The sequence below is a fragment of the Lactuca virosa genome, chromosome 3 (assembly GCF_052849685.1).
Source record: "Lactuca virosa cultivar CGN04683 chromosome 3, Lactuca_virosa_CGN04683_v6, whole genome shotgun sequence".
Classification (NCBI taxonomy): domain Eukaryota; kingdom Viridiplantae; phylum Streptophyta; class Magnoliopsida; order Asterales; family Asteraceae; genus Lactuca; species Lactuca virosa.
Window position 1 is genome coordinate 279,608,004 of NC_136428.1, and position 72,089 is coordinate 279,680,092.

The 72,089-nt window shown below is 36.6% G+C and overlaps 4 protein-coding genes across 7 annotated transcripts in view; 2 read left to right on the plus strand and 2 right to left on the minus strand.

Annotated features, from left to right (window-relative positions):
* The window catches only part of LOC145167225 (E3 ubiquitin-protein ligase RGLG2-like), a 4,230-nt gene extending 2,762 nt beyond the window's left edge, over positions 1-1,468 (minus strand). For 2 of the 4 annotated variants that reach the window (XM_079086354.1, XM_079086352.1), the window contains exon 1: positions 142-1,466. The gene's annotated coding sequence lies outside the window, so the exon portion shown is untranslated. Of the gene's footprint in view, positions 1-141 lie in introns of all 4 variants that reach the window. The other 2 variants (XM_079086351.1, XM_079086353.1) reach the window with 2 other exon arrangements.
* Positions 1,469-24,142: 22,674 nt separating this feature from the next.
* On the minus strand, positions 24,143-24,538 carry LOC145164624 (uncharacterized). Its single transcript, XM_079083330.1, has one exon. The coding sequence runs from the start codon at positions 24,536-24,538 to the stop codon at positions 24,143-24,145; it is 396 nt and encodes a 131-aa protein (XP_078939456.1).
* An 8,370-nt stretch (positions 24,539-32,908) lies between these two features.
* LOC145162965 (deoxyuridine 5'-triphosphate nucleotidohydrolase-like) lies at positions 32,909-34,876 on the plus strand. The gene is made up of 4 exons (XM_079081918.1): positions 32,909-32,989; positions 33,971-34,089; positions 34,282-34,379; positions 34,465-34,876. The coding sequence occupies exons 2-4, from the start codon at positions 33,995-33,997 to the stop codon at positions 34,656-34,658; spliced, it is 387 nt and encodes a 128-aa protein (XP_078938044.1). The 5' UTR covers positions 32,909-32,989; positions 33,971-33,994; the 3' UTR covers positions 34,659-34,876.
* A 36,636-nt stretch (positions 34,877-71,512) lies between these two features.
* LOC145162966 (uncharacterized) overlaps positions 71,513-72,089 on the plus strand; it is a 2,318-nt gene continuing 1,741 nt past the window's right edge. Inside the window, exon 1 of the mRNA XM_079081919.1 lies at positions 71,513-72,089. This exon is cut by the window's right edge and continues 756 nt beyond it. The gene's annotated coding sequence lies outside the window, so the exon portion shown is untranslated.

A 72,089-nucleotide genomic window follows, 5' to 3' on the forward strand; every position in this document is an offset into this window, starting at 1 on the left:
TAGCTAAACTACATCAGTGTTTTCTCTACGTTAGACAAGTTACTTCAGATTCAATTCAAGAGTTTAATATAATCAGTAATTTTACCATTTTCAGATTCAACTTTGGTGATGAATTTAGAAGAATGATTCGATGAAACAAACCTGGATAGATTCTCTGAAGCGTTGATATGTGCCGTTTACAGATGATGTCAAGGATTTCTCAGAGCATCAATGGAAGAAGATTCCGATTACTTTTGGAAGTTTTGGTTTCATGGAGTTGTATGCATGGAGTCCACTTTCTACAGTCGTCTGGCCTCTGGATTTCTTCCTCAACTCATCCACGATAAAATTAAGGGCAAATGTCATATTAGCCCATATCACCCAACTTTTTTTTTTTTTTTTTGTGAATGAACTCTTATTTTTCTGTTTTAAAACATTTTGACCTGATACCGAGTAAGCCTGTAAAATGTATGCCTTAAACACTGTTGACCATCCAGAATTATCCTTCAAATCAACCCTTCGTTCCGATTACAAATCATACACCCAAATTGTGAGTCAACACAAATGTGAGTCTCAAACAGAACCCATCACTACAAATATAGCTTCAATTTGCAAGACCCATCAAACAGCAAACTCATATGATTTACGAAGCCTTCATGGAATTGAGAAAATATGCCTTCGTTCCGACACCATGTCCATCGCATCGACTGTGAAACTTCATTACTTCAAAAATTCTATTTGATATCAGGTTCAGATATCGATTTCAAAATCAATTTCAATTTCACTGAATCATTAAATTCATCTAGTTTATCTTCATTGATTTTTGAACTGTTCTTCATCTCAAATCAATTAAAACCTTCGATTGCAACCATGAAATCCATTTCTAATTACGATCTATTCACAAATAGATTCATCTAAAATCTTCCATTTTCATGTCTCATACGAATAGATTTTAATATGAAATAGGTCCTCCTTAGGCTTAACAAGATTAAAACAAAAAACTTTGAAGTGTACACAATCTGTTCGATGAAATGCCAGACCCATAAAAACGGGTATTTTTACCAACATCCTTGCCTCCAAGAACCGATGGGATGATTACAAATTGCCTGGTGTTGGGATTGAATACATCACAAATCAGATATACATATTGTAATAAAAGAAGCCAGGAGAGATTGATGATTTTTTATACAGGAGGGTGAAACGCGGATCACTCAAAAGGGAACGACAGTGTTTGGATATAGATTTGAATTGCAAAACAGAGGCAACAAGAAGTCGGAGAAGGATTTCGATTAAAACATCATCGTTTGAATCTATTAAAGCTGCTGACTGGTTGTTCTTGGTGTTCTGGGTTTTTTTGATTTTGGATATGGTGTTCACCATTTTTGGAGTGGCGTTGAAGAAGAGATGTATTTAAAGGGTAATGGTTCGGATTGATTGAAAGATTGGGGTATAAGAAACCGAAATGAGTCTAGAACGAGATTAAAACCTGCTACGGTTAAGTGACTTTTTTAACGGGTTAAACGAGAGTTCATTCCCTTAATGTACAAAAAAAAAAAAAAAAAGTTGGGTGACCTTTTAAAACAAACACGATAAGTTCGATGGTCTAATATGACATTTGCCCTAAAATTAATTTATTTCATCAATTTGGAAACTTTTTTTAAGGAGATTCTGTTGGAGGTTGTTCACCATTTTCATTAAAAGACGACCCTTTTTTAAAATTATTAACTTGTATTGAAATAGCAATTTTCTTCATTATAACTAGTTTATTTTATTGGAAAAGATATTTCTATTTATGGTTTTGATTCGTACATTAAAAATATATATATATATCCTGACTATTATATATTTTATACTAGTCGTGAGATTCATTTATTATATGGATTAATTTAAAAAAAAAAGTTAAATATAAAAATCAAAATATTTGACAACTTTGAATTTATAAGAAAATAAGAAAAATAATGATTTATTATAATGAAAATATTTTGTTATCTTTTAAATTTAAACAAATAATTTAAATAAAGAAAATAAACTTTAATTTTCGGAATTTGGAAATTAAAAGGTAAGTTATTAGGGAAATTAATATTCATATATTATTGTATTTATTGCAATTATTATATTAAAGTATTATGTGAAATTTATTAAAATAGAAAAACTCATAAAATGACATGTGGAAAAAAAATTAATTCAAAATAACCACAAAATGACATTTGACAAATTGAATAAGAGTATGACATGTGACAAAAAAATCTTCATTTATTAGAGTAGATTTATATTTTAATTATATATCACTATACTAGTAAATGACTAGTTTTTTCTTTTACCATATTTCACCATGTTATTCATCCTAATTAATGTCAAGCTATTTGTTAATTTTCCATTTCAAATTTCAAAATTTAAAATTCTCATTTTAATTACACTAAATTAATAACATTAGAATAAAAAATAAAATAAAATTAATACAGATTATAAAGTGATATAATTTCACGTATTTATTTGAATCAACGATTATAATTTTATAAAACTAAAAAAATTTCTTTTAATTAATAATTTATTTAAATTAATTAATTAATAAATTTAAGATTTTACTATGAAAGTATAATTAATTTTATAATCGTGGTTCTTACAAGTTATAAACTAGTATATATTAAAAGGAGTATGGCTTATGAACAGTGACAATGGTTGAGCCTAGCCAAATAGCCTTTTCGTCGGCTGGCTGGTTTTTAGGTTCATTGGCTTCGGCGGAACTGGCTTCCCTCCCAGAGTTTACCGGACCTTCAATACATGTTCTTCTGTTAATACGTCTTACTTCCTTCCGTCCTCCACTGTATCCGTCTTTCACTTTTTCTTCCCTATCTTCTATTCCACGCTTCTCCAAAATGTTGTCTCCTTTGATGGGTTCCGATGTTAATTGTTCTTTACCAACATTGAGGTGATGTTGTATTTGATTTGTGATTCTTGTGATGGCTTCCAATTTTGATTGTTTTTTTACCAAGATTAAGGCAATTATGAGTTTTTAGGTCCTGTTTTTGTGACATCCCCATTTTCACGGCCAGAAAAGACCGATTTTGTTTATGCTTTATAAAAATCAGAGTACTTCTTTTAATAAAAATGTTGCGGAATTTGTTCCCAGAAAAACATGATAAATGTGTTATCAAAGCATTTCCAAAGAAATGTATTTTTTATTCATTTTAAAACATTTGGGATGTCATTGTCAATACAGAAACATAAGCATAAACAGAACTTACATTCATTTACACTAGTGTTCTACATCTCTTTAATCTCTCAGTGTAATGTAACTTCATATCAACACCTGTTATACAAATAAGCTTGAGTGGGTCAGGTTGGGAAACCAGGTGAGTACATAGGGTTTTCAACCCACAATAATATAATTATTATGTTTAAACATCAACCAATCACCCAATTACACATCCCCATTATCTTCTTTACACTTAAGGGTCTACCCTAAGAATCAACAATTTCTCATTCATTCATTCATTCCTAAGGATTATCCTATGAAATAGGCACAAAGTCCATCGTTACCAAGGTTTATGGATTACAATTGGTGAACACGTAGTCCAAAATATCTGGTGAACACTTGGTTCTAAAATACCTAGTGAACACACTCAGTTCAAAATACCTAGTGAACACACTCAGTTCAAAAATTGCCTAGTGAACACACTCAGTTCAAACTACCTAGTGAACACTTAGTTCAAAAATACCCAATGAACACACTCAGTTCAAAATACCTGGTGAACACTTAATTCAAAAATACCCAGTGAACACACTCAGTTCAAAATACCTAGTGAGCACCTAATTCAAGAACACCTACAGGTTACGAGCCTACTAGCGTTCCACTGGACTGTCTAGTATAGTTTGTGGTCGTCGTCTATACTCCACTAAATGACTGGATCACTGTCAACCTTGAGGTTTTTCATCGTGTTATCACACAACAACTATTTCATCTACCCATGTTTTACCCAACAAATTTTGTAGATATAAAATACATATACAGTTTAAAACATTTAAAACATGTATAAAAAAATATTTCACCCAGCATAGACAACAAATATTCAGACAATATGCACACATAGCACGTAATTTATATTAAATACTTCATATTTATGTGTAAGATGAAAGGGACTATGCACTCACTTGAAAATGTGGTGATTCCGAACTCAGACAATGCTTCGCTTCTTAAAAAAATAATTTCCTTCGACGAAACCTAGTATTATTACCACTAGAGTTTAGTCTATTATTCGCCGAGACTAATTAATAGTCTAGCTATTATTACTAGTATATAAGCGTTAAACAATACTTATATAACCCATAATAATAGCCCAAGTACTTATTATAAGTTCCTAATAACGTTACTATAATTAAATAAAAGCTATATTAAAAATAGCGTAGGCGTAGCTCACTTACAGCGGGTTTTATAGAAAATCGGGCTTTGCTTGGAGCAGCGTTCCCGAGCCGAAAAGCTCTTCTTCTCGGAGCCGTCGAGCACTCCAGGGCTTCCGCCTCGTGCTAGGGAGGTTCCCTAGGCTTTTCGGGGGGGGGGGGGTTCGGGGCTAGAGAGAGGTTCTAGAGAGAGAGTAAAGAGAAGAAAGAATGGGAAAGGTGTGAAGAAAATGAGGGTGGGAGAGGTTTTATTTATAGGGTGAAAAATGGCTAAACTTGGTGCCACATGTCACCATCTAGTGGCAAGACTTGGGGAGAAAGCAATGGCCAAGATTGTGCCACATCACCCATTTTCGCACAGCACACTTCCGATTTCTAAAATCCGTAACTTTCACATACGTCCTCCGTTTTTGACGTTCTTTATATCCACGCGTAGGTAAAAATAAGATCTACAACTTTCATTTTGACTCTGTCAGCTAATTCTCGACCGATCTTAATTTTAACAGTACGAGGAGATTATACTGTTAAATGTTCGCGTAAAATTCATAACTTCTACATACGGACTCTGTTTTCATCTGTCTTTTTACCGTTGAGTTCCTATTAATGAGATCTTCAATTCTCATTTAGGTTGCATAGGCCAAAAACCGCTCAATCTAAAATTCGAGTTTCGGGTCGTGCACTACTATGTCAAATCTTAGAAAATTCATAACTTCCTCATACGAAGTCAGATTTGGGCGTTCTTTTTTTGTATGTTCTCAGTTTAACGTATACTACAAATTTTGTTTAGATCACTAAGGCTAAAAAGTCTTCTACCGTAAATTCACTATTTACGTCTCCCAGTGTCGTGCCGGTTTTGCCGTAAAACTTCGACGGGCATAACTTCTTCGTTATAACTCGGATTTCAACGTTCTTTATATGTACGGAACCCTTGAGACGTATTCTAAAACTTGGTTAAGATTTTTTATTCTAAATAATCTTTTGTCAAAAAGTCATTTTCGACCCCTATTATCTCTAAATTGATTAGTCCGGATCTACGGGCATTACAATTATCTCCCCCTTAGGATGATTACGTCCCGGAATCATCAAAGAAACAGGGCTCACATGATGACTTCATACGTTATCTCTTCATCCTAAGTAATAACTGTAACTTTGATGTTTCTTCGAACGAATATCTAACTCTAAGACTTCCTGATTGCAGGCGAGGCTCGATCTTGCACTTGCTCCCTATCTCACGCTAGACTCCAAATTATGACCTTCAAGTCACAATCTCGATGCTTACTGGATAATGCTTCTTTTTCTTAACAAACCTAAGATAAGTTATTTTATTACTAAAATGGAACGATGTGTCATATTCCAATGACCTATCATCGTATGCTGCAATGCTTAGACTTAGGTCTCTTAGAGTCTTCCAAAACAGACTATACTTTCCTTCATGTTCTAATCTCATCTTAAAAGGTAGCATTTCTAGCTACAACCAACTTTTCACGATACCTCTACTGATCGCTTTTTATTTCAATCTTTCGTTTTAAGTCAGATGCTACATCGAACTTAATTCTCTGAACCACATAACATACTAATCTTAGTCGGACTCGATTTGATATGACCACTAGGGTCGAAATAATCATATGTCTGAGTCATTACCGAAACAATGGTAACGACATACGCGAACAAAACAGAATCAATTACTAGCTTCTTGGTAACCTTGTGACTTTCCCTGATACAAGTGCGAGTCCTGTGTTTCCGGTAGTATAGGCCTCTACTACCATTCACACCTACTCATACTCGTCCCAAGTATTGTCTCGCAGTTTTCCAAGTTACTATCACAAAAACAGTTTTAACACATACAAATGTGTCCAAACAATCATAAAATTTTCTCTAGAATCTACTAGGACTTCTTCCATGCGTATCTTCAATCATAAATTCTACTTCAACTTGGTTGGTGATAGAAACGTCATACGATGGGACAACTTCAGGAATTACACCAATCGTTCCATCATCCCGCCGATCGAAGGTGTACTTCGGACGTACTGTACTCTTCTAAACACACTGTTATTTTACCATACATATTTTAAAGGCAAGATACGACTCTTACGATATCTTTCGATAGGTGTCATTCACTATCATAAGCCTTTTCATTTCCTCCATTTACTCAATTTGCTACCAGCCTTCACCATGACGTTACGTTCACGGAAGCATGCGTTCAGCGCATCGAGACGAGAATATAGATAGAGAAGATTTAGACGTGTAATCCTCCTTATTACTCCGAAAAGTTACATGTCAGTTCTAATACCATAATTAAACATTTAGAATTCTGAACACATAAAGTTTCCAGATCCGGTCGGCAACAGACCAAAGATCCGATCATATAATGCATAAAACATCACAAATCATTTAGCACATAAAAGCATTTTAGGCATCTTCCCTAATTAAGCTAGTGCTTGTATCTATTCAGGTGTACTTCCTAAAATATATTAGACACACTCCTCACAGTCATCGCTTAGCATTCTAAGTTTAAGTCTAGAAATAAATCCTTATTCCTAGTTCGCTTAAACTAATGCTCTGATACCAACTGTGACATCCCCATTTTCACGGCCAGAAAAGACCGATTTTGTTTATGCTTTATAAAAATCAGAGTACTTCTTTTAATAAAAATGTTGCGGAATTTGTTCCCAGAAAAACATGATAAATGTGTTATCAAAGCATTTCCAAAGAAATGTATTTTTTATTCATTTTAAAACATTTGGGATGTCATTGTCAATACAGAAACATAAGCATAAACAGAACTTACATTCATTTACACTAGTGTTCTACATCTCTTTAATCTCTCAGTGTAATGTAACTTCATATCAACATATGTGATACAAATAAGCTTGAGTGGGTCAGGTTGGGAAACCTGGTGAGTACATAGGGTTTTCAACCCACAATAATATAATTATTATGTTTAAACATCAACCAATCACCTAATTACCCATCCCCATTATCTTCTTTACTCCTAATGGTCTACCCTAAGAATCAACAATTTCTCGTTCATTCATTCCTAAGGATTATCCTATGGAATAGGCATAAAGTCCATCGTTACTAGGGTTTATGGATTACAACTGGTGAACACGTAGTCCAAAATATCTGGTGAACACTTAGTTCTAAAATACCTAGTGAACACACTCAGTTCAAAATACCTAGTGAACACACTCAGTTCAAAAATTGCCTAGTGAACACACTCAGTTCAAAATACCTGGTGAACACTTAGTTCAAAAATACCCAGTGAACACACTCAGTTCAAAATACCTGGTGAACACTTAGTTCAAAAATACCCATTGAACACACTCAGTTCAAAATACCTAGTGAGCACCTAATTCAAGAACACCTACAGGTTACGAGCCTGCTAGCGTTCCACTAGACTGTCTAGTATAGTCTGTGGTCGTCATCTATACTCCACTAGATGACTGGATCACTGTCAACCTTGAGGTTTTTCATCGTGTTATCACACAACAACTATTTCATCTACCCATGTTTTACCCAACACATTTTGTAGATATAAAATACATATACAGTTTAAAACATTTAAAACATGTATAAAAAAATATTTCACCCAACATAGACAACAAATATTCAGACAATATGCACACATAGCTCGTAATTTATATTAAATACTTCATATCTATGTGTAAGATGAAAGGGACTATGCACTCACTTGAAAAGGTGGTGATTCCGAACTCAGACAACGCTTCGCTTCTTAAAAAAAATAATTTCCTTCGACGAAACCTAGTATTATTACCACTAGAGTTTAGTCTATTATTCGCCGAGACTAATTAATAGTCTAGCTATTATTACTATTATATAAGCATTAAACAATACTTATATAACCTATAATAATAGCCCAAGTACTTATTATAAGTTCCTAATAACGTTACTATAATTAAATAAAAGCTATACTAAAAATAGCGTAGGCGCAGCTCACTTACAGCGGGTTTTATAGAAAACCGGGCTTTGCTTGGAGCAGCGTTCCCAAGCCGAAAAGCTCTTCTTCTCTGAGCCGTCGAGCACTCCGGGGCTTCCGCCTCGTGCTAGGGAGGTTCCCTAGGCTTTTCGGGGGGTTCGGGGCTAGAGAAAGGTTCTAGAGAGAGAGTAAAGAGAAGAAAGAATGGGAAAGGTGTGAAGAAAATGAGGGTGGGAGAGGTTCTATTTATAGGGTGAAAAGTGGCTGAACTTGGTGCCACATGCCACCATCTAGTGGCAAGACTTGGGGAGAAAGCGATGACCAAGATTGTGCCACATCACCCATTTTCGCACAACACACTTCCGACTTCTAAAATCCGTAACTTTCACATACGACCTCCGTTTTTAACGTTCTTTATATCCACGCGTAGGTAAAAATAAGATCTACAACTTTCATTTTGACTCCGTCAGCTAATTCTCGACTGATCTTAAATTTAACAGTACGAGGAGATTATACTGTTAAATGTCCGCGTAAAATTCATAACTTCTACATACGGACTCTGTTTTCGTCTGTCTTTTTACCGTTGAGTTCCTATTAATGAGATATTCAATTCTCATTTAGGTTGCGTAGGCCAAAAACCGCTCGATCTAAAATTCGAGTTTCGGGTCGTGCACTGCTATGCTAAATATTAGAAAATTCATAACTTCCTCATACGAAGTCAGATTTGGGTGTTCTTTTTTTGTATGTTCTCAGTTTAACGTATACTACAAATTTTGTTTAGATCACTAAGGATAAAAAGTCTTCTACCGTAAATTCACTATTTACGTCTCCCGGTGTCGTGCCGGTTTTGCCGTAAAACTTCGACGGGCCATAACTTCTTCGTTATAACTCGGATTTCAACGTTCTTTATATGTACGAAACCCTTGAGACGTATTCTACAACTTGGTTAAGATTATTTTTTCTTAATAATCTTTTATCAAAAAGTCGTTTTCGACCCCTATTATCTTTAAATTGACTAGCCCGGATCTACGGACGTTACAGTTTTTGTAGGGGAACTCGGAAGGCATATTTGATTGGAATATGCAGCTCGGTGTTTGATCCCATTTTTTTGAGCCTCCTTTACAGACTCCCTCCCTAGAGACAATGAGTATGTATGTACATTTTTTATTTAGGGTTTGATTTGAACCTCAAATATCTCCTGTATAGATATGTGATTTGGAAGCAATCACTTGGAATACCCCTTCTCTACCTCCCTCCTTCTGTACTTCTTCTTTTGTTCCTCTTTTGTTCTCTCTCTCGATCTACAAAACCAAAAATCAATTATTAACATAAAAATAAATTCCATATTTTTGCTCTTTGTTTTACTTGATTACAAATTCATGTTTGATTTCTATGTTCAAAGTTGTGTAGCAGTGGAGAGGATGGAGGAATCAACGCCCAAGTTCCCAAGAAATCGACGACTTCCCCTATCCTATCAAGTCACTCGATTTGGTGCTAATTTACAAGGGGTATTGTAACAGTTGGTAAAAATAGGTCAAGAATCGTCGGTTAAACGCCGTGAAGTCCTTTGTAATTAGACCTATTGTACGCACAACTGTATTATTATAAGCAATTAAATTCAATATTTTTTATAATTTCTTGCGGATTTAATTCATTTTGTGCTTAGGCTTAGACCTAATATTTGATTTCTAGTTTTATAGTATTTTTTTTTAACATAAAGCGAAATCAAACGAATGGAAACTATCGAATCTAAAAAGTTTAAACATAGAACTTTAAACGTCACTTCACGAAAATTCTTGTATCGAAATTGAATTCCATTCAGGGTTTTGAACTCATCACATATGACATAATCAACGGAAACATATGAGATATTTTAAGGAATCAAATTTATTATTAATAAAATTTGACAACAGAAAATAATAACATTACTATAGAACAATGGTGAGTAAATACATTTTATACAAATACCCAAGTATTTATATGTTTTGTATTTTTATACACACTCAAGAAATTGTAGGTTATGTGTTTTATAAATATTCAAGTATGTATATGTTATGTATAATACCAAAAGACTAAATGTTTATACATTCAAATAATAATTTCAAAATCATATAGTACCAAAGGAATTAGTCATGTATTCAAATTGGAAGTTTCACTAACAATTTCACTCTCTATCTCACGTATCTATCTCTTTCTACAAACTTGCACTCACAAACTTATGTACATGCATGTGAATCCTCTAAGATATTATAGTACAAATAATAATTTCCATGAAGCTTCCTTTGTACAAATTAAATCTTAGAAAAGATCATATGTACAATTTCCTACTCCTTTCTTCCTTACAACTCTCGAACCTTACTCTCTATTTCCCCATCTCTTCTCTCAAACTCACTCAATTTCCAACCATTTTCTCCTCTTCTAAACCCACCAAACTGAGAACAAGAGAGGCTGTTGCCTCCCTTCTTTGGCAGCCTTCAATTCAGCCTTATACCCCATGTTTTTTCGAGTTTTACAAGCCCAAAACACCACCTAATAATCCTTGTGTTGTTTCAAAAATAGAAGGCCAAAACAACCCCAAAAATCCCTCTCTTTCTCCTTTTTTCTTGCTGAATTTCGAAGACCAAACAACCCCTATAAGAGGCTATTTTTCTGAAATAAAGAAGCGTTAGTTCTTGGTTCCATTTCTGAATCGAGTAACCTGCAAAAAAACGTTAGTAATGAACGCAGTGGCTAAGAATGAAGTTGGACTCGATTCCCTTAAACTGATTCGCCGTCTGTTCCCAAGTTGTAGAGAAAAAAAGGAAAAAGATGAGTATTTTCATGTGTGTCGAATGAGGCAGTAGAGGTCTGCTTTTATATTGGTTTATGTAACATCAAGAAATCAATTCTTCATTAAGGAATTAATAGTGAAAATAAATGCCATTAATTACATCATGAATGCATCAGTTACAAAAATTCAAACTAGGGACCATAAACTTTCAAGTTTAGAAAAAACAAGGGTTACGCGTGCTCGAGTTTTCATAGTTGCATTCGTGTCCGCATGTCGCGCCCATGCACAAGTTTGGTGAATTTGGCCTACAAAATCCAAGATTCACACCCCTTTCGCGCGGGTAGGAGTTAGAGTAAAACCATATATACAATCTTGTAAGTGTATCATACATTCAAGCTTATAAACTTACTTGAGTATGGTCTTTCTACCAATGTGGGACTATTTCCCACACCCACCTCTCTTGCCAACTTCTATTCTCAAATACCCATCTTTAAGCATCGATATCTCATTCACATATACTCCATTTTGGACATACGATTTATCATTTTGAAGCTCTCACAAAGAAGAACACAAACCCACTTAGAGTTAATTATATCTACAACATATTTATATATTTATATCTGTCCAAAGTTAGTAAAAATATACATATTTATACTAAAATTGCCAAAAATCCCCTACATGAATGGAGATTGATCTCTGCACATCAAATTTCCATACGAAGTTTTCAACAGTTGAATCATCCATAGGATATTTAGGTGTTACCCTTTTAAGCCATTTTAAAGCTTATCTTAAATTTTCTTTGAAACTAGATAAAGTTGGAAACTTTATCCAGTATAAACCTTAGAAGATTCAGATCTGATGATTTGGGCCTTGGTCTTAAATGATTAAGACCTTAATAAAAGTTGGTTGATTTTTCGATATTCGTGACGCAACCAATAGGGTGCCGCGATGTGATTCTTGATGACCAGACATAGATATTTTGTTCTTGTAGTATTTCACGATGTGGTCGGGGGTTATGTCGCACCGCGTTGACCGTTGACCGATGACTTTGACCAAGTTGACGTACCGTTGATTTTTAACCAAGTTTGACTTTTGGTCAAAAGTCAAGGAATGGGTTGTAGACTAAATTTTGGCCTCTGTTTGTTGTCTAGGTGGTTCGTGGGACTATTTCTCGCGTATTTGAGCATATATTGGTGATTCGTCGGTTTTTCGATTCAGGTGAGTTATCTCACTATACTATGTGTTATAGTTTGTATCCTTTATAGGATCAGATGTAGATGTATTGTGGTATGTTGATTAAGGAAGTAGGCTATGAAGAATTTGGTATCAAAACCGATCAATTAAAGTTTATAAAAGTTCCAGAATAAATACATGGAGATTTCCTATAACTAAGGAAGAAAACAACTATCTACCTAATACATAGGAAGAGATAAAAACGTAAATGGGATAAAGAGATAACAATTAATTAATTTCAACACTCCCCCTCAAGCTGGAGCATGAAGATCACGAATGCCCAGCTTGTTAAGTAAGAATTGGAGTCGTTCAGCACCCAAGGGCTTAGTAAGGAGATCGGCAATCTGGTGTTTTGATTCAATGTAGAGAGGCTTAATGTCACGGGAATCCACACGTTCGCGAACAAAATAGCAATCCATCTCTATGTGTTTTGTTCGTTCGTGGAAGACAGGATTGTTGGCTATGTGGCGCGCAGCTTCATTGCACAAAACAAAGGAGTAGGATCGGCTATATAAATATTGAAATCTTGCAACAGCCATCGGAACCAAAGGACTTCACTAACAGTCGTTGCCACGACTCTATATTCCGCTTCGGCGGAGGAACGCGAGACCACAGACTGCTTCTTTGTCTTCCAGGATACTGGGGAGCCACTTAAGAGTAAAATGTAACCGGTACGTGACCTTCGTGTAGTAACGCAACCGAGCCAGTCGGCATCACAATAAGCGGAAAGATGAAAGTCTCCATGTTTGGGAATGAAAATTCCTTGACCAGGGGTAGCCTTAAGATATTGCAAAATTCTAGTAATTGCCTTCATGTGTTCCTCACGTGGGTCAGAGACAAACTGACTTAGAATGTTTACAGAATACGCGATATCAGGTCTAGTAGCTTGTAAATACAACAAACGACCAATGATGCGTCGATATTGCTTGACATCAGTTCGATGACTGTCAAGAAATTTGTCAATCTTCGTGTTTTGTTCCATGGGAAATGTGCTAGGGCGACTGCCAAGTAGACCGCAATCTTCAAGAATATCAATAGTGTATTTTCGTTGGCTCATGACGAGACCATCTGAAGTTTTTGCTACTTCAATTCCAAGGAAATATTTGAGAGGACCCAAATCCTTGATGCTAAAGGCTTTGTCGAGATGTTGTTTAGTAGAGTCGATCTTGGAAACATGATTTCCCGTGATGATAACATCATCAACATAAATAAGAACAACTGCAAACAAATCACCCTCTTTAATCGTAAAAAGAGAATGGTCAGCTCGGGACTGCTTATAACCAAAGTCAACTAAAGCATTAGTAAACTTTTGCTACCATGTGCGCGAGGCCTGCTTTAAACCATATAACGACTTCTTCAATTTGCATACACGAGTGTCATCCCGTTTTGAAAACCCCTGTGGAATATTCATATACACATCTTCTTTTAGTTCGCCATGTAAAAAAGCGTTATTAACATCCAATTGATGTAACTTCCAATTCCTTTTGATAGCGACTGTTAAAAAACAACGAACTATCGCGAGCTTAGCATTCGGAGCAAAAGTGTCATGATAATCAACACCTTCAATTTGGGTGAAACCCTTTGCTACTAAACACGCTTTATATCTTTCGATGTCGCCATTAGGCTTATACTTAATCTTGTAGACCCATTTAGAGTCAATAGCATGTTTGCCTTCCGGTAGGTTTTCTAGAGACCACGTATCATTTTGTTCAAGGGTTTCAATCTCATTTTGCATAGCTTTCGCCACCTTGCATCCTTCATGGCTTGATAAAAAGTTTTGGGTTCACTATTTTTTGTAATGGCTGCCAAGTAAGCTTTATGTGAGTCAGAAAAAGCATCATATGAAACATAGTTAGCAATAGGATATACCGTCGAAGAAGGCTGATCAGGAGCGGTTTGTGTGTGGTCTATCGAAGGTGGCAGCTCGACATCAAAATCACGGAAGTGTGCTGGTTGACTTCTGTTTCTTTTTGGTCTAGCTAGTTGATCTTCGCTGTCGACGGGCGAAGTGATCTGTTCCTCTTCAAGTATATCTTGTGTAACTGTGTTGTGAGGTTCAAACGACCTATGAACTTCACTTTCGTCTTCAAAGATTTGCCCTATCAAATCGCTTGAAGAATAGGTTTCCTCATCAACCCGGCGATCCTCTTTACTAAAACCACTTTCAATGGTGTCTTCGTGCCACGTGGGAATTTCAAAGGAATCCCGATTGTAACCCTCTTTCTTTAGTTTCATATAAGGAAAAACCTTTTCAAAAAACCGAACATCACGCGAGACTACAATCTTTCCATGTTCCACATCATAAACTTTGTACCCTTTGGTGCCAACAGGATAACCAATGAAAACTCCTGGTCTTCCCTTTGGTTCAAATTTGTCTCCCCCTGTCACTGTACTGTGGTAATAGGCGAGACATCCCATGGTTCTCATTCCCTCATAATTAGGTTTTTCACCAAAAATAATTTCGTAAGGAGTTTTATGGTGTATAACTTTAGATGACAATCTATTAATGATGTAGGTAGCTGCTTCAATACACTCACCCCAGAAATTTTTCGGTAGGCTTCCTTGGAATATCAAGGCGCGAGCTGTCTCAAGTAAGTGGCGATGTTTGCGTTCCACCACCCCATTCTGTTGGGGTGTGTACGGGCACGTAGTTTCAAATAATATTCCTTCTCGTGAATAAATATCTTTCATCTTGTTGGATGTGAACTCCCCTTCGTTGTCACACCTAATTCTTTTAATTCGCTTCCCAAACTGGGTTTCAATCATCTTGTGAAAGTTAATTAAACAATCACTTGCTTGATCCTTATGTTTAATAAGATAAACCCAAACAGCACGGCTATAATCATCGACAATGGTGAGAAAGAAACTTGCATGAGTTGTTGAAAGTTTTCTATATTTGCCCCACACATCACAGTGAATAAGTTCAAAGCATTCATTAGATTTAATAAAACTCTTAGGAAAAACAGAACGAGTGTGTTTCGCTTTCACACAAGCATGGCAAACATCGTCTTTAAAATTAAAGGAAACATTTCTCAAAAAATCAATGTGACTAAGTTTCGAGATAGTGGCATGACCAAGTCTCGAATGCCAAACTTCTCCATCAGTCTTCAAATTCATGACTCTTCTATCACCCTTTAGCACACTCATTCGATATAGACCACGCACGCATTTACCCGCTCCAATCAACTTCTTCAAGTGTAAGTCCTGCATTATACAAAAATCCGGGTAAAAGCCAACAAAACAATTTAGTTCCTTCAATAGTCGACTCACGGATAATAAATTGCAATTAAATCTGGGAATATATAAAACCCCTCCAATTTTAGTTTCACTATTTAGGGTGGTATCACCTGTAGCTTCAACAGAGATGCTTTCTCCATTTGGTATTACCGCGGGTGTTTCAGAATGATCCTTTGATAGATTTTCAAGCATATCACATTTGTGAATTATGTGATCAGTCGAGCCCGAATCAATGATCCAGTCATCATTTTTCGCATTGGACTTACCTGCCATGTTAGCTTTGCGTGATACTTCACCTTGTGTCTTATCATTTGATTCTGAAAGATGCTTCAACAAGAACTGGTACTGGTTGTTAGACAACCCTCCTATGTTGGATGCTTCACTGTCGACATGTGCTACTTTTGATTTGCCTTTCTCATTCTTCGTTTTTCCAGGCCACCAATCTGGATATCCAATAATCTTGAAACAACCCTCTTTCTTGTGACCATCTCGATCACAAAAGGAGCAATGCTCCTGTCTGGAATCCTTTTGCCCACCTTTATCTCCAATATTGTTTCTCTTATTAACACTATCGCGCCTTTCCCGAGAATGAGTCTGGAATGCAGCAGGTTCAACATGGCTTTCTTTGGAGGCTACAATTGATCGTTGTTGCTCATCTTCAGACGCAAGCCTGTAAGCTTCCCTGAGTGTGGGATTTGGTTTCATTGAGAGGACTTGAGTTCGAATGGTTGAGAACTCATTGTCGAGGCCCATAAGGAACTCATATAAACGTTCCTTTTCTTGAAATTCGTTTAAACGTTTTCCGATTTCACAGGTACATCGACCACAAGTACATCGGGGTGTGGGTAGGACCGAGGATATCTCTGTTGGATAAGGTGTCTAAGTCCATAACTTATTTGGTATATACTTGACCCGACCCGACATGGTCCATTTGGGTTGCACTTCACCCAAACTGTTTATGGATAATTTTATGAGAATTGTATACTTACGATTTATTAATATATTATAAGTTATAATATATTAATATAAAGTCATGTTATTTAATTAGTTTTAATCTTGAATTAATTATGAATTGGTTTAGTGATTAAAAGGAAGACTAATTAATTTATGGGCTATTATATTTATATGGTGTGGGCTAATGCTCATTTGTTAATGGGCTAAGCTTATATGGAAGTCCATGGATGATCCATGGAGCTTTTAACCCATGGATCCTTGGAAGAGGAAAAGACATGGGTTATTAGGGTTTCACCCTAACCATGAACACTATATAAACAAGCTCATGTTGCATGAAATAACACCCTAGTGTGTGTGTAATAGTGGTGGCCGATTTCTAAGTGTTAGTATACTCTCTCATACATTTTCCAAGTTTGTGGTGATTTGTGATTTCCATTTGAGGCATTCACATTATTGGTGCTTGGCTCTCAAACTCCAAGGAATCAACAATCAACAAAAGGTATGTAATTCATCTAGTTCTTTTATGTTTAAAAGTACCCCATGCCATGCTAGATAGGTTATAAACCTTGGAAAATAATATTTTGCATGTACCTTAGACAAACATAGATCCAAGGTTTATTAGGGTTGCATGTACACTTAGGAAGTGTTAGAATACTCAAAACCCAACAGTGGTATCAGAGCCTAGGCTTGTTTGTTTGATACTTGATGCAAAATAGTGATAAAAAGTCGATTTTTTGCTGTCTGACTGATGAACTCGCCGAGTCCATGGGGGGACTCGCCGAGTTCATGTGTAAACTCATCCTACTCGCCGAGTAGGTTCGTGCACTCGGCGAGTAGGAGCCTCAGAATGCAGATTTTCGACTTTTGCTGCTGGAAATGGACTAGAAACATTACCCTAAACTGTTTTGGTGTTTTAAAACTTGTTTTAGTTGGTGTAATGGTTGTTCTAATCCATTTACAATAGCTTATATCAAAATTTCATGCTTTGTATGTGTTCATATAATTCTTGAAACTTTGATGATCATGTTCATGTTCTTATGAATTTAGAAGATGATAGGAATTATTTGCTGAATTGTTTAGGATTAATTCTTGATCATTTATGTGTTTTAATGGAGTCCATAATTTGTCCTCAAGTTATGGATATCCAAAGGTCACTTCTTTTAAACACACACTTAAAACACATAAGTTACATAAAATAAAGAGTCTTCATTTTTATGAACCTTTAATTCATAAGTTATGAAATGAAAAGTTTTGGATAGTTACAAAACTTGCCCTCAAGTTTTGGAATTTGTAAAGTTACACACACTTTAATAAACTTTAATTCCAACCCTTAGAGTTTTAATAGTTAAAATTCAACCCTTATACTATTTATAACATTAATGGTTAATTATTATATATATATGTATAAGATCAAGTCGTTTTACCGTTAGTAGGCCTCATTCACGAAGCCGGTCTATAAGGGGGGTATAAGGTTGTTGCCTATAAAATGGCAACTTAATGGGTGTCCATTCTCACCCACCGCTTCCTTGATCGGTGGAGGGTCGTTAGCCGAACGGTTAGGACAATGACTTTAAATTCTCATTAAAAGTATAATGTATATTATAAAGTAACTAAACCTTTTATAAATTCCCAATCTTAGTTACTTTAGGAAAATGTGAATATGGTGCTAACCCATGAAATTCACACTTTGTACCTTACCAAGTCGTTGGTGGAGCGTGTGTGGTTAACCGGCACACTAACTTGGACTAGTAAGGATCACGAAGGGTGACTTAATGTTTATCATAGATCGGTGGAGCGTGTGTGGTTAACCGGCACATCGATTAGGTGATAATATTAAGGGTACCAAGTGAGTTTGCATGGTTATTCACACCTTGTTTTGTGATCCTCGGCATCCCAGTCACAAAACTTGAGAGGGCACAATCGAGATTGAAACATGCCATTGAAAAGTTCAATGAATCTCAAAAGATCTAGGAGTTTCAAATCCAATTAAAACCTAATAAATTATTTCGTTTTTCATGGTGGAAATTGGTGAATCGTCATTCGCCTACCTTCAAATATTTTATAGCTTGGATTACGGCATCCCTCTTCCAAGTTATAAAATATTGTGTTGGGTCCTAGCCTTAATATTTCATATTGGGTGTTATATTAAGGACTTGAATCAACTAACTTGATTTTCTCCCATTGTAGATGTCTGGTTCAGACAACTATGATCTTCCCAAATCGCTTGGAACAAGCTTTACTCTTGAAGATGATGTCCCTCAACATCATGCTTCACTCCCTCCACCTCCTCCATTTATTCTCCCTGACCCACAAGCCCGGAGACTTGAAAGGTTCAAGGTCACTCAAGCTCTACTAGAAATGAAACATAAAGATGGAAGACCTGTGTGCACTCATGTCTTAGGAATGAAGTCACACATTGACAGATTGAGAATGTTGGGTGCTGTTATTTCAAGGAAGTTCGCTGTTGACTGGGTTCTTCAGTCACTTCCTGAGTCGTATGGTGAGTTTATTAAAGACTACCATATGACAGATCCTGACATAACCCTAATAGATCTTTCTTATTTGCTTGTTGCTGCTGAATCAGCAATGATTTGGCGCAATGGTCAAGCAAATATTGATGGAAGGTCTAATTCTCAAACTTCCATGGACATGGACAATGGTAACATTGGAAGTCCAGAAAAGCTTTCTCTTCCCAATGAAAAGGGATCGGCCTTGGTCAACCCGGTTGACCAAAAGGTAAAGGGAAAGGCTAAGTCTGTGATTGTCTCATGTACCATTCCCAAAGAGTCTATATGTTTTTATTGTCGTGAGAAGGGACATTGGAAGCGAAGCTGCCCTGAATACCTGAAATGTTTGAAAGCAAGTAGAGACAAAATGTTTGACTCGGCTTCAGGTAAGTCCACTATCTAACTTTGTTAAAATTCCTAATTGTTGATTCTTATTACATGATGTGACTAGGTTGCATCTTGATGTTTAGCAGGATTGAGCAAAAGGAAGGTTAAAATAAGAGTGTGTTGAATCTGATCACGAAGATGGATTTCTATCGCATGGTTCGAGGATCGGATTTTTGAGCTACTACTTAAAAGTTATGATAGATTGCTAGGAAATATGTAATATCATAGTTTTCATTTGAAGATGCATTATAAGGAATATTTTTCCGCATTTTATAAAGAAATAAAAGTTTTGTTTAGTTTATTTTATATTATATCCCCTTACAATGGCATTTATGGAAAATTGATGTATGTATGTTTCTAGCAATATTGGAAATATGAGTTTGATTCTCTCATTTGTGGTAGTGTCTGAATTTACCAAATGAGGAAAGGTTCTCATCACCCAAGCTTCAGTTAGACAGAAACTTGGAATCATACAAGTTGTATTGTATGATGAATGAGAATTCTCATCTTTGTAAAATTGAGACTAATTCATTGATCACATGCATATGTGAGCCAATTGAAGGACTAAGGAGTTAGGCACACTGGGTGTGTGCTAGTCAAGGTCCACCACAAAGATCGATTCGTCATGATTTACTACAGATTAGTAAATATGGTTATACTTATAAGGTTAAGTATAATTCTGTAACATTGGAAAAGTTTCAATGTATGGCAGAACGGATGAGAAGAATCAAATTTAGCAGAGAGATAAAAAGTTTCTCAAATCTGAAAAGATGGGAGAGTACTTTAGTATCATGTTTTATGATCATCTTAATGATTATGAAACCATATCACAAATTCATACTCTAAGGACATCTTAGTGCATTGTTATGACTAATATGAGGGGTCATGAATTGTTGGAATGGTTAAAATCAAGAAGATGGATCATACATGTTTTTATGATCAATGATTATGAAACCATATCACAAATTCATACTCTAAGGACATCTTAGTACATTGTTATGACTAAGATGAGGGGTCATGAATTGTTGGAATGGTTAAAATCAAGAAGATGGATCATACTTCGTTCGAAAAACAACTCTTAGAGTCATAATCCAAGATTGTAACATTGAGTGACATAAAGTAAGGTTTAAAACACTTATCAAATGTAGTGTAAAATGTTTTCTACTCCTGTACATTTGAAATTGGTAAGTTGTGATGTCTTGGATAAGACAAAGACCAACTAAGACCAATTGTGTGAAGTGTTTATCTTGATAAGAATCTGCACTATCCCTTGAATATTTGTTTTGTCAAGGAATAGTTCTTGACTAGGGAAACTTATATGTCAAGAGGACAGTGGGAGTCTTAAAGATCCTGAAAGGATTTCAAGATTTAATCAAGAGTAAAACCTGAGTTTTATCACTAGCACACGACTTAAGGTTTGAAACCTATTAAGTTGACATAATTCTTGTTTCTGTGTCTGTTCCTATTAAGTTGCCTATGCATATGAGTTCTGTTAGTTCTAAACTGTGTGCATAACAGCTTGGAAGCATTGGTGGGCCTTGTGCTACCAAATGACAAGAAATTAAGATTGAACAAGTTCAATCCATGTAAGGCTGAATTTATTACTAACCTTGTCTTGTGATTATGGTTTTGACAAATTCACATGGATAGAAACTCATACACTATAAAATCTAAGTGTCATAAGGTTTCTCTCCGATTCATGAAAATGATGGCGAGGAAATGCTTTCACTAAGAAGATTTTAAGTAGATAGCAATTGTGATGTTTGCATTCTCAAAGTCATTAGTGGAGCGTGTGTGGTTAACCGGCACACTAACATGAACTTGTAAGAAATGGCAAAGGCCTAAACAATTAAGACTATGATTACGACATCCCTTTTCATAGTTCTGGAAATTGTTTAGACACACATGTGAGCTATCTAAGAAAGGGTGTACGAATCTAAATTTCAGGAGTCCAGCTGATTTTCGAAAATATGTCAGAACTAGTGGGAGCATAAGTGTTATGCTGATAATCATCATGTTAGTAGGAGCATGATTATTATGTTTAGTGTTGCAAGTTAGCAATGTTAATTATAGAAAACCAAAAGTTTCAATTCGTAAAGTTGTAGGGGTTGAAAAGTTGTTTTGCTATAATTAAGGGAGAGGAAATTATACTTCATTTCAATTCTAAAAGCTTAGATTGAGTTTTTAATCATCTTTAGTCAAGGATTTATATATGTATTTTATGTTGGAATGGTTCAACTTAAAGAAATTCTATATATATTGCGTTATCAAAATTTGATTATGATTACGGCATCCCTCTTCATAGTTAAATTTTGAAAACATGGCAAATAAAAAATATTGTAGCAAAAGACTGGTCTAGTATCATGTCTTTATGTGAGACATCATGAATCGTGTCCCATATGCTTCGGATATAGGATCAATTTCATGTGCTTATGAATCGTGTCCCATATGCTTCGGATATAGGATCGATTTCATGTGCTATAATATTTATCCTTTCTAAATTTTCCAAATGCTTAGGGCATTAAGAAGGGAAAAGTCTAGAATTGGATATGACTAAAGTGATTAAGCAATTGTCGAGGACAATCTAAGGTTCTCCAAAGATTGGTTGCTCGGGGACAGTTGGAAGTAGGATATAAATTGTTGGAAAGGACCATATTGACATATTCTGAAAAGAGGTAACTCTTGTTCGGAAGTTATTCAATCTGTGTAAGATTAGAAAACCTTAGTGCAAGAAGGATGTTCAAAGCAATGTACTTTGAATATGAGACTTCGTTTCCATAGAGTTGATCTCCTTTGGAATACTCTGTAATGACTGTTGACAAGTTTTGTGACTTTGTGCATAATCATTACAAGAGGAACATTGCATAAAAGTTTAAAATCTAACAGTTTTTTTGGTAAATGGTAGGAATTAGGAATTTTTACATTTACAATAAGGATTTGGGATTGTGAAATGAGCATCATTGGAATCATGTTCAATTGATCTATTTCACAAAGTAAAGATCATAGACAAACATAGTGCGCATACTTGGAGTATGGCATAACTATTGTTTAGAAAAACAAAGTGTACATGCTAGGAGCATGGGACAACTGTTGTTTTTATTCAAGTATTAAGTTGATTATTTGAAACATTATACAATGAATAATGTGTAATCAATATGGTGATAAATAAAAGGTGGTTTTATTTATATTCAAAAGGGTTCTGAGACCATATTGGATTCGATTATTATTGTGTTTCACTTTGCATGTTTTGACTTCCAGAATAGCTAGGTTATTCTTTCCGAATGACTAAGTTATTTAAACACTCCACAGTCGTTCATATGTTGGAAGTAGGTATGAATTAAGACTGTCATGAATCGAGTTTGTAGATGGCTAAATGTGTTTAGTCATAGCAATGGTTGCTACAACATTCATGAGTACTCATAAGTTATGAGTATTGGAATTAACCCACGCTCACTTGTATCACTTCATGGAATTTATCTCGAGTGATCGTGAAACGGTAATATCATATAAGTCTTCAAACCTAGAGATATGAGTTGTTACCTATGAGTTGGTTGTGCATTGATTGCACGTAAACGCATCAGTAACTTGATGTTATAAAACGTGCCTTTGTGTATAATTCAACAAGTAGTAGAAACAAGTATATGAGTCGAAGTTTATCTGTTCCTTCTAGTCCTTGGAGGATTAGAAGCGATATCTGGGCCCCTCGATGATTTTGTTTTGACCTATGTACCGGGCCCGGTCAGAACCTAATTGATGTGTTCAATTTAGTTCTTTGTCAAACAAATCGGAAATCGGGAAACAAACTGCTGGACAATAAGTACGACGTTGTTCCATGTATTTGTCCGGCTGATATCATGAGAACAGAGGATTATATGATCACTTATCTAAAATGGCGCTTCATAGTTCAACAGAGTTTTCGAGAGCTACGATTGTTGGTTGGTTCCTGAAGTAACATACGCAAATACAGTTATTAGACTTATCCAAGTGGGAGACTGTTGGATAAGGTGTCTAAGTCCATAACTTATTTGGTATATACTTGACCCGACCCGGCATGGTCCATTTGGGTTGCACTTCACCCAAACTGTTTATGGATAATTTTATGAGAATTGTATACTTACGATTTATTAATATATTATAAGTTATAATATATTAATATAAAGTCATGTTATTTAATTAGTTTTAATCTTGAATTAATTATGAATTGGTTTAGTGATTAAAAGGAAGACTAATTAAATCATGGGCTATTATATTTATATGGTGTGGGCTAATGCTCATTTGTTAATGGGCTAAGCTTATATGGAAGTCCATGGATGATCCATGGAGCTTTTAACCCATGGATCCTTGGAAGAGGAAAAGACATGGGTTATTAGGGTTTCACCCTAACCATGCACACTATATAAACAAGCTCATGTTGCATGAAATAACACCCTAGTGTGTGTGTGTAATAGTGGTGGCCGATTTCTAAGTGTTAGTATACTCTCTCATACATTTTCCAAGTTTGTGGTGATTTGTGATTTCCATTTGAGGCATTCATATTATTGGTGCTTGGCTCTCAAACTCCAAGGAATCAACAATCAACAAAAGGTATGTAATTCATCTAGTTCTTTTATGTTTAAAAGTACCCCATGCCATGCTAGATAGGTTATAAACCTTGGAAAATAATATTTTGCATGTACCTTAGACAAACATAGATCCAAGGTTTATTAGGGTTGCATGTACACTTAGGAAGTGTTAGAATGCTCAAAACCCAACAATCTCATCCCAAAGGCTCCTAAGTGTCGTATAGTAGGCCGAAACAGAATTGTTACCTTGTCTTGTTATGGTGAGCTTTTGTTTCAATTCGTACGCACGGGGATCACTCTCTTTACCGAAACGTTCCTTTAGATCAGGCCAAATTTCTGCTGAGGTATTGGCGTATTTGACACTGCCTCTGATGGTCTTCTCCATGGATGTCGTCAGCCACCCCTTTATCATGGCATCACATCGCATCCATGGCATGTAGGTGTTGTCCTTTTCATCAGGCTTCGGAATGGTTCCGTCTACAAATCCCATCTTGTTCTTTGCAAACAGGAAGTTTGCCATCTCTTGGATCCAATCACTGTAATTGCTGTCGGTGAGGGGATCGTTGGTCTGCATCTGTCTTGGTGAGTTGGAGGCATGTATGTAATAGGGTGAGCTACTGTCAATTGTTTCATTCTTGGGGTTTGATGTTCCTTCGCTGGTCATGGCGCCGGACTTAGGGTTGACAATTTATTTGGGTATCCCGCTCTGATACCATGAAGAATTTGGTATCAAAACCGATCAATTAAAGTTTATAAAAGTTCCAGAATAAATACATGGAGATTTCCTATAACTAAGGAGGAAAACAGCTATCTACCTAATACATAGGAAGAGATAAAAACGTAAATGGGATAAAGAGATAACAATTAATTAATTTCAACAGGCTAGTATAGTCTTTTGCCTACTGATTGTTTAATTGATTGATTGTATGATATGTCAACATATTATGTTTGAGGGTTTGATGGTGGATCGACACTAGAGCCATTAACCGATGTTGATGACTAGACATGCACTAGAGTTGTTAGTCGTCGTTGATGACTAGACGTGCACTAGATTTGTTAGTCACCGTTGATCAGGTGGATCGAAACTAGAGTTGAGAGCCTTTGATTGTATGCATTTATGTTTCTATTGTGTTATGTATTATTTTATGGAACTCCCTAAACTTTATGCTTAAAGTTCTTGATTTAATGTTTTTCAGGTAGTTCCTCTGATTGGGGAGGTGTCGGCTTGAATATACGACGTGTGCATCACTATTATTTTATCTCAGACTATTGTTGTTATAATGATTTAATATATTTTGGCCCTGACATGATCTTTGGAACACAATTTATTACTTTATCTTTTTATGAAAGTGTTTGAAATTGTTTACTTATATTTTTAAATGAAAAAAAATTAGCTTAACTTTTGGGACGTTACAATTTTTTTGTTTGACATATGAGATTTATGAACTGATTTATCATTTTTATTAGTTTTTTTGCTATTATTTAATTTTATCTACAATTCTATTGTTTGAACTTGAATGCGTCTTCTTGTTGATTTAAGTTTTATGAGATTGAATTATCAGATTAAGTTGTTCAAGCTTTGAGTTTTGAAAATACTTTTTGATGGAGAAGTTAAAAAAAAAACATCAAAGTGATGTTGAAAATAAGGATGCTTGCAAGATGTTCAATTTAATGTCTCAAAGAACTCACATCTTGGAAAATTTGATTCTCAAATATTTTTTTTGTTGTTTTCATTTATTTATATGTAAAAATATTGATATAGTTGTTTTATAAGAACAATGAATAGTTTTTCTTGGAGATAACTTGTTTGACAAAATGATAGATACATTTAACATATCAAAAAAAAAAGTTTGTATCATAACATTACGTTATGATAAAAATCAATGATTTTGGACTTAATGAGTTATCGTGTAACATCCCAAAAATCAAGGTAACATTTTCATTTTTAAAATCCAGCGAAAAAACCATAATTGTTTACAAAACATAATTCCCAAAAGTAATAATCACGAATCAGAGTATCCCAAAATCAAATATCTTAAAATCAGAAAAATGTGCACGACCACGCCTTTACTTTTCCTTAGTCATCTGAAGTACCTGAAACATAAAACTTAAACTGTAAGCCAAAGCTTAGTGAGTTTCCCCAAAGTACCACACACAACCAATACATATAACATCATGTATATATGAGCCTTCAGCCCGAATGGACCGCTTCGCAGGGACTACAACCTATCTAGACCGCTCTCTGGGCATTCGGCCTGACTGGACCGTCTCATAGGCCTTCAGTGTATCCGAACCGTCCCGAGTATCTTGGCCTTCAGCACAAAGCAGGGTCTCCTCAACCCAACAAATCATAAGATGTCGACATATACTATAACAATCAATAACTAGCAAGACCGGCAATCATACATATCTATATATATGTGCATATTTAATTACATACTTCATACATTATTTTAATGACAAAATTGTAAAAATGGTCCCTGTGGTTGGCAAATTTATGTGTTTTTGGTCCAAAACGAAATGTTGGTGCACCACTGGTCCAGAATGAGATCTTTCTATTGTTTTTGGTCCCTATACACTTGAAAAGACGATTTTTCCCTTAAAACTTATATTTTTAATTTTCTTTAATTGCTGAAACACATATGTTAATTTAATTTATATTTTTTTTAACTTGAAAAAAATAAAAATAAAAAGGGGTCTACCCACAATTTCTCTTTCCCTCTCTCTAAAAAAAAACGCACACACGCACTCAAGAAAGAACATATCACCACGAGTGGCCGCCACCATCACCACCGATTGCTACCACCATTCGCCACCATCTCCATTGACTGCCAACATTGTCCACCATAAACATCCAATCCCACCCTCACCCTATCTTTCCTTCCTCATGTCCAATAAAACTTCCCCATCAACATTGCCCTTCTAATGGATTGGATCTGTCCCTACCTAAATGTCGCCACCACCATCTTTCAACGATTAGGGTTTTCATCTGGCGCCACCATCGCCTTAGCATTGTTCAACAGAGGAGCTCCGCTTTTCATCAGACCACCCAAATCCTCCATCGTGAAACCCTAAAAATTTTCCAATATTACCCCTGTAAACCACTGTTCTTGTCGATGATGAAGGTTAGATCGACATCCCCCAGATCGGATACTAGCGACGATGATGGAAGATAGATCGGTTTGGCGATGGCTATAATGGTATGAGGGAACTTTAATTTTATCGGTGGTTTTGTGGTTCTCAAGATCCGCACATATAAATGGGGAAATGAGAAGGAAATCGTGTGGATGGGTCTAAGTGGTGACGGGAGAGAGATAGAGCAAACAGGGGTGGTCGGACCTAGAGTTTGGTCTCATTTTTCAGCAAGGAGGAAGGTCGTCTGATAATGGTGGTGATGTCTAAAATCTGAAATTAAAAAAATGGGAGGAACAGACAGTGGTATAGAGAAAGAATTTTTAAGCTTGAAAAACCAAATCGAAAACGATTTTCAGATTCGATTTTAGTGGAAATTTCGATGTGGACTTTAATTTTCAGATTTAAGTTCACCAGGAAGCAGCGTTGTTGTTAATCGACTCAGCCATCAACAACTCCATCGATCTGGGTGGAGGTCGATGCAGGTGGAGAAGGAAATGGGTGAAGATGGAGGTTTAGGATGACAATCGTCTTGAAGGCATAGGAGATGAAGATGCAGACACTGGAAAAATCTCCATCGGAAAAGCTTGCTCCGACAAAGTCGACGCCGGTGAAGCCAAGGTTCAAGCAGAAGATTTGGTGGTGGCGATGTGGGTTTGAATTTGTTTTTGGTGCTGATGGTTCCAACTGGGAAGATAACATCTGAGAGAGAGAGAGAGAGAGGTTGGTTTATTTTGTTTTTGTTTTTCCTTTTATTATAAGAATAAGAAAATATAATTACTTAAGGGACATATTAGTCATTTTAGGTGGGATGTGGACCAAAAACACATGAAAATACAACCATATGGATCAAAACCACACAAGGTATCTAAAATTGGACCAGTGGTGCACCAACATTTCGTTTTAGACCAAAACTACAAAATTTTGCCAACCACAGGGACCATTTTTGCAATTTTGTCTATTTTAATACTTTTTGCTATATTTATGCTCATTATAGAACAAAAGGTACTTAATTTGTTTAAAGCGTGTTTTGTAGCAACAAAGACATGCTCAGGATCAAAAGGAAGATCTTGCGGTGCTGGAAGCGGAAAAATGGATAAAAATCAAAGAAGTCTTAAAACCGGAAAACCACATCGTGGTGATCTCAACATGACGTGGTGATTGGTGAAATCCCGATTGTATAGTAACTTGGCGATTATGTATTTTTAATGAAGACCACGTCGTCGTGGCGGTAAACCATGACGTGGTGGGTCAGATTCAGGATCTATAAATATGACGATTATTCTCTCATCCAGGAGGGATGTTCTGAGTTGTATTCGACCTTTTGAGACTATAAAGGTGCTACAACACAGATGAGGCTCAGATTTCGATTGAATATTAGATTTTGAAGAGAATTGAGGCAATAATACTTCTTAAAACTTATTTACTTCGTTCTTCATTATGATTTTCATTGTGAACTTCGTTTTTAAGTGTTTGTTTTCAGAAATCATGGGCTAATGTAACATCCCCTAATTTCTCGGTCAGAAAAGACCGATTTAGTTTATGCTTTTTAAAATCAAATCAGAGAAATCTTTATAAAAGATGTTGCGGAATTGGTCCCCAAAACAAAATATGATAAAAGTTTGTCAAAACCTTTCTTTAAGAAATATATAATTTCATTTCATATCAAAACTTCGGGATGTCATGTACCGATACAGACCAAAAGCATAAACAAGACATTATAAGCCTTTCAACAGTTATTTACAACTACTGGCCTATAATCCAAAAATCTCACGTCATCCTCCGACTAAGCTCGGGGTCCTCTACCTGTAACATAAAAAGCTGAGTGGGTCAGGCTTGGGAGCCTGGTGAGCATATAGGGTTTTCAACCCACAGTAATAACAAACTTATTAAGTTCATCAATCAACAATAACCCTGATTACCCATTTCCCGTTATCCTCACTTTACGTCCCTAAACACTTATCACAAGGGACCTAGCCTAAAGAATATCATCGGGATAGACACTACTGCTAAGGGGTTTCCTCAGCCATACATGTCCTAAATGCAACCATGGGGGGGATGGAGTACAGCGAATGAGCACCCAAGTTCATTAACACCTAAGGTTGCGGGCCTGCTAGCGTTTCCCACTGGACTGTCTAGAAAAGTCCATGGTCGTCATCCAAATTCCGCTAGATGACTGAATCACAAATCACATCGAGGCCTCTCATCACTTTATTTTATCACACACCAACTATCTACCCATGTTCTACCCAACATATTTGTAGATAAAAATATATATACACTTTAAAACTTGTATAAAACATCAACTCAACAGTCACCTCAAATAAACAATTAATATATTTACACATAGCACGTATTTTAAGGTAAATACTTCATATTTATGTGTAAAATGAAAGTGACTATACACTCACTTGATTTGATGATAATCGGGCAACAATTCGTTTCCTAAAACGTTCGTTTCTAATAAAACCGGGAGTTTTATTCAGAAACCGGGCTCTGCGAGGGTCGGGCTTTGAAACCGAAAAGATAAATTTTCCAGGCTTCTCGGGCTCTTCGCGGCGTATTCCGGGGGTTATAATCGATACCGGGGCTTTGGGGAATGTTAAGATGAAGAAAATATGGAAAAGGGGCTAAATATGGCAAAATTCCAAAACTAACCGAGAAGGCTCGCATACCCTTCTATTTATAGGGTCCGAAGTCGGTTCAGGAGGTGGGGTCCGCAGGCGAGGGTGCGCAGGTGCTCGCACATGGGCTGCGCGTGCGAGGCCTCGATGTCGCCTCCTGATTGGACCGCGGCCTAGGGTCCGAAGTAGGTGGTTCGTGGCTCTCTCGCGAAGGCTCGGACACGTGAAAGAGGACACGTGTCGGACAGGAATTGGACCGCTTTAGTAGCTCGTATGGCTCAGCAGTTTTTCGGACACGTGGCATGCTCTAAGCGAAGGTGACGTGGCCGAAGCCACCTATGCGAAATTTCTCGGTTTTCGCATCAAAACTTCTAAAATCCATAACTTTAGCATACGAGCTCCGTTTTTGACGTTCTTTATATGCACGCGTAGGTAAAATTACGCTCTACAACTTTCGTTTAGACTTTGTCGGCTAATTTTGACTTTAATTTTTAAATTATTATTTTTAACAGACCGGGATAGGAAATCCGTTAAAAATTCATAACTTATTCATCCGACGTCCGTTTTCGTCAGACTTTTTACCGTTGTGCTACTAATGACGAGACCTTCGATTCTCGTTTAGGTCGTATCGGCTAAAAATCACTCGATCTAAAATTCGAGTTTTTAGCTGTCTATTGCTAAGCTGAAACTTCGAAAAATCATAACTTCCTCATACGAAGTCAGATTTGGGTGTTCTTTTTATACCTACTGTCGGTTTAACGAACACTACGAGTTTCGTTTAGATCACTAAGGCCAAAAAGTAGTTTATCAAAAACTCACTTTTTACGACATTCGGCCCCGTGCCGGTTTGTCGCGAAACTTCGACAGGTCATAACTTCTTCGTTATAACTCGGATTTCGGCATTCTTTATATATCCGTAATCCTTGTCACACCCACTACAAGATTCTTAATAGATATCGGTTTATCTAAAATTTAATTTTGACGCTCATTTTTTATTCTTAATTAATTAAGCCCTAATAATTAAACATAAAACACATAATTCACATAATATTCACATAATTCTTTTTTATTTATTCAAAATGAGTTACAAAGGTTAACCTAGACTATAATGTCAATATTAATGCCTAGCCTAGAAACACGGGCATTACAGCTAAGAACCCTAACTTCTATTTAGAGTAGATGATCATTATGACTATGTGTTGATTTATTGGATTTTGGATTGTTGTTAGTTGCTTATTTGTTATGATAGCTTGTTAAAGCTCCTTTTGTGTTAATGACAACTACTTCTTATGTTTATTGCTGAGTTTTTCTGAATTGGATGATCGTTCTTATTTGGTAAACTTGAATCTTATAAATTTGTGACTGTCAAAGTTATAAGACTATTGTTTTGATCATAAACCTAGCGTTAAATAAGAAGAATAGGTAAATTAATGTGGAAGCTAATGTGTGGTAATCATTCATGTATTGAATTTATGTTATTATCTATTAATGTCAATCATAGTTCAAGTCTAGCATAACTCGAATTAAATACTAGTAATCTTATCTATTTGTTCACCTGATCAATGCATGAACGAATTAGTTTTACTAAAGGATTACTCTTTTGATTTTAATGTTTAGTCAACTTTGGAATCGGTAAGCAATAATCAACTTAATCCATTGCACTTATCCAAGAAATCAACCATAAGAGTATTGTGAATCGAATATAAACGGAAATCACTTTAATATCTTGTCTTAATACTTAATTTGAATTGCTTTTGTTAGTTTAATTGCTTTGGTAATAATAGTTTTAAGTTTCTAGACTTGCAAAACTAGAAAAATCCTCTTTTAAATTAATTGTTTGAATTAGTTAACATTTAGTAGTATTTTAGCTAATATTTCCATTTCGTGTGTTTGATACCTTACTTACCTGAACTATCCTACTATTCGATTAGGTACATTGTCTATTGCGTATTAGTTAGTCTAGATTAGTTGGTATATTACTTAGTACATAAAGTATGTATCAAGTTTTTGGCGCTGTTGCCGAGGAACGGTTCAAATTTTAGTTAATTGTTATTTCCTATTTGTTTCGATCATTTATGTGAAATTTATTTCACATAAAGTTTAAATTTTTTCGATTTTAATTCTTATTTTTATTGCGTAACCACGACGTGACGGTTTCTCTCCATGACGTGGTTGACGACTTGACAGTTTTTTGTTTATTATTTTTTGTTCCTTTTTACGCGTTGGTTTTTTTGTTTTTTGACAGTCAATGGGTGCATACAAGAAGCAAGTGTGCAGCGATCAAGGATCAGGACTTGCTCCACCAGAAATTCTAGCAGAAACCGAATTTGAGCTTAAGGGCCATATTGTAGGGATACTCAAGGTCATTCCATTTTCCGGAAAAGATTATGAAGACGCATTTAATCACATCAGAGAGGTCAAGGACATTGCCAATTACTTCAATGTTCAAAATGTCACGCGAGAAGTAGTTTTGCTTAGAATGCTCCCACTAAGCTTCAGGGAGATGCAATAATTTGGCTGAAATCCCTTGCATCTGGATCAATTACTACTTGGACGAATCTACGTGGAGCTTTCATTGAGCAATTCATTCCACCATCAAAAATATCCAAGCTCAAGAAAAGGATAGCAAATTTCCAACAATATGATGATGAGTCTTTGTTTGAAGCGTGACATTTATATGTTTTATTAACAATATTAATAATACAAGTTCAAAAAATAGTATTCTTATTTATATTTTTAATAATAATAATAATAATAATAATAATAACACCAACAATAAGAGTTTTGTTTGCAGAAAAATCCTAAAATTTTTCTTTACAGAAAAGTCATAATATTTTTGTCTATAGAAAAATCCCAATATTTTTGTTTAGTTTACGAAATAGTCCCAAATTTATTTCGTACCGGTTTCAACCGGTCAAAAAGGATTAAAGTCTTTTTCGTAAATATTGAGATTTTTCTGACAATTTCCCATTTAAAAGATAAAAAACAATTTCATTATAATAATTCATTATTTTTCTTATTTTTTTATAAATTCAAAGTTTTCAAATATTTTGACATTTATATTTAATTTTTTTTTAAATTAACAAATGAAATAAATGGATGTCAATACTAATATATAAATTAGCCACGGTAAAACAGGATAATATTAGTTACATGGATATAAAATTTTAGTTTTGCCCTTATTTTATTTTCACTACCTACGTTCATTTCTCTTCTTGCCTTGCGAGCATAGAAGAATCACAAACACTAAATCTAGATCGGCGAAGCAGGTATGTTGCTTGATTTCGCTCTACCTTTAACATGTCGTTCCCTCTGATTTTGTTTGCCTCTCTTTGCTTGGAACTCAAGTAAATAATCATGGTTTTTGTGACTTTTTAGGGTTTTTTTATTGGTACTGCGCATCAATCTTTTGATTTGTATTTATAATAGTTATTATTTTTGGCTGGCTCTGCACATGTTGAGCCTAACGCAATGCATGGGTGTTTGGATTGATGATTTAAATGTTCACAAATGGAAATTTGATCTTTAGTTCAATGCATATCGATTGAAGGCAAACAGACAACAAGCTGGGCCGCTAGCCCTTTAGTTCTGTGTATTTCGCGTTTTGTAGCCATTCAGTTAATACCAAAATCTTTTTATGCCGTAAATGTTGACAACAGTCGAATTCTTCACTGCTGCAATATGATTTAATTTGAAAAGGACAATGTCATTCAATTTTTTTAGGGTTTAGTTTTTCTCATCACGTCCATATCCTGGTATGCTTGTGATTTACCGATGAAATTTGTTTGAATATGTAATACCCATTTTTCTGAATGTGATTTAGTCAGTTGTTTGATTATCTTTTGCTCTATTATTGTTGCGGATTAAACGATAGTTATGGTTTTGTTGATTTAGGGTAGATTTTTTTTTTCGGCCAAGTTGAAGACGGTGGCAGGTGGTGGTGGTGAAACGTTATCTTCACAGGATTTTGGGTTACGATTTTAATTTTCTAATTAACAAAAAAAAGAAAAAAAGAAATCGTTGTTACATTTCGCCACTGATTGGCCATTTTGTTCTTTCCGCTATTGGATTTACAACCTACATCGAGCAGCTTCTTGTTACGTTATGCCACTGTCCACATTATTGTTTTGGCTATATGATCATTTTACTTTACACCACTGATTGGAAAGTGTTTAATTTTTAATCGCATTAGTGGTTCTTTTAGAATCAGTATTTACTATATTCACGTTAATTTAATTATGATTGAATAGATCTACCGAGTATTTTCAGTGGTCATGGCAAATAACAACACCGACCAAGTGCCTCCTCGTGTGCTTGTGAATAGGATGTCAGACCAAGCTGTTTTTCCGACTGGATTTATTCTCTCAAGGTATGTTAATTACTGTTCCTTTTTGCAAGTCAGAACTCAGAACCTAGTTGCAAGTTGATATTGACTTCGTTAGGTCTACATTTTTTTATAGTTGCAAATCAGAAAATTACTAGGTAACATAACTAATTGGATTTTGATAGAGAACGGCATATAATATCATTTTTTACCGTTCTATTTTATTTTTGGAACCAGTTCAAAGACGCTCACCATACCACCTAAGTGGTGGGATCAGACACAGGTTCCCACAGACTTAAGGTTCAATGTGCCTGTGGGAGTATCTTTTGAGATTGGTAAACATTTTATTGCAACTTTTTATTTGTGATATTAATTACTTAACGGTTGTTATATAAATACAATCGTTTAAATACTTTGTAGCTCCTATACCTGATGTATTGCCACAATCCATTAAAGTTATGGGATGTATTAGTCCCCTCAAAGAGGCTCCAGTTTCGGTCACTATCGTCAATGACTCGGGTTCAGACTTTGAAATTAAAGCGGGCGATCAAATCGCACGGATGCATACGTTGTGTGCAATCGAACCAGAATTGGTTGATGTCACCTCCAACTGATTAATCAACCAACGGGGAACTATTAATGCATTATGCAATGCTATTCAATAGCTGCTCCTTGATATGTTACCTTAACATAATATCCTTTCGAGTACTCACATAAACTTTGCGTGGTTTTCTAGTATTATTATGCACTTTTGAATAATATAAATAGAATAATGTTGGTGTAATGTATATAAATTAACATATTATTATTATTATTATTATTATTATTATTATTATTATTATGGAAAAATGACACATACGACCTATGAACTTTTTAAGATTTACCATTTTAGTCACTAACCTTTTTTAGTGGCTTTATGAGGGAACGAACTTTATTTTGTCGGATCAATTACGTCATTATGTCAATTGTGAACAATGTTCTAAAAACCGGTTTGAACCGGCCGGTCGAACCGGTTGGACCGGGAACCGGGAGAGGGAGCAGTTCAACTATCACCGGTTTTATATTTATTTCTGAACCGGATTGAACCGGCCGGTTTTAGAAAAACCCGGTTGAACCGGTCAAAATAAACCGGTTAAACCTAATAAAACCACATGAAAAAGAACCATTTACATAATAAACTTTGGTGATTTTTTTCAAATCTATTTAGTTTTTTCTAAATAAAAACATATGGTAAATTTTATAAATTTTTTTGATGTGTTTGTATACATCTAAAACTCTCTTTTGTATCGGTATTATATTTTATTTTCATTTTGACGTATATGGATTGATGAAAACACTAAAACTTATGGTTATGTGTTATTTTAATGTATTTGAATTTATCTACAAATTATTTTTATATGTATATTTAATGTTTGAACTTTTAAAATCAAATTCATAATTTATATATATATGTATGTATAGGAAAATAGAAAAAAACATGAAAAATATAGAATCCGGTTCACTCGGCGGTCGAACCGGTTAAACCGGTTGAACCGGGAACCGGTCACCATACCGGTTCAACTAAAAAACCGATTTTTAAAACATTGATTGTGAAGGGGTCAGTCGGTCATATTCCTGCCACATGTGTTACTTAAACCCCTTGCCTTGCTGACTGTGTATGTCATGTCATCTACTAATAGTTTTACTTAAATGAAATCTTTTTCCGTCTACTGTTCACCATTCACCACTTCCAGCTCGTTCGATAAACCCTTAATTGCGTTCTGTCTCCTCAAACCTCAAACATGGATCCCATATTCATCCAAGTCGATGTTCATTTCCAAGGAATCTTTGCAAAATACCCTATACACTACACCGGGGGGATTACTCAGAGGTTGTCGGACATCGATTTCGTAGGCATGGACAAGAACAGGTGTTCTGAATTTATAGAAATGTTCACCGGAGAAAAGTGTGCGAAGCTCTATTACTGCCAACCAGATATTCATTTTCCCAAAGGTTTGACCTTAATTTCGAATGAGTTGGATTATGCCGATTTTATAGCAATAATGTATGAATGTGGTGTTATACTTCCTATGTATATAGACCATTTTGTTAATACTAACATGCATGAATGGTTGGAAGAACACAAGGAAGAGGTAGTTGATAACATAGTGGAAGAAGTTCTTGATGGTGCAGGACTAGTTAAAGAAATTGGGTCAGGCCATTTGGATGATGAGGATGAAGATGATGATGAGGATGAGGGTAACCATGGGGCTGAGGATGTGGATGCTGATGAAGACAAGGATAACCATAGTCATCCTCATTTTATCAGAAAGGATAATGGCCCTGATGTCGAAATGGGTGAGAATGCAGCTTTGGATGGCCCTTTAGAAGAAGTCATGGATGATGATGAAGATGTTTAGCTTTGACTATGGGAAAAGAAATTACTGTGCCACAGTCGTTATTGAAAAGCAAAGTTGATTTACAACCTTATGTTGATGGGGAGATATACCTGAAGCCTCTTGGAATAGTCTTCGTTTGAAAAAGAAAGAAGGGAAAGAATACGAAGTTCTTGTTCCAGGCATGTGATGTGGAGAGGTATACTACTGCTCAATATACGAACTTGCTTGTTCGTATGAATAATTGTAAGAAGAACAATGATGGGGACAAGGCTGAATTGAAGAAGGTGATGATGTGGTATGCAGAAATTCGAAGATCAATGCACCAAGCTATCCAGATGTTGACGACCTAGGTTCGACATTTCTCACAAAGGGGGAAAATGTAGATGTCGAAATTAACTGTGAGGTGTCGAAGGTCGTGGATAGTTTCGATAGTTTGAAATGTTTATTATAAGGGGATTTATGTTTCAAAACTGTAATGTCAAGTCCCTTATTTTTTTGTTTGCTTTGATCATCCCTATAAATATGGGATGTGTACTAGAGTTTGATAAAAACTTTGTCATTCCTGTCTAAAACACTTTGTACTCTTGACAGCTTAATCAAGGTAAACAGACATTATTTAGATTTCGTGTTCATTTATTTCATATAACTCTGATCTTGTAATTCATTCTCCATTTCATTACAACTACAATATATATAGGGAAATCTCTAGAAAAGTCCTAAAATTTTAGTCTAATTTATGAAAAAGTCCCGAACTATTTTTTGTTTACAGAAAAGCACAGAATACCGGCTAAAACTTCGAAAAAACCATTTTTGGCCGGTTTCGTAGATTTAGCCGGTATTCTGTCTTTTTTCGTTTGTTTGCTCAAAATATTAGGACTTTTCTGAAAATTACCCGATAACCAAAATATTGGGACTTTTTTGAAAATTACTATGGAATTAGTGGATATTATTATTAACAAATAATTTATAAACATAATTTTTTTTATTATAAACAAAGGAAGTACATATGTTGCTGATTTCTAGGAATAGAATGGTCGACTATGTACTTCTCTATTGTTTGTTGACCACTTCAAAATCTCTATGTTCTTCCTATGTATAGTTGTGGGTGTCATAGTGAGAAGTACTATGTTAGGCGTGACCAATACAAGAGTTGATAATATTTATTAATACACAATCAATAAGTGTCTACTTGCTATTAGGCATGATGCTATATGATCACGTGTTATCAGAAAAAATCATTACACGAACATATAGATCTTTCATTATGTTCTTTAACCTAACTACCACCTAACCTCCAAACATTACCCGGTAACAACCATAAAATTACACACATCTATCGAGAGTGAAAAGTAAACTTTGAATGACAATTTAAATAGATAATAACCCTTCACTTGTTTCCATATAAATTATCATTCACGGTTCACTTTTCACATTTTATAGATGTGTGTTAGCCGATGGTTGTTAACATGTAAGGTATAAATGTTGGTTGGTAGTTAGGTTAAACAACATAAGAGGAACACCAACATTAGAGGAATGCTAACTAAGTTCATCTCACCATCACAACCACAACAATGCATAGGAAGAACGTAGAGATTTTGAGTGGTCAGGAAGGAATAGAGTATTTAGACCACCAATTTATTCCTAGAAATTAGCAACAAATGTATTTTCTTTTTTTATAATAAATATTTTTTTTATTTTTAAAAATGAGTTGTTAATAATAATATCCATTAATTTCATGGTAATTTTCAAAAAAGTCCCAATATTTTGGTTATTATGTAATTTTTGGAAAAGTCCCAAAATTTTGAGCAAACTAACGAAAAATGACAGAATACCGGCAAAATCTGCGAAACCGGCCGAAAAGGGTTTTTTCGAAGTTTTAACCGGTATTCTATGCTTTTCTGTAAATAAAATTTAGTTCGAGACTTTTTCATAAATTAGACTAAAATTTTAGGATTTTTCTGGAGATTTCCCATATATATATATATATATATATATATATATATATATATATATATATATATATATATATATATATATATATATATATGAAAATACAAATTAACCACTTATGTATTGTTGCTCGACTGTAGGACTACTAAATACCCCTTGATGATCGGTATTAGCCTTATGAAATGCTTTGAGTCTAGTGATGTCCTATTTAACATTAAAAATTAGATTAGTTATACTTTAAATAAACAATTAAACATATAATAACTTACATCTTTGAAACATGCACTGCTATAAGAGCATGACCCCCATCTGTTTACAAATTATTGTTGTGCACGGACTCCTTTGTTTGTTGTCGAACGCTTTAGAAATTCGGATGATTGAAAATGGTCAACTGCATGCATTCAATTTTCACATGGCATACCCTTGGGGAAGGGGGTGGCTAATGCCCTTTGGATAGGAGTGTTCAAAAATATTTGTATCCGAAATTCCGAAATTCTGAATCCGAATTATCCGAAAAATCGGATATGCGAATTTTCGGATATCCGAAATTTTGGATATTCGATTTTTCGGAATCAGAATTGCATAGTGTTTTTCAGATTTTTCGGATAATTCGGATATCCGATATCTGAAAATTTTGAATTTAATTTATACATTATTTATTATTTTGATCACATATGTTTTATAATATGAATGTTAATAACTAAAACATATGCATAATACCCTTAATTAAATACCTATATTACTTCATATGCCTTTCTAATTTAAAAATATGTCTTTCTAATATAAAAACTTCATATTCCTTTCAAATTTGAACAAAATTTCAAATTTTCGGATATCCGGTTTGGTATCTGAATCAGTATCAGAAATTTCGGATACGGAATTGGATACCAAAAATAAACTATCCAAATTTTCGGATATCCGGTTATGAGCACCCCTACTGTCACACCCCAAAATCAAGAACGGCGGAAACGTTCTGGGGCGGAGGACGTCATGTAAAGTATCATAACAATGCAAAGTAGTAAACAAGTAACAACATCATCCATTGCATTAATAGTAGAGTTTTAATACATGTGTGTTCTTTGTAATGTAATAGACACCAAAAATGAATGATCAAAATAAAAGATGAGTCTTGTCTGTGCTCCGTCTTCTCAAAACCTGTCACTGGTACCTGTCTACTGATGACCTGAGAATACAAGTTATTTTGAAAGCGTAGATCAGCATTTAAGCTGGTGAATTCATAAGTACTTTAGTGTCATTTATTTGCATAAGTTTGATGTAAAGACTAGTAAATGTTCAATGTAAATGTTTGTATACGTTTGAAAACCCTAGAAAATCCCATATTTCCTACTAGTATAAAATGTAGTCTTCTACCAAGACCCGACTGTTTTGAAGGTTTGCTTCTCTGTATGAATGAAGGTTTTTCCCATGTACAACTATTATTATCAAAATATAGTCTACCTCATCGTTTATGTGAATGTGTCACAAAATAAAGATAATGGGGAAAATTATATAGTCATTGAAATCGTATCCATTTGTCTAGGATAAACACGACGCGGTAAATCGCCGAACAGTACAACCGAGAACATCCGCCGATGAACAGGTCCCGTTGTAGCTAGTAGCCAGGTGTAGGATGGTCAGTCCCGTATAGTATGTAGTAATTCTCCTTGTATAGTATATAGTATTTCTTTCCGTATAGTATGTAGTAATTCTCTTTGTATAGTATGTTTGTATAGACTCATGAATGAACTGACTCATGTATGTTCCCTTGTACTAGGAATAGTAATTGGTATCTCCTAAACTATACCTATTATAGTTTACTAGAATGTAGTTTGAATGTCCAAGTATGTTTATACACCTTTGTTACTCAAGGGTGTTGGAACTGACGAAGAAATAAAGCTCTCATATCAATACATATATACTTAATACATAAGTGTATGGATATGGTTTTTAACAATATATAAGTTTGAAAAAGGTTTTGTAATACATTTAAAGGTTTTGAACAATAAATAATAATGACTTGATGTCAGTTTATAAAACGATTCAAAAGTAGTTTGTTTTGAAACAAGAGTTTGAAGTATATGAAATCCTTGTTTGAAACACAGTTATAAATCACATGTGATTGATCTTATAACTAGCATGTTTTCTACTTGTATTCCCCCCCCCCCATAAAAGCATTTAAAATCTTTTAAAAGATAAGTTAAGGGGTATGAACTCACCTGAAGTGAGTGATGCGAATATAAGATCGGTAAAGGATGGTAAGTGTCAAGTGAAGACTTGAGCACACACGGATCCTATTTAACATATAATGACACATATATGCTTACAATTAGTGTTTATAACAACTAATTAAGAAATGGAACAACCTTAGGGACTAGGAAGCACTTGTACTGAAGTGTTAACCACATAGGGTTGCATATAAGGGGGTGTAGGGCCTCATCATTGGAGTTTATGGCCCATATGGTACGACCACATGAGTTTACGGCCAAGGGGTAATTACCCCATGCGTTTACGGCCGTAAACTCATGGTGTTAAGTACCAAGATGTGTTATAAGGTCTTATAAGTCAATATGAGGTGTTCTATGATCAAGTCTTAGCCTTAGGAAGGAATGGTGGCACCATTGCAACACTAACTAGAGTTTACGGCCTAAGGACCATTCCTCCATGAGTTTACGGCCGTAAACTCATGGTATCTTGTACCAAATCAAAGTTTAAGGTCCCTAGCTTATAATGGAAGTGTTCTAGACTTGATCCCAAGGCTTTGGAAGGGATTAGGGCTCAAATGCACCCTTAATTAGGGTTTACGGCCCAAGGAGGTTCCTTGGCCGTAAACACCATTTTGATCTTGAATTCATGATGTTTTCTAGGTGTAAACTAGTTGGTTTATGTATAGAACAAGCTAAGACAAGAGTACTTACAGTATAGAAGCTGGTAAGGGTGCTTAAGGCTCAAGAACACTAGTGTGTGTTCTTGGTGTTCTTGGTGAAATGAAGAACACTTGAAGATCTATCAAATGAAGAGATTTCATGGATGAAATCATGTATAAACACTAGGTATTGAAGAATATCAACTAATCAAGAAAAGAATCACTTACAATGTTGAAGATCTAGTGAGATATTCGGATGATACTTGAGAGAGAATGAGTTCTAGGCTTGAAAATGGTAAAAATGACTAAAATGACTAAGTGTCATATTTATACCTTAGAGTTTACGGCTGTAAACTCCATGTTATGGCCGTAAACTCCAAACTCTTGGAGTTTTGAGACATAAGTGTTGTACAATTAACTCTAGAGTATACTTCCTATAAATACATCTGATGTATTTAAGATCAAAACACCCAAACTGACTCCAAAACTGCTAAAATTTAGCAAAAGAAAGTTTGACTTTTGATTGAATGCAGGGTTTGTTATAAGATAGAAATTTCGAGTTGTCACATCATCCCCCCGTTAGAGGGAATTTCATCCCGAAATTAGAGTTTAAGCAAATAAGTAGTTACAAATAACTAAGTAAAAAGATGAGGATATTTCAATTTCATTTGATCCTCGCGCTCCCAAGTGAATTCAGGTCCTCGCTTGGCGTTCCAGCGAACCTTCACTATCGGGATACGGCTTTGTTTCATTTGCTTGACCTCTCGGTCCATGATCTCTACAGGTTCTTCCACGAAGTTGAGGCTCTCGTTGATCTCGATCTCGTCGAGTGGGATTACAAGAGTCTCGTTGGACAGACACTTTTTCAAGTTCGAGACGTGGAAAGTAGAATGTACGTTACTGAGTTCACGCAGTAGATTGAGTTTGTAAGCTACAGGGCCGATTCTGGCAAGAATCTCGAAAGGCCCTACGTATTTGAGTCCATGCTTTCAGAAGCGTATCAAGCCCTTCCAGGGTGAGAATTTCAAAAGAACGAGGTCTCCCACCTGGAATTCCAAAGGTTTCCTTCGCTTGTCTGCGTAGCTTTTCTGTCGGTCTCTAGAGGCTTTCAATCGTTCACGAATCTGAACGATCTTCTCTTTCGTTTCCCGAATGATCTCCGGACCTGTGAGAGTGCTATCAAGAACTCGTCCTTTAGCTAATTGGGTGTCACCCACCTCAGCCCAGCACAGAGGGGATCTGCACTTTCGGCCATAGAGGGCTTCGAATGGAGCAGCCTTTATGCTCGTGTGGTAACTATTGTTGTAGGAAAATTCAACAAGGGGTAAATGAGTATCCCATGCTTTCCCAAAGTCAATCACACAGGCTCTCAGCATATCTTCCAGTGTTTGGATAGCTCTCTCACTTTGTCCGTCGGTCTGTGGATGGTAGGCTGTACTCATGTCCAGCCTCGTTCCTAGGGAACTTTGTAGTGACTGCCAGAACCTCGAAGTGAATCTACTATCTCTATCGGAGATAATGGATATGGGAACACCATGCAGTCGTACGATCTCCTTAATGTATGTTCTTGTTAGTTTCTCCATCTTGTCAGTCTCTTTGATTGGTAGGAAATGTGCGGATTTGGTCAATTTGTCGACGATGACCCAAATGGTATCAAGTCTACCCGTTGTCTTGGGCAACTTGGTTATGAAGTCCATAGTAATCCACTCCCATTTCTATTCTGGTATCTCCGGTTGCTGAAGTAAACCTGATGGTTTCTGGTATTCGACCTTAACCTTTGCGCAAGTAAGGCATTTACTCACGAAGGTAGCAATCTCTGCTTTCATGTTAGGCCACCAGTATAACTTTTTAAAATCCAGATGCATCTTATCTGAACCAGGGTGAACGGAATATCGAGTGTTGTGCGCCTCGGTCATGACTACGTCTCTGAAGCCACCATGTTTCGGTGTCCAGATTCAATCCATGAGATATAAGGCTCCGCCACCCTTGATTTCCAAGTTCTTATCCATCCCTCTCAGGGATTCACCCGCCACATTTTCAGGTTTCAAAGCGTCGAGCTGAGCCTCCTTAATTTGCGTGGACAAGTGTGAATGGATAGTCATAGTCAACGATTTGACTCTACGACCAGAGTATTCTTTCCGACTTAGGGCGTCAGCTACTACGTTGGCCTTGCCGGGATGATAACGAATTTTGCATTCGTAGTCATTGAGTAGCTCGACCCACCGTCGTTGTCTCATGTTGAGCTCCTTCTGATCAAAGATGTGTTGAAGGCTTTTGTGGTCTGTAAAGATAGTGCTTTTCGTACCGTACAGATAGTGTCTCCAGATCTTTAGAGCAAACACAACTGCTCCCAACTCAAGATCATGCGTGGTGTAGTTGACCTCGTGTGTCTTAAGCTGTCTTGAGGCATAGGCGATGTCCTTACCTCGTTGCATCAGAACACATCCGAGCCCTTGGTTGGATGCATCGCAATAGACTACGAAGTCTTCTATTCCTTCTGGGAGGGATAGTATTGGTGCGGTGCATAAGGCTCGTTTCAGTGTTTGGAACGCCTTCTCTTGTTTCTCTTCCCAGTCAAAGGCCACGCCTTTCTGGGTCAATGTGGTAAGTGGTTTCGCGATACTAGAGAAGTTCTGTATGAACCTGCGATAGTAGCCAGCAAGACCTAGAAATTGACGAATTTCTGTAGGTGTCTTTGGTGCTGACCAGTTCTCAATGGCTTTGATTTTGGAAGGGTCCACGTGAATACCCTCTTCACTAACGACGTGGCCCAAGAATTCGACTCTTCGAATCCAAAACTCACACTTAGAGAACTTCGCATAGAGCTTCTCCGATCGTAATGTTTCTAAGACTCTTCGTAGGTGTTGACTATGCTCCTCCTTACTTCGAGAGTACATAAGTATGTCATCGATGAAAACAATGACGAACTGATCCAAGTAAGGATGGCACACCCTATTCATTAGATCCATGAATACAGCTGGTGCGTTGGTTAATCCGAACGACATCACTACAAACTCATAGTGTCCATAACGAGTTCGGAAGGCTGTCTTGGGGACATCCTCCTCTAACACTCATAACTGGTGATACCCGGATCGTAGATCTATCTTCGAGAAGTAGTTTGCTCCTTGAAGTTGATCAAATAAATCGTCAATGCGGGGTAGAGGATAACGATTTTTAACGGTAAGCTTGTTGAGTTCCCTGTAGTCGATGCACATATGAAACGATCCGTCTTTCTTCTTGACGAACAAGATCGGTGCTCCCCATGGTGAGAAGCTTGGCCTAATGAATCCCTTATTGAGAAATTCATTAAGCTGACCGGAAAGTTCCTGCATCTCTGCTGGTGCCAGTCGATATGGAGATTTGGCTACTGGAGTAGCCCCTGGCACTAAGTCGATTCTGAACTCGACTTGACGTTGCGGTGGTAATCCCGGTAGTTCTTCTGGAAAGATGTCGGGAAAGTCGCGTACTTCTGGAATGTTCTGAATGTCCTTCACTTCTTGACTCGTATCGACGATGTGAGCAAGGAATGCATGATATTCCTTTCGTAAGCACTTTTGAGCTTGAATACACGAAATGATGCGAAGGTTTGTACTAGATTTGTCGCCGTAGATAACTAGAGTTTCGTTGTTAGGGAGGTTAAGACGGACTGCTTCCTCAAAGCACATGATGTCGGCGCGAATATGACTTAACCAATCCATGCCGATTATGACGTCGAAACTTTTAATTGAGACCGGCATGAGGTCTATTTGGAAAGAATGACCATCTAGAGTTAGAGTAGAACCTATGTATATGCAATTAGTACTTTCCGTTTTCCCGTTTTCCATTTCTACAGTGAATGATTTCTCTAGTGCATGTGGTTTTTGTTTAAGAAAGTGTGCAAATTTCTGGTTTACGAAGCTTTTCTCCGCTCCACTGTCGAAAAGTATGCATACATATGAATTATCGAGGAGAAACGTACCAGTAACTATCGTAGGATCAGCTACGGCTTCCTCGTGGCCTATAGCCAGAACTCTTCCCACTCTGCCAGCATTCCCTGCCTTCGGGCGGTCCCTCTTGAAATGACCAACCTCGCCACAACCATAGCAGGCTTGGCCTACTCCACCAGCAGGTACTTGGTTAATCGGTTGGGATGGTGACTTACAGAATCGGGCAGTATGCCCTTTCCTGTTGCAGTTACGACACAACATCTCTCGGCAATTTCCGTTATGGTGAAAATTGCACTTGCTGCATTTAGGGAGATTACCAGCATAAGGCTTAGCTGGTAAGGGATTAGCAGGGACAACAGGAGTTACAGTGGCAGCATTGATTGTAACTAGTTGTTGTTTCTTTGAGGATTCTTGTGAAGTCCCGCTTTTCCTCTTGTTCCAGCCCCTTTTCCTGTTGTTGTTGTTTCCCTTTTGTTGCTCGGGTGTAGTAATTGTAGCGTTCTGGTAGTTTCCGTGATTGATAATAGATTGTGCCAGTTCTTTAGCGCTGTCAAAAGTAACAGGCCTTGATGCTAACACACTTGACTAAATCTGGGGCGACAGTCCCCAAATATATCTCTCTATTTTCTTGCTCTCAAGAGCAACCATATCCGGGCAAAGAATTGTAAGATCACAGAATCTATTAGTATGGGTTGATACGTCAGAACCAACCATCTCAAGACCCCAGAGTTCCTGCTCGAGTTTTTGAATTTCCCCTCGTGGACAGTACTCTCTCATCAGCATGGCTTTCAAGTTCTCCCAGCTTATTGAATTTGCCACAATTAAAGTCAGTGACTTAACGTGGCCATTCCACCAAGTTAAAGCCCTGTCAGAAAAGGTATAAGTAGCAAACTTGACCTTGTTGTTCTCTGGGCAAGCGCAGATTTCAAAGACTGCTTCTGTCTTTTCTATCCACTGCCTTAAAATCATCACCCCTCTAGTTCCATTGAAATTCTTGGGTTTGGCATTTGTAAAATCTTTGTAGATGCATTCTCGGGGGTGCCCATGATTCTCGCCATGGTTGGAAAGAGGTGCACCAATTCCCGATCCACTAGGGACAAGAGTATTGATGTGTGACATGGCAGCCACTACGGCCGCCGTGACAGCTGCTTGGAACATAGCAGCGTCGAACTGAGGAGGTGGTGGCGATGGTGGTGGTATCGGTGCTTCGTTATTGTTGTTACGTCTTGGATTTCTGCGAGGAGGCATCTTTTAACTTCAAGTTTAAAAGATAGAAACAATGATAAGAATCCAATAGTATAGAAAATGAAAGTGTGTTGTAACTAAGTCACCATAGTTCGATATCAAATGAGAGTATGAATTTCTGAATAGATTAGATAACTGCCGAAATTTATGGTATATAAGATGTAAATAAGTTCGGGAAAATGACCTAACTATAGGTCTTATATCATACCATAAGGGAAAATGTTGACAGTTTAGAAGTCTAATAAAGTACTTGAGAGACAGGAATATTTTACAGAAAAGTGCTTCATAGAGCACCGATGCGAAAGGCTATTCCTTAAACTAAAAGAAGGGACGAGTCAGACATCTTCTACTGGCGACGGGTATTCCTCGGGTGAACCCTTAGATCTGCCAGTTGACGTACTACGTCTTGAAGATGTCTCTCATGAGCTCTCTGACGCACTCGAAGTTCTATAACCTCAGCGCGGGATGCAGCTAGCTGTTGCTGCAGAGCCTCATTGGTTCCCCTAGTCCTTTCCATGGCATCTTCGAGTTGGCGTATGCGGACCGTGTTAACGCCAGAGTTAGCGTCAATTTCCATGACTCGGTCGATAGCTGCTCTACCTTGCTCGGTGTTCCGAGAAATCCTGCGGACCATAATGGGCAGGACTCGGTCAGCAGAGCCACCCTCGCTTATGTTGTAAAAGCTTCGGTCCCCGTTGTAGGGTAAGGGTTGACCCTATTCATCACTCCAGCGATTCAAGTTTGTCGCCCACAAGGGTGTGGGACCTTGAAACGCGGGTCGGGGGTTGAGATTTGGGGCTTGACCCACTTGGGGTAGGTTTTTGACTTCAGGCTCGGAGTCGGAACCATCAGAAAAGCCTTCTGCGAGGTGATCATCCAAAGGGATTGGATGGTCATCTTCCGGCTCATAGTCAAGCCATCCAGCATTGCCTTGGTTTGGGAAGTACGGGTCTCCAGGGATATGAAATCCAACCATGTTATCTACGTGAGAAGTAGGGGTAAAAGAATCAGTTTAAGAGACGTACTAACTAAGATAATTATTAGATGATCTTTAGCAGTTACTCCAACGTTTGCGTAGTGCATACCAGTCATATGTTACCAAAACAGGATAGACCTTCGAATAAGTGACCCTAACTCTAAGTCCACAACCAAACAAGGAACAGGAAGTAAAGTAAAGATCACAGATTCTAAGTCTATGGCACCCGAGTAACATATAACCATAGCGTATCCACTCAACAACTATTGACATACTAATAAGGACCTGTTTAGTTCTCAAATAAGTAATTATAGTAACACGAAATACTTCTATAGTATTTTAAGTTTATGTTTTGTTCTTATGTTCTCGTTGTAGTAGTGTTGGTAGGTTTTTAGACTTGTTGTCATACCACAACCATTCCTGGGCATATGCTAATCACTTCTCGGACCAGCATAGTTGATCAGGCTATGCCACTCCCAGAACTGACCATACATCCCCAAGCCTAATTGTGATATTCAACAATCGTAATACTTTTGTTCTGTCCTAGTGACACTGATTTTAGTATGAATGCAGGTATGTATACTTAGTTAAATATTTTATTATTTAAAAGTATAAAGTCTTGGTCAGAGTACTTTAATCCCATTGTGTTTATAGTTAGTATATCTTTTATGGGTTGATATACTCAATTCACTATAAACAATGCTCTGATACCAATCTGTCACACCCCAAAACCAAGAACGGCGGAAACGTTCTGGGGCGGAGGACGTCATGTAAAGTATAATAACAATGCAAAGTAGTAAACAAACAACAACATCATCCATTGCATTAATAGTAGAGTTTTAATACACGTGTGTTCTTTGTAATGTAATAGACACCAAAAATGAATGATCAAAATAAAAGACGAGTCTTGTCTGTGCTCCGTCTTCTCAAAACCCGTCACCGGTACCTGTCTACTGTTGACCTGAGAATACAAGTTGTTTTGAAAGCGTAGATCAGCATTTAAGCTGGTGAATTCATAAGTACTTTAGTGTCATTTATTTGCATAAGTTTGATGTAAAGACTAGTAAATGTTCAATGTAAATGTTTGTATACGTTTGAAAACCCTAGAAAATCCCATATTTCCTACTAGTATAAAATGTAGTCTTCTACCAAGACCCGACTGTTTTGAAGGTTTGCTTCTCTGTATGAATGAAGGTTTTTCCCATGTACAACTATTATTATCAAAATATAGTCTACCTCATCGTTTATGTGAATGTGTCACAAAATAAAGATAATGGGGAAAATTATATAGTCATTGAAATCGTATCCACTTGTCTAGGATAAACACGACGCGGTAAATCGCCGAACAGTACAACCGAGAACATCCGCCGATAAACAGGTCCCACTGTAGCTAGCAGCCAGGTGTAGGATGGTCAGTCCCGTATAGTATGTAGTAATTCTCCTTGTATAGTATATAGTATTTCTCTCCGTATAGTATGTAGTAATTCTCTTTGTATAGTATGTTTGTATAGACTCATGAATGAACTGACTCATGTATGTTCCCTTGTACTAGGAATAGTAATTGGTATCTCCTAAACTATACCTATTATAGTTTACTAGAATGTAGTTTGAATGTCCAAGTATGTTTATACACCTTTGTTACTCAAGGGTGTTGGAACTGAAGAAGAAATAAAGCTCTCATATCAATACATATATACTTAATACATAAGTGTATGGATATGGTTTTTAACAATATATAAGTTTGAAAGAGGTTTTGTAATACATTTAAAGGTTTTGAACAATAAATAATAATGACTTGATGTCAGTTTATAAAACGATTCAAAAGTAGTTTGTTTTGAAACAAGAGTTTGAAGTATATGAAACCTTGTTTGAAACACAGTTATAAATCACATGTGATTGATCTTATAACTAGCATGTTTTCTACTTGTATTCCCCCCCCCCCCCCATAAAAGCATTTAAAATCTTTTAAAAGATAAGTTAAGGGGTATGAACTCACCTGAAGTGAGTGATGCGAATATAAGATCGGTAAAGGATGGTAAGTGTCAAGTGAAGACTTGAGCACACACAGATCCTATTTAACATATAATGACATATATATGCTTACAATTAGTGTTTATAACAACTAATTAAGAAATGGAACAACCTTAGGGACTAGGAAACACTTGTACTGAAGTGTTACCACATAGGGTTGCATATAAGGGGGTGTAGGGCCTCATCATTGGAGTTTATGGCCCATATGGTATGACCACATGAGTTTACGGCCAAGGGGTAATTTCCCCATGCGTTTACGGCTGTAAACTCATGGTATTAAGTACCAAGATGTGTTATAAGGTCTTATAAGTCAATATGAGGTGTTCTATGATCAAGTCTTAGCCTTAGGAAGGAATGGTGGCACCATTGCAACACTAACTAGAGTTTACGGCCTAAGGACCATTCCTCCATGAGTTTACGGCCGTAAACTCATGGTATCTTGTACCAAATCAAAGTTTAAGGTCCCTAGCTTATAATGGAAGTGTTCTAGACTTGATCCCAAGGCTTTGGAAGGGATTAGGGCTCAAATACACCCTTAATTAGGGTTTACGGCCCAAGGAGGTTCCTTGGCCGTAAACACCATTTTGATCTTGAATTCATGATGTTTTCTAGGTGTAAACTAGTTGGTTTATGTATAGAACAAGCTAAGACAAGAGTACTTACAGTATAGAAGCTGGTAAGGGTGCTTAAGGCTCAAGAACACTAGTGTGTGTTCTTGGTGTTCTTGGTGAAATGAAGAACACTTGAAGATCTATCAAATGAAGAGATTTCATGGATGAAATCATGTATAAACACTAGGTATTGAAGAATATCAACTAATCAAGAAAAGAATCACTTACAATGTTGAAGATCTAGTGAGATATTCGGATGATACTTGAGAGAGAATGAGTTCTAGGCTTGAAAATGGTAAAAATGACTAAAATGACTAAGTGTCATATTTATACCTTAGAGTTTACGGCCGTAAACTCCATGTTATGGCCGTAAACTCCAAACTCTTGGAGTTTTGAGACATAAGTGTTGTACAATTAACTATAGAGTATACTTCCTATAAATACCTCTGATGTATTTAAGATCAAAACACCCAAACTGACTCCAAAACTGCTAAAATATAGCAAAAGAAAGTTAGACTTTGATTGAATGCAGGGTTTGTTATAAGATAGAAATTTCGAGTTGTCACACCTACCTTTGGATATCTTCAAGCCCTCTGACATTCTAAAAATAAGTATCTCCTTTAGTTTTTCGGCCTTTGTAAATTTTTTGTAGAGTCGCATCAATGCTCTGCAACAACTAAGCGTGTTGGGGATCCAAGTTAGCCTTATCCAAATAAAAATATCTCTACAAATACAAAAAAAAGTTAGTTAATTAAATACCAATCACAACTAAACTTTAAATATTATCCAAATTACATTCAGATGTACGGTTGTGACATTCCTTAAAGTGGGGGAAACATTTCCCAACCGAATATGCTAAAAGGGATGTTCTCCTACATATCCCTCCTAATCTCATGGGTAAACCAATTACCAATGTAACGACCCAAAAGCCATAACCAAAAATTTTGTTTTTATTTTAAATAAAAAGTCAAGCAAACTTGTTTATCAAAACCATAAGGAAATCATAGTGTATCAGTAGACATCCAAAATACATCAGAGTTAATAAAGCGGAAAATCATGGTGAGTGTGATGCGATCATCCTGAGCTCATCCCCTTCAATTCGGATGAACCTGAAACATAAACTGAAAATCATAAGAACAAAGATTAGTGAGTTTCACCAAAATACCACATACCAAACATACAAGTCTTATGGGCTACCCCATAGTCTTTTCTTGCAATGTCGAGGGCCACATCTCGGTCTTACATACAAGTTTCGTGGGCTACCCCATGATCTTTTCTTGTAATATCGAGGGCCAAATCTCGGTCTTACATACATGTGTTGTGGGCCACCCCCATGGTCTTTTATGCAAGTGCCACAAAGCAACAATCATCCTACAAATATAATCTAGTGGGTCCGTATTGGTGTCTTCGACCCACGAGTACAGTGAAGAGACTCACATCCCTATCTGAACAAATAGTTGAATAGGTCTAACCTCCAAATACCAGCACTATATGTCACATATTCATCAAATAGTGACCAATCTCAAATACAACTCAAAATACACAAAATACCCTTAGGCTAAAGTTGGTCAAATCCTAGTCAAAATTAAAAAGTCAAAAACTCAACCGAGTCAACACAACTTTAGAACACATAATGTCCAGAACGAACGCATGGCGTTCCTGGGGAACGCATATCGTTCTCCAGCTATTCCTATTTTCTTCCATTAAGAGCTTCATCCTTAAGCTCTTTTGCTCAAATTCTAGATCTAGCCCTAAACTAACGTCCTTAACCATAATATTTCCAACTTTATGGTCTTGCATGGCTATTAAGTTCTTAATATCAAAAACCCTCACTTCTTAACCTAATAAGCCATCCTAGTTCATGCATGGAAGGAAACCAATGAGCAAGAATACATTTTTATGATTTATCACACCTTAATACATTTGAAAGGACAACTCAAAGGTCCTTGAGTATTCCATACCCACAAGGATCAAGATTTAGGACACAAAGGTGTAACTTTAAAGCTAAAAAAAGATTAAAAGGAAAACTAATCAAGGTTGGAGCTTTATACCTCCAAAAGATGCACAAGGGAGAGTAGATATTGGATCCAAGGCCTTAAGAGAAACACCACTACTTCAACATTATTTCTTCACTACCAAGAACAATCCAAGCTTCAAAAGACACTCACATACTTTAGGGTTTTAAAATAGAGAGGGAGGTTGGAGTTAAGGAAGGGTATGGGGGTTATAATAATGCTTAAATAGGGTCCAAACCATTAAAGTTAGGGTTTTGAGTCCAGACCGAGAACACACAACATCCCCAACGCCATGCGTTCAGAACGGACGCATAGCGTTCCTCTGAGCATGCATTTTTCTTCAAACACTACAAGGGACCTATTTAGCCAACATTTCTCATAACAAGGGTATAAAAGGTAAACCAGGAAAAACAAGCAGCTACAATTCTCCCCCATTTGAACTACACTTCGCCCTCGAAATCCGTTGCTGAGAACAACTCAGGTTAATACTCTAGAATCTCCGTCTCGGGTTCCCACATCCGTTCGGAACCCTTCTGATACTTCCCTTAAACCTTAACCAGAGATACCACGTTATTACGTAAGGTCTTCGTCTTCCTATCCAAAATCACCACCGGTCTCTCAACATAATTCAGACGATCATCAACCTAAATATCGTCCAAAGGGATAGTTGTGGAGTCATCAGCCACACACTTCTGAATCTGAGAAACATGGAAAGTGTTGTTGATTTGGCTGAGCTCATCAGGAAAACCCAGCTGATATGCAACCTTGTCCTTCCGGATAGAAATCCTGCCAGTGATCAAATTCTTGACACACTATATTTAACCAATGGAGAAAAGTGTCGTGCATGTTTTTTAGTTCTCAAGACAACTTGATGAAGATAACATGACTACATTCCATTAAGAATTTCAAAGGTCTTTTGAGTCACATTTTTAACTTGCCTTGTTCTAAAAGTTGTATCATTATTCTAAAAGATGAAACGTTTAAAGTTACATAGCCTCCAACTTAGATGTCGATAGACTTACATCTTTTTCTTTCATAACTCTATTGTCGTTTGGTACAGTCTGAAATAGTTCTCAGTTCATACAATCTTTTTTTGTGATCTCATGAGTGATTCTTTGATCAGAATGCAACGTATCATATTCATGTTCCTTGTTCAGTTTCACATCTTCAATCATTGCTCAACATATCGAGTATTGGTTATTGCATCCGTATAAAGCTTTAATGGAATCGACTTTATGTTGGTGTGATAACTTTTATCGTAGGAAAACTCAATTAACAGCAATGAGTAGCTCATGAAATATTGAATTCTATTATATAGGTTCAGAGCATATTACTCATTTCAGGATGGTTTCGACCATATAAAATGGTAAGTTGTGCTTACTCTCAGGCATGTCCCTAAGCATTACGATAATTGTCAAAATTTCTAGGTGAATCTACTATCTTAGCAAGAGATGATAGAGATTTTCACCCCATGCAGTCTAACTATATCATCGGTATAAGTCCTGGTTAGCTTTTCCATTTCATTTTTTTCCTATGATTAGCAGGAAGCGGGCGGGCTTAGTCAATTTTCAGACCACTACCTAAATAAAATCAAAACCACCAGGTTTCTTGGGTACCTTTAGTATGAACTTCATTGACGTTGGTTCCTATTTTCACTTGGGTTTTTCTTTATCATTACGTTGATCCTGAGTGTTTCTAATATTGTGCATTTGGCATAAGTTTGTTATTTGTCCACTCAAATGGTAATCCATGCTTTCATGCATGTTCACCATTTCTATTTTCTTTGAATCTAAATATATCTGGTGAGATCTTGGATGGATGGGACACTTTAATATGTGATCTTCGTCCAATACCATGCTCCTATATTTGCTGCACTTAGGCATATATATTTGTTCATAAAGTATCATGTCCCGTCATCCCTAAGCTTGACTTGTTTATCCATTCTTCACAGATCTTCACTCGCGGAGCTTTTCTTTCTCAGAGTCTCAAGTCAAACTTTTCAAACTTGATATATAGGGTTTGAATGGATGGTTATACTTTATGCCCATACTCAGTAGGGTTCAATGAATTCTTATTTGTTCAAGACATTTACTACTACGTTAGTCTCGTCATAATGTTAACAAATCTCACACATCATGATGACAAAAAAATTCTCATTTATGTCATTCAACCAAAAGTGTAGGCAAAAACTTTGTCTCAGTTCATCTATATGCACCTCAATCCGTTATGTACATGTTGTATGATACGAACAAGTTCTCTGTTCTTTTTTAGAAAGGGTAGGATTAGTGCGTTACACAATGGTTGTTCCAAATTTTGAAATACATTATCTTGCTTATCTTTCTAGTTGGACTTTGTCTCTTTTCGGTGTCAATATAGTTGGTAGTTGGGCTATCTTGAAGAAGTTCCTCATGGATCTCCAATAGTAACCAACATAAATTCCTTTGTTGTTAAAATTCAAGCGTTCATTTCTTAGGAGGAAGTCTTCACTTACTCTTTTACATTTGATCAAATCCTCAACATTTGATTAAGTCCTTATTTTATCAAATGCTTCACATATGGTTAAGTCCTTCACATTTGATTAAGTCCTTCACATTTTATCAAATCCTTCACATTTGGTTAATTCCTTAACATTTGATTAAATCCTTCTCACTTGATTTAATCCTTCACGTTTGATTTAATACTTCAACATTTGATTAAAGTATTCATATTTGATTTAACCCAACACATTTGATTAAATCCTTGTTGGATAGATTCAGTCGTACAGCTTTCTCGTGGCACCAGATCCTGACAGTATTAAGAGGTAGTCGATTCATACCTATGATAATGTCAAAGCTTCCCTCGTAATTGGCGTAAGGTCTATGAGAAAATATTGATTATTCATGGTTACTTTATCAGTTAAAGGGATTGTATAATGAATTGGCGTGATACATGAAAAAATGTTTCATATAGACAATGATATTGGACATTCGGTGGACGTACTCATGAGATTGATGTGAAAATGTGATTCATTATGTGTTAGGATGGAATTTATTAAAACTTTGCGAGTAGATTTTTGACAGTTTACTAGTTGTCTCTACTTGCAGGTTTCCTCCAATCTACTATGTTCGTGACTTAGTATGTTTAGGTTTAGGGTTAACGAAGATTTATATGTATGTTTGAGTTAAGAGTAATTCAGCATACAAGTGGTTAAAGGGGAACATACCAGTTACCACTGATGTTTTTTTAGTCTTGGGTTGTTTCTCTTAAAATGCCCAGTCTCACTATTTGATAACAAGCTTTTCCTCCACTAGTGCTTGTTCTCAGTTATATATTTTATCTCGCGGTAGTATAGTTCTATGAGCATCATCTCTAGTGATTCTCAAGTCGGGGCATGAGCGGATTCAATGTCTATGATTTTGGTATAGTATTTTCACTATGTAAGGGTTACATCCTTAAAAGTATAGGTGGAAAACGTAAACACGACACATTTCTGCACAGGAACTGACATGGAACACTGATTCTATCTTTTCACTCCATAGAGTCATTCCTACAAACCCTTCAATGTCGTAGAAGGATCTAGGTTAGTAGTTCATGAGTTCTACATATACCTCCAGGACGTATTTATTACTTCCATGGTCGTTGCTTTTGAAATCTACCTTGTTCAGAGGCATTGTTCTTATTGACTTTGTAAGTGACCAAAGTGTTAGCTACTAGATGTTCGAACATTATCTCGATCGTAGTTGCGTCAAGCGATTATCCTGGTGTTGGACGATCACTCACTGAGCTCTTGTGGTACATTTCTTTCCCCATTACAACATGCTCAAAGGCAAATGAGTTGTGAGAAATATTGTTGTAAGTATAAGCAATAATATTACAATTATGTCAAACGTGTAGAATTAACGTGGGTTTGCCCAAGATTGAGTCTCTTATGAGTATTAGGTGTAGTAAATTTTCACAGTATTACCAAGGGTAGAATTTTAGACTTGGAAAGAGTGAAAGGAAACCACAAAGTATTGGGACAGGGGATACAAATTCATTAAGAGTTTGTTACAGAGAAACTCGTCATCTACTCGATGTTTTGATCCTATCTCAATTTTTGAAGTTCTGGTTCATTTGAATAGTGATATTTTGGAAACTAGACAAGATTCCTAACAATTTTCATCTTTCTTGTTTTTTATTGAGTCTGCTCCATTCTCCTTCAATAAGGGTCACAAAAGATTCAGAGTAAGCGTAGGTATCATGCATTTGAACTTGGATGGTTCAATCATAATTTGGACGGTTCACAACAGAACGAAATGGGTTGATTGAATACCTAAGCCGAATTCAAAATGATTCGTGAATGTGCTTATTTTCACAAGGTATTCATACATTGTTTAACAGAAGCCCTCGTAGGATATCATAGTTGAGTAATTAGCATTCCGAGATAAACTTTGGACATGATTTATGTTTATGATACTTAGCGTTTCATGAGCATTTGAGGTAAATATTTGCCAAATATTTGTAAGTTTTCACTAAAATTTTCGAAAATTCTTAGGCGTTTCGAACTATTATTTTCTTTAAATATTATGGATCCCAAGCGTTTTAGTCTACCAACAATCGAATCCAAGCTTGATTGTGCATCCATCTAATCATAATTAAATATAGGTGATCAGTCTATGCTTAGTTGTGGTTCGGCCCATGTACAACCAAGTTAGCTAAGGTGTTTAACCTAACACCTTACATTGTATAAGCATTCGAGGGTTCAAGTTTATATATGTATGTATGTATAACGATATTTTTGTAGCTTAAGGAATATACCTAACCTAAGAGAATAAGCCCTATGTTATAGTCGTGCTTTCCTAAGAAAGTACTAGTTCACTATAACCAATAACTATGATACCAATCTGTCATACCCCCAGCGGCCGACAGAAACGTCGAGGTGCGCTATGTAAATCAGTGATCATAGTTATTGAATACCCATTGAACATTACAAATATAATCTTTTATTAGTACCGAAATATAAATTACATTTACAATAGCTATTGCTAAATCACGACACATGCCTAACAATCTGGCGTTTACAAATGTATAATAAAAATAACGGAGAGTCTTCTTTACGAATACATCCGACCTGCTATAATAACTTGAGAATACATGCACTAAGATACTTCAACAAAATTGTTGGTGAGTTGTACAGGTTTTGACACAAAGAAATTTTATAACCAAAAGTGTTTTATAAAATTTATCCGGTCAACCAACTTTTATAAATATATATTTTTCTATCAAAAGTATAAAGTAATTGAGTTATAAAAACGTATTTGGACTCATCTATAAATATCATTTGTTCAACTCCAAAAGTATAAAATTTGGTAAAATACGCATAAGTAAATCAGACTTATAACAAATTTTACGGTTCCTATGAACAAAATTATTTTTATATAAGAATTTTGAATATAAACTTATATAAACAAAAGTCGTATCATACTTTGTGAAAACATAAAATAGCCAACTTTACTCTTAAAACCTTGTACAACCATTTGTATAGTTTATATGTAAAACTGATGTGTTTCGAATCGATAAACTTTGTAAAATCGTGTCGTGGAATTAATTAAGTGTTATCTTACATAATTTGGGAACCGACACTTAACCAGTGGGGCAAACTCCTCCCACATAAATATTTTGTTTTCGCATAAAAACAAGGGTTTACATAAATAACTTACTAAATATAAGTTAATAAACCTTAACCAGTCTAATAATATTGTTAATTAAGTGTTATATGACTTCATTTTTGGTATTGACACTTATTGTTTTGAGTCAAAAACTATCCCACTACATACAATCTCTTTAAACTAGTATAAGTGAACAAAAACCATGCATAAACCCAAATCCAGTTCTATACGGTAATAAAACAAATCTAGGATCTATAATGAGCGCGTAACCGAACTACGACACCTTTGCACCAGCACTAAAAAGAGAGGCATGCTAAAAGTTACACAACACTAACATGGGCATGCTAAAAGTTCCACATCAACGCTTTATCAGTGCTTTATCATGTCGTGGAGTAAATAAAATAGAAGCACCAACACCAAACTCGTCTCGTCGGGTGATGGTTGTAGCTAGCAACGGTGGGCGGGATGTTAACCCGCATAGATCAGTTTCATCGATCTATACCTGACATTTCACATTCCATACGAATTAACAGTTATAACATAGAGGATAGGGACTAAGACATACAATCTTAGTGTGGTTATAAATATAGCCCATGCAGGTTAGGAAATGATCCTAACTCATAAAGCTTTTAGAAACAAACATAACTCATATAGAATATGATGTGTGTGATGGATCCTAACAATGTGTCTAGTCATCTTAATCCTCAACCTTCCATTATAAGATTGTTGGTAACTTATAATTTGGTTGTTTAGGAATAATATTTGATTAAAGTCTTTTAGTAGTTGAGGTTCGTAAGACTTAATGGATTTCCAAATTTCAATTGTCTGTTATGATGAGATTTGTGCAGCATAACAGCTGGTTTTATAACATTTTAAAGGTTTCAGCCAATGTGAAACCAACATTTTCCATGATATTTATAATTCATATGATGAGTACAATACAATATTTCGCAAATAACGACTCTTAAGTATTGAAGTCATTCATGTTACTTATTGCAATAAAAATTCATAACTTAGTAAAATGAGTTATATTTTTATTGTTAGTATAAAATTATGTTAATAAATTTTAAAAGTTAATTTTCAGTAACCATTAGTATTTATTATACGATTTCATAAATTTGACTTTTCGCTAAATATGACAATGTACTTTCATTTTATGCACAAATAATATTTTTGGACATTTTTATATCTTTTCATGCCTCCATTACATATTTTAACTTATACCTATAAAATCATCATTTTTTTGACTTTTAATCTTAACGTGGGTCATTATAAAATTCTTCTTTTGTCATGATTTTTCTTATGTTTATATAACCTTTTTTTATAATAAGATCAAATATGTCATAAATAGCTTTCTACATAATTTAATAACATTATAAATGGTTACTACTATTTTTGGTGGTTATTTCACAATTTTCATAATATTACCAAAGTCGTTTGCCATTTTTTGTATAAAAACTTGAAAGTCATCAAAACTTCGATAAATACGCATGTATTCTCCTCCAAATATTAAAACCATAAAAGAATGGTTGTAGAAACTCACATTCGATGCATGATTTCAATATAGCGCCGTTTTTTAGAAACTTTACGTAAGAAACTGCAAAGTGACCATTCTTGAGCTAAATTAAATCCTGAGCCTATTTATTTGATATTTTAACTTAAGGGGCTTGTTTTGATCGAATTAACAAAAACTAAGGCTATTTTGTAATAATTTAAACAAAAGAAAACAGTTTTTGTCCTTTATAATTTATGGCAGGATTGATTTGGTTATAACATGAACAAATGGGGCAAATTTGTAAGGTTTTATATCAAGGGGACTATTTTAAGTAAACTAAACTATTGCAGGGGCTAATTTTCATCATTTCATACAAGTAAGGGGACCTGTTTTGCCAAGCCCATCAAATGAAAAAAGGGGTGTCCTTGTTTCTTCGACAGATCGGGAAAGAAAAAAGAAATTCGATCGAAGCAACAGAAGAAATGAACGGAAGGAAGATCAGGGGAGATCCGGCGGTGATTGGGAGATCGTAAGGAGGGGCGCCGACAGCGTTGGGCTGCTCCAGCGGCTTCCTTCTCTTTTGGTCCGACTGACTACAACACAAGAAGGGAAGGATGAGGAACAGGATTCTCCGGTCTTCATTTGCCCGAGAAAGGAACATGTGAAATTAGAAATTAAGGGGGGGGGGACTTCGTCTTCATTGGATCGAAGGAGAAGAAATAAATGCGGGATAAGAGGAAAAAATTGTGGATTGGAGATGGCTAAATAGATCCGTCGAGGGAGGGAGAGCCGACAGCCACCGTCTCCGGAGAGCCCTTCCTTCTTTCTTTTTGCCTCGTCGCCGACCGTCACCCGACACAAGGGAGGTAGTAGTAGCAGTTGTCAGTCAAGAGAGCACCACCGGTGCTTTGGCTTGGCTGGAGAATGCAAAAGAATGGAAATGACAGCGGTTCTGTCGTTGGTTGCTTCGTCGATGAAGGCTACTCCGACAGTTCTCGGTTAGTACTCTTCCATCCGGTAGCACACGCGAAGGAAGGGGGTGTTTTTGGACTTGCATGACGAATCTGTTTATCGAGTCCAACTCGATCCTCAGCTACTGTGTTTATCACTAACGTTTTTTGCATAATTTTTCGATTCAGAAACAGAGTCAAGAACTAACAATTATTTGGTTGCTTGCAGATTGAAGTGTTTGATAAGACACACATAACTTCTCCTTTTTGTTTCTTCTAAGGCAAACTCACAATGTTGGTTTCCACCACATTGTGAGCATAAGGGCGGATATTAGCATAATGAGTTATTAGCTATTAGTTAGGTGTCACAACTGGCATTTTTGCTAGGAAATTCTATTCTCATTAAACCATCATCTAATGTAAGGCTTGTATTCTAAGTGAATACTACACTCTATGCTCGTTCAAATACATCTCATATGGGCAAGTAAGGGTTGGAAACCCTAGAAATCTCGGCTCAAGTTTATTATGGACTAGGATTCTCTTATTGGGCCTAAGGGACCAATAAATCATCAATTCATCAAATCTATAACATTTTGGAACATTTGGGCCTAGAATGATTCATTCTAACCCTAATAGGTCTTCTTGGTCCATAACAACTCCAATTAACCTTAATGGACCTTAGAACCCATTCTTTTATACTATTGGGCCGTGAGGTACCCTAAAGGCCCAATGGGCCGAAAATTTTATGATTAGGCTCCAAAAAAAAATCCTAACTAAAGTTTAATGGGCTAAAACTATTCCATTCCTACCTTCTAAGCCCAATTCTCGCCCCATGCTAAAAAGAGAAAAAAAAGGGGGAAAAAAGGATTAAGGAAGGAATTAGGAGGTCATGACAACTCATAATTGTCTAGCATACTTCTAAGTAATCACAAACATCCATGAAATCTTTACCCTCCATGCAAGGCCTTCTCTTCCTCCCCTATTTCTCCCACTCTCGGCCAAGATACACACACACACACACTTCACTTACAAACTCTCTCAAATAATCTCTCAAACACTCACAAGAACACTCCTACACTTTCCTCTAAATTTTCGAGTTTTGTGTGTGGTTTCAAGAGGAGTTTTCATCAAAGATCATCATCCTTGGTAAGATCTCACAAACTAAGTTGATTTACTACATCTTTAAACTAAAAATCACTCCTCTTACACCATATTTTCGTGGATCATGATTCTTAGAACCATCCAAGTTCGAAAACCTCTTCAAGGGGCTTGCTAAGGTCGAGATCTCCTTCAATCTCTTCATCAAACCGAATCCAAACCCCAAAAGTGAGTTCATACCCGCTTGTTTTCGGTTTTTACTTTGTTTTGGGGGAGAATACAAGTTGTGTTGTGTAGATCTATGTGTGTATGCATGAATATGTGTGTTTTTCATGATTTATTTGGTGGTTATGTGTTATTTACTTCATAAATCTAAAAGTATGTTAAGAATATTAAGTTTATCACTTGGATCTACATGAAAACCTTGAGAAAAGTATGTGTTATCACATATAATACATGTAAAATAGTAGATCTGGGATTTATACACTTAAAATAGTAAAAATGAGTGTTGTGTTCCAAGATCTATAAACTAAACTCAAATATCAGCCTTTCACAGGAAAGTTTTGGTCCAATCTCGAACTGTTTTGACCACCTAAATGATAATATTTTTCGAAACTGTTTTTCATGCAACAAGTTCAGGTTTCTACCTTTAAAATGACTACTCTCACGTTTTCATACGATTTTTCTACAATTTTTGACGAATTTTACAAAACTGCCTATCAGATTTGAAATAATTTCGGACCAGCCTGTGAAGGTAAGCAATTTCACACTTGTTAGAAGCCCTTAAAAATTATGAGAAACATTATGAACAAAGTACACAAAATTTCCAAACTTCCAGAATTTACGGATCCAAATTTCGACTTACGATGATGTTTCTACAAATTTTCCAACAACTAGGTCAGAAAAGCCCAAAACCAGAAAAATGTGTGTTTTCACAAGAATCAAACCAAAGATGATATTTTTGACAAAAATGGGTTTAAAATGCTATTTTTACCACAAACTAGTCATTAACACAAGTTTTGAACAAAATGGAGACTAAAGTGTTATTCTTACAAAAATTGGGCCTTAATTGTAAATTTTTGGCTTATTGGGCCAAGAACATCATTTTTACAAAAAGTGGGCTTTTATGCGATTTTAGTGAATACTTGAACCAAAACCAACGATAAACTAACAAACGAATCAATTTGATCATTTTATAGGTTATTGGGCCTTAGTGACCCATTTATATGTTTGATAGGTCCTGTATACTATTTATATGTTTATTGGGCCTCATGACCCATTAACATGTGCGACGGACCTTGGATACTATTTGTGTGCTATTTGGCCTGTAAATACTTTACATGTGAAATGGGCCTTAGTTGCCCTTTCATATATATTTCGGGCCCATGTTATATAATCTCATTCCAATTGGGCCTTGAAATGATTTACATATTTAGCGATGCCTTAGTGGTTCACTTACATGGTTCATTGGGCCTGAAATGAGTTTATACTTTTCTTCGCGTAAATTCAATTAAGGATCTAGTGAGTTTTGTCGGTTGGCACCTATTAAGTGTACGATCGTAGCCTGTAGTTATAACCAGAGTCTCTTGGAGGGAGAGCAAGGATTTGTGTATAGATCTATACGGGGATGACACCCCACACCTGAGCTGTTCGCTACAGTTAGACTAACTCAGTCTAGGGTGACGAAAACCTTATAATCAAAAATCAAAACCGACGTCCAACAACACCAACAGATGCGAAATTGTCATTATTTAGTATCGTTATGACGACTCACTTAGAGGAATTAACGTTATGAAGTTTACGGAAGACCATTCTCTTTTCTCTTGGATTACTCGGAAACATTCTCGTACTGGTACTCAACCTCGGGGGTTGGTATGGCAGCTTTCTCTTTTATAGGCAACATCGGGTTGTCTGGGAACATTCTCTTTACATGCTCATTACATTCCCTCTACATTCTCTTTACCCCTTTTAGTCAAATAAACAAAAACATACATGCATTAATACAAGATCTGACACAAACATACTAAACAGTTGCAGAAAATATCGGATTTTCTGGTGGTTTCAAAGTTATACAAATTATTTTCACAAACATGCTTATGAACTCACCAACATTATATATGTTGACGTTTTCAAAATAACTTTTATTCTTAGGAAACCGTTGAAGCAGGATGAACGAAACAAACTAATGGATATTGTATTATATTTTGTTTCATCATATTCTTACTATTTTGGCATGTAATATTCAAATACAATACTCGATGTAAACAATGAATGTTGTTATATTACATGTGTGATGATGATGATGTTATGTTTCAATTATATACTCTGTAATGATACTACAACAATGAAGTCACGCACAAGCCCCCGGACGTTTCCGCCGTCTGGTTCGGGGGTGTGACAGATTGGTATCAGAGCATTGTTTATAGTGAACTAGCATATCTAATCATACATGATATGCAACTATAAATACAATGGGACTAAACAACTCTGAACATAATAATTAAAATACATACCTATGTGTGCATTTTAGAGTAATAACACAACAAGAACAGTAAAAGTATTTGGAGGATTTGAACATCGCTATTAAACCCGGACAGTTATGTAGTCGTATTGGGGGTGAATGTAGCCTGATCAACTACATTCATTCAAAATACGACCAACATGTGTTTGGGAGTAATTGTGATGGGTAATGAATGAAAAACTTACCATTTAATTATCCAAAGAGCTTATAGAATCAAACCTAAAGAAAATTCAAATACTATAGGAGTATTTGGTGTGCTATTTGTTTCTAGTAATTATACCCCTTCGTGTAATACACTATAGACGGGCATCATTAGCCAGGAAACCCCTATCTCCCTAGTCAGGGAAAAGCAGGGTGGCTCGACCCAGAGGAAGACCCAAAAGGAGACTCAAAGGAAGAACCAGAGGAGAAACATGAAGTAGAACTTGCAGATGAACCCGTCGAGCCAGTAGTGAACCTCGAAGAGGAAGAGCTCGAGGGTGATGATGATGATGATGATGACTCGGATGCAGAATCCGATGTCATCAATCCTCCATACAGAGCCCGAGTACCGGCTTATCATATGGGCCCCGATGGCCCCACGCCCCATGGGCACACGATATTTGGAGATGGAATCACCAGCAGGGAATATGACCACACTACGGTAGGAATCGAGGTCTCTTCGATCTTAAGTCATAGAGGACCAGCTGACCGGGCCCTCCCAGTCATGGTCCGACACACCCGAGGTATTGATAACCAAGCTTAGAACACCCCCAATCGAATGGAACAAATGCGGTTTACTATTGAGAGAGAGATGAGAGACAAACACAAGAAGTGAACGAAGACTCCCGAGCAAGACAGTTAGTTGGGAGGTACGACTACGAAATACCGAGCGACAAGTAGTTGGTCTCCGAGGTGCATCCTTTTCATCAGCACCCCCACCAGACACTTTCCGCCAGAATTAGGATCAACATTTTCTTTTGTCCCCATACTATCCGATATGACTCTCTTTCGTGTACTAATGAAATGATTATGTACTATCTTTATTTCATGTTATTGCATAAATTCAATTATATGCACAACCGAACCCTCGAAACCGCTAGATACTTAAGGATCTATAAACCAAAACAACCTATACACTCTAAGGATAGACGTAACGATCGTGCCAAATATGTGATTACCTACTACCGTAAATGTATCATAGGGATGTAGATGGAAACAATGAGAATCATACGACGAGACGCGAAATTTATAGAGTACAACCAGGAATGACGATCATTACTTACGATCTGGCTTATCAACATGCAGCAGGAAAATGCCATCCCGCAGGAATAAAAAGCACACCCGCGAGACACCGCTCCTGCAGATGGACTCTGCTACATTCCAAGCTGCTGTAACAGCGACAGTAACCGCTTATATGGCACAAATCAACGCAAACAACACCAATGGAGGCAGAAATAACATTAACAACTCCAGCCGAAGGAACGAGCATGGGAACCAACGAGTGACAGCTTATCAAGGCACACTAAACCCCAAGCTTAAGAGCAGGAAGCAAAATCCTGGAAGTAAGAGAAAGGGACAGCCAACTCAAAGGATCTCGAAGAAGCAACATGTTGTTGCTGTTCATGCAACCATGACCCCTATTACACCAACATCAGCGAGACCATATGCTGGAAGCCTTCCAAAATGCAACCAGTGCAATTTCCATCATAAGGGAGCCTGCCGGGAGCTGTATTGTAAGAAATGCAACCGAAAGAATCACACCACCAATCACTGTAGAGCTTATCCATGACAGAATCGTCAGCCAAACGAAAACAACAACAATTGCAACAACCTTAATAACAACACCAATGATGAGACCAGTCACACATGCTATGGGTGTAGAGGAACCGGTCACTTCAGGCGTAATTGCCCCAAGGCTAACAATCAAGGAGCAGAAGGAGCAGAAATGGTCCTGACCTTGGGTCAAGGCGAAGCAGTCCAAGACCCGACAGTTGTTACTGGTATGTTCCCACTTAACAACTCTTTCGCTGACCTTTTATTCAATACTGAAGCTGAGCGAAGCTTCGTTAGTAACAAATTCGAGCACCTACTAAAACAACAACCCCAGAAGCTAAACGAAGCCTTTACGGTGGACATGGCAAATGGGAAAAACCGAATCAACCAAAGATATTTATGTAGGGTACACCATAACACTAAACAACCATTCATTTCAAATAGATTTAATGTCAGTAAATATTAGGAGTTTTGATGTGATAATCGGCATGGATGGGTTAAGCCCCCACCATGTTGATGCTATGTGTCGCGAGAAGGCCGATTGCCTTCACCTCCCCAATCACGAAACTCTAATAATCTATGGTGATAAACATGGCACCAATCCTCATCTTATCTCATGCATTAAGGCACAGAAGTGCCTACACAATAAGAACTACGTTTTCCTCGCTCACGTTATGGACAAGGCCAAGGAAGAAGTAAGCATACAAGGTATTCCAGTAGCATATGATTTTCTGAATGTATTTCCCGAAGAACTTCCGGGAAGACCCCAAGAGACAGGTCGAATTTCGAATCGACCTCATACCGGGAACCACATCAATTGCCAATTCACCCTACAGGTTAGCTCCCGCCGAAGTTCAGAAGTTATCCAGTCAATTGAAAAGAATTGTTGCGCAAAGAGTTCATTGAACCAAGCTTCTCACCCTGGGAAGCTCCGGTCTTTCTCGTCAAGAAGACGGATCCTTCGGAAGGTACATCGATTTTAGGAAATTGAATAAGCTCACTATCAAAAATCGATACCCACTCCCTCGGACTGACGACCTATTTGGCCAGCTCCAAGGAGCTAGTTACTTCTCTAAAATAGATCTAAGAACCGGTTATCATCAACTTCGAGTCCGAGAAGACGACATTCCAAAAACTGCTTTCCGAACTCGTCGCGACCATTTCAAATTCGTTGTGATACCCTTCGGTCTAACGAATGCTCCCACGACATTCATGAACCCTACTAACAGAGTTTTCCCAACCATTCCTAGTCAGCCTTTTTATTTATTTTCATCAATAACATACTCTTCTACTCTCGAAGCAAGAACAAAACACTGTCAACACCTACGACCGGCCTTGGAAAGCATCAAAGCCGAAGAATATCGTGGAGGAAGCACTACGTGGATCGAGATAACGAAATTACTTCAAGATTTTGAAAGTCACTTCAGAAGACTATGGGAATACAACTTGTCATGAGTATTGCTTACTACCCTCAAACCAATAGCCAAAGCGAACGGACCATTCAACCACTCGAAGTCATGCTCCAAGTCTGGGAGTTTGAATTCAACAAGTCGTGGGATACCCAGTTGCCTTTGATTGAATCCTCATACCATAACAGCTATCGCACGAGAATCAAGTTGCCCCTTTCGAGACTCTTTATGGTCCTAAATGCAGATCACTCGCCAGTACTCTCACGGGAGCAGAAACCATTCGCGAAACAACAGAGAAGATAATCCAAAATCCGAACTCGACTTCAAGCAACACGAGACAGACAGAAGAGATATGCTGACAAACGACGAAAACATCTGGAATTCTAAGTCGAAGGCCGGGTACTATTGAAAGTCTTTCCCTAGAAAGGAATGATTCGCTTTACGAAACGGGAAAACTGAACCCGCGATACTTTGGACCGTTCGAGATTCTTTCCCGGATTGGTCCAATGGCTTATAGGCTGCAACTACTTGCCGAACTCAACAACGTACACCCCGTGTTCCGCGTATTGAATATGAAAAAGTGCGTATTTGATGAAACTCTCGTTATACCTTTAGAAGAGATCAAAATAAACAAGAATCTCCTGTTCGTCGAAGAACCAGTCGAGGTATTGGATAGGGAAGTAAAGCGTACAAAACAAAGCCGCATTCTGATTGTGAAGGTTCGATGGAACGCCAAGCGTAAATTGGAATTCACATGTGAACGCGAAGACCAGATGAAGCAGAAGTACCCTCACCTATTCCCTCATTCATGATCCTACCTTTCGAAAGAATTTCGGGACGAAATTCCCTCTAACGGGGGGATAATGTCACAACTGGCATTTTTGCTAGGAAATTCTATTCTCATGAAACCATCATCTAATGTAAGGCTTGTACTCTAAGTGAATACTACACTCTATGCTCGTTCAAATACATCTCATATGGGCAAGTAAGGGTTGGAAACCCTAGAAATCCCGGATCAGGTTCATTATGGACTAGGATTCTCTTATTGGGCCTAAGGGACCAATAAATCATCAATTCATCAAATTTATAACATTTTGGAACATTTGGGCCGAGAATGATTCATTCTAACCCTAATGGGTCTTCTTGGTCCATAACAACTCCAATTAACCTTAATGGACCTTAGAACCCATTCTTTTATACTATTGGACCGTGAGGTACCCTAAAGGCCCAATGGGCCGAAAATTTTATGATTAGGCTCCAAAAAAAAAAATCCAAACGAAAGTTTAATGGGCTCAAACTATTCTATTCCTACCTTCTAAGCCCAATTCTCGGCCCATGCTAAAAAGAGAAAAAAAAGGGGAAAAAAAGGATTAAGGAAGGAATTAGGAGGTGATGACAACTCATAATTGTCTAATATACTTCTAAGTAATCACAAACATCCATGAAATCTTTACCCTCCATGCAAGGCCTTCTCTTCCTCCCCTATTTCTCCCACTCTCGGCCAAGATACACACACACACTTCATTTACAAACTCTCTCAAATAATCTCTCAAACACTCACAAGAACACTCCTATACTTTCCTCTAAATTTTCGAGTTTTGTGTGTGGTTTCAAGAGGAGTTTTCATCAAAGATCATCATCCTTGGTAAGATCTCACAAACTAAGTTGATTTACTACATCTTTAAACTAAAAATCACTCCTCTTACACCATATTTTCGTGGATCATGATTCTTAGAACCATCCAAGTTCAAAAACCTCTTCAAGAGGCTTGCTAAAGTCGAGATCTCCTTCAATCTCTTCATCAAACCTAATCCAAACCCCAAAAGTGAGTTCATACCCGCTTGTTTTCGGTTTTTACTTTGTTTTGGGGGAGAATACAAGTTGTGTTGTGTAGATCTATGTGTGTATGCATGAATATGTGTGTTTTTCATGATTTATTTGGTGGTTATGTGTTATTTACTTCATAAATCTAAAAGTATGTTAAGAATATTAAGTTTATCACTTGGATCTACATGAAAACCTTGAGAAAAGTATGTGTTATCACATATAATACATGTAAAATAGTAGATCTGGGATTTATACACTTAAAATAGTAAAAATGAGTGTTGTGTTCAAAGATCTATAAACTAAACTAAAAAATCAGCCTTTCACAGGAAAGTTTTGGTCCAATCTCGAACTGTTTTGACCACCTAAATGATAATATTTTTCGAAACTGTTTTTCATGCAACAAGTTCAGATTTCTACCTTTAAAATGACTACTCTCACGTTTTCATACGATTTTTCTACAATTTTTGGCGAATTTTACAAAACTGCCTATCAGATTTGAAATAATTTCGGACCAGCTTGTGAAGGTGAGCAATTTCACACTTGTTAGAAGCCATTAAAAATTATGAGAAAAATTGTGAACAAAGTAGACAAAATTTCCAAACTTCCTGAATTTACGGATCCAAATTTCCACTTACGATGATTTTTCTACAAATTTTCCAACAACTAGGTCAGAAAAGCCCAAAACCAGAAAAATGTGTGTTTTCACAAGAATCAAACCAAAGATGATATTTTTGACAAAAATGGGTTTAAAATGCTATTTTTACCACAAACTAGTCATCAACACAAGGTTTGAACAAAATGGAGACTAAAGTGTTATTCTTACAAAAATTGGGCCTTAATTGTAAATTTTTGGCTTATTGGGCCAAGAACATCATTTTTACAAAAAGTGGGCTTTTATGCGATTTTAGTGAATACTTGAACCAAAACCAACGATAAACTAACAAACGAATCAATTTGATCATTTTATAGGTTATTGGGCCTTAGTGACCCATTTATATGTTTGATAGGTCCTGTATACTATTTATATGTTTATTGGGCCTCATGACCCATTAACATGTGCGACGGACCTTGGATACTATTTGTGTGCTATTTGGCCTGTAAATACTTTACATGTGAAATGGGCCTTAGTTGCCCTTTCATATATATTTCGGGCCCATGTTATATAATCTCATTCCAATTGGGCCTTGAAATGATTTACATATTTAGCGATGCCTTAGTGGTTCACTTACATGGTTCATTGGGTCTGAAATGAGTTTATACTTTTCTTCGCGTAAATTCGATTAAAGATCTAGTGAGTTTTGTCGGTTGGCACCTATTAAGTGTACGATCGTAGCCTGTAGTTATAACCAGAGTCTCTTGGAGGGAGAGCAAGGATTTGTGTATAGATCTATACGGGGATGACACCCCACACCTGAGCTGTTCGCTACAGTTAGACTAACTCAGTCTAGGGTGACGAAAACCTTATAATCAAAAATCAAAACCGACGTCCAACAACACCAAGACATGCGAAATTGTCATTATTTAGTATGGTTATGACGACTCACTTAGAGGAATTAACGTTATGAAGTTTACGGAAGACCATTCTCTTTTCTCTTGGATTACTCGGAAACATTCTCGTACTGGTACTCAACCTCGGGGGTTGGTATGGCAGCTTTCTCTTTTATAGGCAACATCAGATTGTCTGGGAACATTCTCTTTACATGCTCATTACATTCCCTCTACATTCTCTTTACCACTTTTAGTCAAATAAACAAAAACATACATGCATTAATACAAGATCTGACACAAACATACTAAACAGTTGCAGAAAATATCGGATTTTCTGGTGGTTTCAAAGTTATACAAATCATTTTCACAAACATGCTTATGAACTCACCAACATTATATATGTTGACGTTTTCAAAATAACTTGTATTCTCAGGAAACCGTTGAAGCAGGATGAACGAAACAAACTAATGGATATTGTGTTATATTTTGTTTCATCATATTCTTACTATTTTGGCATGTAATATTCAAATACAATACTCGATGTAAACAATGAATGTTGTTATATTACATGTGTGATAATGATGATGTTATGTTTCAATTATATACTCTGTAATGATACTACAACAATGAAGTCACGCACAAGCCCCCGGACGTTTCCGCCGTCTGGTTCGGGGGTGTGACATTAGGCTAACCAAAAATAGTTTAAGTATTTATAGTTTTATTTACCTTCATTGGAAATACAAGTTTTCACTCTAAGCACATCCACAATGCATAGTTTAATGAAAGAGTTGAATGAGAATGTATGTCTAACTAACATTCAATGGATTTAACTTTACCATTGTGAGATGTCATGTTGACATTTAATTGATATGTTCAATGAAAAAAATAATCTATTAAAAATATATTCCATTGAACTTTATAGAGTTCAATGCATTATAGATTAATTAATATGAAGTTTTATAGAAAATAAAATGATGGTGTGTTAATCCATTAAACCGTAGATGTCCTAAATACTTTTTTGTTACATTAATTGATTTTGTCAAATGGAATTAATGGTTTTTGATTCACCTTTGTCACAGGAACAAAAATTTATGGATAGAGTTGGTCCTCGATTTTGATTGGTCAAGGATTCATTGATCAATATGGTCTCTCATCTCTGGTTCTGATTCGGTCATTTTCTGCCACATTTTTTTGGCCGTGGAACCTAAGCGCGCAAACCTCTTCATCCATCTTTTTTGGTAGTTCTTTGACTGAGGACCTCGTCAAATTGATTTGTTCATCCTTATATTTTGGTGGTTCTTTGAAATCCTTAATGTGGTCTCTTTTTACAACATTTTTTGTAAATATATTCCAAATCTCGTTTCACCTTATACAATCACCATGGCCGACCGCCACCCTCCCCGTAATACAATCACCATGAACCTTCCATCCGAGATACTATTTTTCCATATACTACCGAGGGTGCCACTCAAAGCTCTACCCAATGTAATGTGTGTTTGCAAGAAATGGCACTCGTTCTTAAAGTCAAGTGTATTTGCCAAGACGTGCCATGACCACATAACCACCGATGACGACGACCATGATCAAAACCATCACAAATATCCAGTCTTATCTACCACCAAACCATACCACTTTCGTAGCATCGACTGTAAATCACCTAAAGATTCTTTAAAGGATGTCCGTCGATTACCGTTAAAGACACCATATAATGATAATTGCAGTCCCGGAAACATGTCTATTTTAACATCTTTGCATGGACTGTTATGCGTAGGCACATCCAAGGGCGAACATTCTCAAGAATATTCGGATCTAATTTTATGGAATCCTTTGACAGGTGACTATAAGACTTGCCGAAACCTAAAAACGGCTGTGATCATAAA

Coding starts and splice junctions, on each gene's coding strand:
- LOC145162965 (XM_079081918.1), top strand. CDS start 33,995: ATGGCAAATAACAACACCGACCAAGTGCCTCCTCGTGTGCTTGTGAAT. Junction 34,090..34,281: donor ACTGGATTTATTCTCTCAAG/GTATGTTAATTA, acceptor TTTTGGAACCAG/TTCAAAGACGCTCACCATAC. Junction 34,380..34,464: donor GGGAGTATCTTTTGAGATTG/GTAAACATTTTA, acceptor AATACTTTGTAG/CTCCTATACCTGATGTATTG.
- LOC145164624 (XM_079083330.1), bottom strand. CDS start 24,538: ATGCAGACCAACGATCCCCTCACCGACAGCAATTACAGTGATTGGATC.